At 46.2% G+C, this 71,826-nt stretch overlaps 4 protein-coding genes and 2 pseudogenes across 4 annotated transcripts; 2 read left to right on the forward strand and 4 right to left on the reverse strand.

The window, feature by feature from the left end:
- Positions 1 to 13,569: 13,569 nt before the first annotated feature.
- Positions 13,570 to 15,584, reverse strand: LOC147973424 (uncharacterized; annotated as a pseudogene).
- An 828-nt stretch (positions 15,585 to 16,412) lies between these two features.
- On the forward strand, positions 16,413 to 17,795 carry LOC125506231 (uncharacterized). Its single transcript, XM_048671090.2, has 3 exons — positions 16,413 to 16,835; positions 16,934 to 17,420; positions 17,504 to 17,795. Exons 1-3 carry the CDS (start codon positions 16,585 to 16,587, stop codon positions 17,672 to 17,674), a joined length of 909 nt encoding a protein of 302 aa, XP_048527047.2. The 5' UTR covers positions 16,413 to 16,584; the 3' UTR covers positions 17,675 to 17,795.
- A 1,824-nt stretch (positions 17,796 to 19,619) lies between these two features.
- LOC125506232 (dirigent protein 4-like) lies at positions 19,620 to 20,451 on the reverse strand. Its single transcript, XM_048671091.2, has one exon. The coding sequence runs from the start codon at positions 20,410 to 20,412 to the stop codon at positions 19,756 to 19,758; it is 657 nt and encodes a 218-aa protein (XP_048527048.2). The 5' UTR covers positions 20,413 to 20,451; the 3' UTR covers positions 19,620 to 19,755.
- A 3,246-nt stretch (positions 20,452 to 23,697) lies between these two features.
- Positions 23,698 to 25,376, reverse strand: LOC125511094 (alpha-amylase AMY3). Its single transcript, XM_048676379.2, has 3 exons — positions 25,221 to 25,376; positions 24,245 to 25,135; positions 23,698 to 24,140 (listed from the first exon to the last, which is right to left on the reverse strand). The coding sequence occupies exons 1-3, from the start codon at positions 25,308 to 25,310 to the stop codon at positions 23,880 to 23,882; spliced, it is 1,242 nt and encodes a 413-aa protein (XP_048532336.2). The 5' UTR covers positions 25,311 to 25,376; the 3' UTR covers positions 23,698 to 23,879.
- Positions 25,377 to 29,691: 4,315 nt separating this feature from the next.
- On the forward strand, positions 29,692 to 30,599 carry LOC147973425 (uncharacterized). The gene has a single exon (XM_087524996.1). The coding sequence runs from the start codon at positions 29,846 to 29,848 to the stop codon at positions 30,479 to 30,481; it is 636 nt and encodes a 211-aa protein (XP_087381122.1). The 5' UTR covers positions 29,692 to 29,845; the 3' UTR covers positions 30,482 to 30,599.
- Positions 30,600 to 32,127: 1,528 nt separating this feature from the next.
- On the reverse strand, positions 32,128 to 34,399 carry LOC147973426 (protein FAR1-RELATED SEQUENCE 5-like; annotated as a pseudogene).
- Between the last annotated feature and the right edge of the window lie 37,427 nt (positions 34,400 to 71,826).

Here is a 71,826-nt window from a genome sequence, read left to right on the forward strand (position 1 = left end):
TCAGGACCAGAAACCGCAGACCCCGTGCGCACGGGCTAAGTGAGCCCCGTGCGCACGGGGGTCCCATGCGCACGGTACAGAGCCCGTGGGCACGAGGGCCCCGTGGGCACGGTACAGGCCCGTGCGCACGGGGTATCCAGGAACTTTTACATGAGTGGATCTTTTTAAATACAGGGCTGAGTGTATACTCTTACCCCTACTTCACAAGGCACTTGGTCTACGTTTCTGAACATGCCGCGAGGAAAGTCCTATCACTATGGAAAGGGTATATGTGGAGCACTTGTACCAAAAAACGAGGAGAACCAACCAAACAAAAGAAAAGGAAACACGACACCACACACACGAAACAAACACGGACAAAAACCCTCAAGTGAGGGCGGTGGCCGAGGCCACCATGTTTGAGTTTACTTGGTATGGCACCGCGAAGATATGAACCTTGGTCCCAAGACCAATACTCATCTTTGAACCACAAGTAGCACCTAAAGTGGCTTATGTGAAAGATGGTGTTTGTTTTATGCACTTCTAGGATAAGATAGCTCATGAGTTGAGCTAGCTCCCCCTAGACATGTGCCTACATCTAAGCAAGATAATACATGAGTATGTGTGTGTGAGCAAGAGTTTCATCTGAAGTTACTAATATCCATGATATTTAGCTCATGCCTTAACTCGCGGAATCTTCCTTCGTCAAGGGGCTTGGTGAAGATGTCTGCTAGTTGATTCTCAGTGTTGACATGGAGTAACTCAATGTTTCCCTTGGCCACATGATCTCTAATGAAATGATGACGAATCTCAATATGCTTGGTCTTGCTATGTTGAACCGGATTCTCGGCGATCTTGATGGCACTTTCATTGTCACACCAAAGAGGCACTTTGTCACATTTGACACCGTAATCCATCAAAGTTTGCCTCATCCATATTGGCCACAACAACTTCCGGCAGCAATATACTCAGCTTCGGCTGTGGAGAGAGATATACAATTTTGCTTCTTTGAAGACCAACTTACCAAGGATCTCCCTAGGAATTGACATGAGCCGGATGTGGACATGCGATCAACCTTGTCTCCGGCCCAATCCGAATCCGAGTAACCCATTAACTCAAATGATGATCCCTTGGGATACCAAAGGCCCAAGTTTGGGGAATGAACCAAATATCGAAGGATCCTTTTCACTGCCGAATAGTGGCTCTCCTTAGGAGCGGATTGAAATCTTGCACACATACACACACTCAACATAATATCTGGCCTAGATGCACAAAGGTAAAGCAAGGAACCGATCATAGAGCGATATACCTTTTGATCCACTTCTTTACCATTTGGATCAAGATGAAGTTAACCATTTGTGGCCATGGGTGTCTTCATTGGATTGACATCTTGCATTTTGAATCTCTTGAGCATGTCTTGGATATAACGAAATTGATTGATGATGGTTCCACCTCTAAATTGCTTCACTTGAAAACCGAGAAAGAACTTCAACTCTCCCATCATGCTCATCACAAATTCCTTAGTCATAAGATTCTCAAACTCAACGTTAATAGCATGGTTAGTTGACCCAAAGATAATATCATCAACATATATTTGGCAGACAAACAACTCTCCTTTTACCCTCTTCATAAAGAGAGTGGAATCTATTACCCCAATCTGGAACCCCTTCTTGCTTAGGAACACCGTAAGGTGATCATACCAAGCACGAGGTGCTTGTTTGAGTCCATAGAGTGCCTTATGGAGTTCATAAACGTGAGAGGGATGATCGGGGTCTTCAAAACCGGGAGGTTGCTTGACATAAACCAACTCCTTAAGAGGACCATTAAGAAATGCACTCTTAACATCCATTTGATATAATTTGAAATCATGATGAGAGGCATAAGCAAGCAAGATGCAAATGGATTCTAGACAGGCAACGGGGGCAAAAGTTTCACCAAAGTCCAAACCTTCAACTTGGGTGAAACCTTGTGCCACTAACCTTGCCTTGTTCCTTATTACTTGTCCATATTCATCTTGTTTTTTCTTGAAAATCCACTTTGTTCCAATGACATTATGAAATTCCTTGGGTCTTTCCACAAGGGTCCACACTTTGTTGCCTGTGAAGTTGTTGAGTTCTTCATGCATGGCATCTATCCAATCTGGATCGTCAAGGGCATCTTCCACCTTAAGGGGTTCAACACAAGAGACAAACGAGTGATGTTCACAAAAGTTTGCCAAACGTCTACGAGTAGTTACCCCCTTTTTGATGCTTCCGTAGATGTTCTCGGTGAGGTGTTGAAGATGTTTTAGCTTGGCGGCCACTTTTTGCTCTTTGCGGTCAAGCTCTTCTTCACTTGGTTTTGGACTTGATGAAGAAGCTTGCCCTTGAGATTGCTTTAGCCTTGGGGACACTCTTCTCTTTGCAACCACAGATTCTTGCTCAGTAGGAAGTGATGACGATGAAGACACTTGTGGTTGGAGTTGATCTAGATCTTGATCATGACTTTGAGCTTGATCTTGAGCCTCAACGATTGGTTCTTCATTATTCTGAAGAGTTTGCTCTTGATCTTGCTCAGGAATATGAGGGTCTTGATCTTGTTCTTGGATAGGTTCATTACTTCCCAAGGCATCTTGTACAAGTGGTGTCGGTGATGACTTCCCTTGTGGAAAATCCTGAAGAGGGGCTCTTACTCCTTCTTCTTCTACTTGGACATGGGGTGTTTCTTGTGGGAGAATGCGGCCTATCCCCATTGTCCTTATAGCTTGTGAAGGAGCCTCATCACCTACAACACTAGGAACAATGTGCTCCATGCGGGAGCCGTTATCTTCATCAAACTCCACATTTACTGTTTCCTCAATGCATCCGGTGGATTTATTGAGAACTCGGTAAGCATGAGAGTTTGATGCATATCCAATAAATATGCTCTCATAAGTTCTAGACTCAAATTTAGCTAACCGAGATTTTTTGTTTAAAATGAAACACTTACAACCGAATACCCGAAAGTATTTGATGTTGGGCTTTCTCCCAATTAGGAGCTCATAAGGGGTCTTGTTCTTGAGCTTGCGGAGATAAAGCCGGTTTGAAGCATGGCACGCGGTGTTGATGGCTTCTGCCCAAAGCTTGTATGGTGATTTGTACTCATCAAGCATGGTCCTAGCCATCTCAATAAGAGTCTGATTCTTCCTCTCCGCAACACCATTTTGTTGGGGAGTATATGGTGCGGCATATTGATGCTTTATCCCCTCTTCACTCAAGAATTCATCCATTGTATAGTTTTTGAACTCGGTGCCATTGTCACTTCGGATTGCCTTGATCTCACAGTTATGTTGACGTTGAGCTTCTTTGGCAAAGTTGATGAAGGTTTCTTGAGTTTCATCTTTAGTCTTGAGAAAGAACACCCAAGTATATCTTGTGAAGTCATCAACAATGACAAGGCAATATCTCCTTCCTCCCAAACTATCATATGTTGGAGGCCCAAATAGATCCAAATGGATAAGCTCGAGGGACCTCAAGGTGGTGATGATAGTCTTCACTTTATGAGCTTTTTCATGAAGCTTTCCGGCAATGCAAGCACTACAAGGACGATCTTTGGCAAAAGACACATTGGTTAGTCCAAGAATGTGCTCCCCCTTTAAGAGAGCTTGTAAATTTCTCGTGCCCACATGGGCTAGCCTACGGTGCCATAGCCACCCCACGTCAGCCTTGGCCATTAGGCATGTTGCAAGATGAGTTTTCTCTTTCGAGAAATCAACCACGTAAAGGTTGTCTTCAACATGCCCAACAAAGACCAGTTTGAGATTGCTCCTCTTAAAGACGGTCACATGGAATTCACCAAAATGTGAATCATATCCGGCACGAGCCAATTGAATAGTTGAAAGTAAATTGTAGTGAAGGCATTGGACAAGCATGACATTTGCAAGAGATGAATCATTAGAGATTACCACCTTTCCCAAACCCAATACCTTTCCCTTGCTATTGTCACCGAAGGAGATGTTCGAAGAGGCCTTGAGTGAAACAACGAACTCCACAAGCATCTCCCTTTCTCCGGTTATATGATTGGTGCATCCACTGTCGATCACCCATTGAGTTCCACCGGAGACATAGTCCTACAATAATCAAGCTTTGGTTATAGGTACCCATTTTGCAATGGGTCCTGGTGAGTTAGCAACAAGGGTCTTGGGAACCCAAATAGTCCAAGCATAATCATCATAGTTAGTTCCAACAAATTTTGCAAAGGTATAGCCATCATCTCCTCTCATGAGAACATATGATGGATTGTTCTTGCCGGCAAAATTCTTGGGAATAGCCTTGTCCCTAATGACCTTACCATTCCCAACACCCTTCATCTCCTTCTCCTTCTCCTTGTACCCTTCTTGCACAAACACTACCTTTTGGGGAGGAGAAGGAGTCGGACCGATCTTCTTGTTGTTCTTCTTCTTCTTGTTCTTACCACTCTTAGTTGCGGGATTAAACCCAACTCCCTCCTTGGCAACACACTCCTTTTGGTTGCTCAAGAGATCGTTTAGGTTTTTCTCCCCTTGGATGCATGATACAAGCCCTTTCTCAATTTGAGCTTTCAACTTCTTATTTTCCTCTTGAAGGGAGGTGCAATCATGAGCAAAGTTAGCCATACAAGCATCATCATTTAAATCAATATGAGGTAAGGAAGTGAGAGCCTTAATGGTTGTAGCTTTTAATTGAGCATAAGACTCGGTGAGAGCAATGAGGTCACCTTTGACAACCTTGGAACTTATCACAAGGAACTCATGCTCCTCAACAAGTCTTGTATGGTCAACTAGAAGTTTTTCAACTCTAACGTAAGAGCATCTTTATTCTCAAGAGCAAGTTGCAAGGCATTGTTGGTTTTAACAAAGTCGATTTGATGAGCAGATAAGGCTTCCTCAAGTGATGCTTTCATGACACTCTCTTCATTAAGTTCGTGCTCGAGGAGACCAACTCTCTCTTTTTCCTCTATAAGGAGGTTCTCAACGTTCTCAATAAAGTCATCGCGTTCGACGAGTGACTTAAGGAGATCGCCAAAATGAGCATGAGCTTCACCATGAAGAGTTTTCATGAAAGCCATTAAGGATTCCTCATCATTATCCACACCCTCCTCACACTCATCCTCCACTATCTCACATGAGACATTGGGAGTGTAGTTGTCGGGTCTCTTGGGTTTGGACTTTGTTTTTACCTCTTTGGCCATGAGGCATCGATGAGTGAATGGCTTGTCCTCGTTTGGAGAGTCGAAGAGGCCGGTGGTGGAGGAGGAGGTAGTGGCATGCATGGCAAAGGCGACCGTGCCCACTTGATCATCATCACCGTCATCTTCATCTCCAGACATGTATTCTTCATGAACAAGAGCCTTGTCATCCTTCCTCTTTGCAAACTTGATGAACTTCTTCTTCTTAAGCACAAGCTTCTCGGACTTGTCTTCACGTCTCTCATATGGACAATCATGAACAAAGTGTCTTGGGCTATCACAATTGTAGCATTTCCTTCGTCCAAAAGATCTTCCTTGAAGATTTCTTCCTTTGTTTGCCATGGTCCCGGAGTACTTCTTGACTAAGAGAGCCAAGTCTTCTGCAAAATCATTTGCCGGGCACGAGGTATCATTATCCTCCTCACATATCTCTTCACTCACTTCTTCCTCCCTTGAGGATTGGCTCATCATTTTCTTGGCCTTCAAGGCAAGATTGGAGTTCTTGGTTGCTTGAGCTATTGCATATGTTTTCTTGGACTTGGTTTCCAAAAGAACATGGGTAGAGAAAGTGGAAACAACTTGAGCCGAAGTCAACTTGTGATAGTCCGAACGTTGATGAACCATCATGACCATGGTATGTTCTGTGAGAACCATAGCATCTATGAACTTGTCCTTGATGAATTCATCATTTGCCCAAGTGCACCCAAAGGTTCTCAAGTTGAGCACAAGGGACTTCAATCTTCGGTAAACCTCTTCTGCGGACTCACCCTCATTCCTCACAAAGAAATTGACTTCTTGTTTGAGCAAGGCCAACCGAGATCTTCGAATTGCTTCATCTCCTTCAAGATCCTCCTCAAGGCAATCCCAAATTTCCTTTGCGGTTTTGAGAAGAGTAATGGAATCACTATAGTCTTCAGTCACAGCGTTGCGAAGCATGTTGTGTGCGGTAGCATTGAGTTTGATTGTCAACTGCTTCCCTTGGAATGAGATTCATTGGGTCCTTGGGGTTGAATCCATTGACCACAATCCACCACAATTGATTTGAAGCACTTCGCATGTGAGACTCCATATCTAGCTTCCACTTAGCAAATGCATTAGCTTTCAAAGGGGGCGGAGGCCCAACAGGATTAATGCGGGGATATTGCAAGGGTTGAGGAGAGTAAAAGGGTTCCACGGCATTGTACTGGGGAACTTGAGTACAAGCCGGGGAAGCAAGGGGTTCCCTCGAGTCATCCGCATCATGAACCTCATTTGGATTAAACGAGTTTGATGCGGACGTTGATGGCTTTAGGCGAGCATCAATTTCCTCCTTGACCGAGGCACGAACCTCTTTCAACATAGAGACTTTGAGGTCTGCAAACATTGAAAGAAGATCCGCCGCGGTCAAGGGGGCATTCGGGTTAGTAGTAGCGGCAGGAGCATCGACCTGAGCACCAAGTGTCTCAGTCGCGACGGGGGGGGGGGGGGGGGGGGGGTTGGTTTTGACCATCCCCCGCAACGGGTAGGCCACCTCCCTCATTCCCTAGATCGACCATATCCTCTAAGGTTGTAAAACCTTATATTAGAGCACGAGGCTCTGATACCAATTGAAAGGATCGATACGGTCGACTAGAGGGGGGGTGAATAGGAGACTACAAATTTTAATCTTTCTTGTAGATTTTAAGGCTTTGCGGATAAAAGAGTTTACTAGATATGCAACCAGGTGAATGCAACCTATATGACAAGCAAGCTCCAAGAAGAAAAGCTAGGCAACAAACTACTTAGCAAGCCAACAAGCATACAACAACAAAGAAAGGTGTGGGAAAGGATTAACCACAAGTGAGAAGAGGACGCGGATTTTAACCCGAAGTTCACTCTTCCTTGGGGAACAGCTAATCTCCGTTTGGAGCGGTGCCGGAGCCAAAGCTTGCGGAATGCCACCAAAGGCTCACCGTATTCTCCTTCGAGTCACCCCCAACGGATGAGCCTCGAATCACTCGGGGTTGGTCTTGAAGGCGACCACCACACCTTTACAAACTTCTGCGGAGCACACCACAAGCAAGGAAGCTTCTGGAGGAACCTCTAACCTCCTAGGAGCCCAAGCTCCAAGGGTAACAAGTCAATGGGGAAGAAATGTTGCGGGGAACGCGATTTGGTTTGGTCAAGTTGTAGATCGGGTCTTGCTCTCCCAATCCCCAAAGTTTCAACAAGTTTGGGTGGAGGGATTGGGAGTATTGAGAAAAATGGGGTGTAGCAATGGTGGAGCTCAACAAGACATTAGGGTTGAGGGTTGGAGGAGGAAGAAGGGCCCTTTTATAGTGTTTGTGTGAGGGTGGGCATTTCTGCCCGTTGGACCCCGTGCGCACGGGCTCAGTCAGCCCCGTGCGCACGGGGTGTCCAGAGACAAACGCACCACCCCGTGCGCACGGGGGTCAAAAGACCCCGTGCGCACGGGGTATCCAGAGAGTTACGCAGTACCCCGTGCGCACGGCTGTCAAAAGACCCCGTGCGCACGGGGTACCCAGAGAGTTACCCAGTACCCCATGCGCACGGGGGTCAAAAGACCCCGTGCGCACGGGGTACCCAGTAACTTACTGTTGCAACTTTCTGAGTACCACATCACACACACACTAGATCCATATGAGGGGGTAGGAGTGGGAAGGGTAAGAGAGTAAGGCTCAGCAAAGGCATTCCCACACAACACTTGTCCACACAGACCCCTCTTAATAGTGTAGTCTTTCCTACGACTCGAAGCAAACCAAAACTAAACCTTCAAAGCGACGAAAGACCACGCCTTTGTCCTTTTTGAAATGGGGGGGGTCGCACATCTCCATCGCGGGCGCTTAGAACCAATAACCTGAGATATACTTTAGCAACCGATATTAGTTCAACTAACCACATTGTCATCACACCAAAATATAGCTTAAGTGCCATTAGCACTTTCAGCTATGCTTGTGGCCAAGATGCCAATATGAATTATACTTATGGAGATGAACTTTCTATAGTTCCTTATGTTAAACATGAAATTGTTGCTATTGCACCCACGCATGATAGTCCTATTATCTTTTTGAATTCTCCCAACTACACTATATCGGAGAAGTTTACCCTTATTAAGGATTATATTGATGGGTTGCCTTATACCGTTGCACATGATGATTTTGATGAATATAATATGCATGTGCTTGCTGCTCCTACTTGCAATTATTATGAGAGAGGAACTATATCTCCACCTCTCTATGTTTCCCACATGATAAAATTGCAAGAAACTGTTTATACTATGCATTGGCCTTTACAATGTGTGCATGAATTGTTCTTTTATGACATGCCGATGCATAGGAAGAGAGTTAGACTTCGTCATTACATTATATATGTTGCTTTGTGCTCACTACAAAATTATAAATCATTGCTAATTAAAATTGTCTTTGATATACCTTGGGATCCGGGTGGATTCACTTCTTGAGCACTATATGCCTAGCTTAATGGCTTTAAAGAAAGCGCTGCCAGGGAGACAACCCGAAAGTTATAGAGAGTCATTTATTTCTGTTGAGTGCTGTCATATAGTTTAAAAACAACAAAAATAAAGAGGGGAACCCAAAACTTTTTCAAAAAGGAAAGTGAAAGTGAGAAAGACAAGAATTGTTGAAGTGGGAGAGCTCCTTGAACTTTGTTCATGCTCATGGCAACTTTGTGAATCCTGATTACAGAAACTTTTCAACAAAAATAATTATCCCCTTGTACAATTCCATTGTATTATAAAAATAATGTGCCAAGGTTTGCCTTTAGGATGTTTACATTTGCTTGATGGTCTGTATGGTGCGGGACAGAAACTTTGGCTGTAGTGCGCGATTTTACATTTTTAGCGGGAACGTCAAATGGTTCTGATTCTTTTTGCACTGTCTTTATATACAAATTTTTTATTTTTACTAATTTTGGTAGAATTTTTGAAGTATCAGAAGTATGTTGAATGTTCAGATTGTTACAGACTGTTCTGTTTTAGACAGATTCTGTTTTTGATGCATAGTTTGCTTGTTTTGATGAAACTATCGATTAATATCAGTGGATTAAGCCATGAAAAATTTATATTACAGTAGCTATAATGCAAAAACAAAATATGAATTGGTTTTCAACAGTACTTAGAGTAGTGATTTGCTTTATTATACTAACGGATCTTACCGAGTTTTCTGTTGAAGTTTTGTGTGGATGAAGTGTTCGATGATCGAGAAGGTCTCGATGTGAGAAGAAGGAAGAGAGACAAGAGCTCAAGCTTTGGGATGCCCGAGGCACCCCAAGTAAACTTCATGGAGACTCAAGCATCTAAGCTTGGGGATTCCCCGGAAGGCATCCCCTCTTTCTTCAAGAAGTATCAGTATGTTTTCGGATTCGTTTCGTTCATGCGATATGTGCAATCTTGGAGCGTCTTTTGCATTTAGTTTTCATCTTTATTTTATGCACCATGCTGGTATGAGATAGTCCTTGGTTGATTTATAGAATGCTCTTCGCACTTCACTTATATCTTTTGAGTATGGCTTTATAGAATGCTTCATGTGCTTCACTTATATCATTTGAAGTTTGGATTGCCTGTTTCTCTTTACATAGACAACCACCATTTGTAGAATGCTCTTTTGCTTCACTTATATTTGTTAGATCGTGGGCATATCTTTTGTAGAAAGAATTAAACTCTCTTGCTTCACTTATATCTATTTAGAGAGATGACAGGAATTGGTCATTCACATGGTTAGTCATAAAATCCTACATAAAACTTGTAGATCACTAAATATGATATATTTGATTCCTTGCAATAGTTTTGCGATATAAAGATGGTGATATTAGAGTCATGCTAGTGGGTAGTTGTGGATTAGTATAAATACTTGTGTTGAGGTTTGTGATTCATGTAGCATGCACGTATGGTGAACCGTTATGTAACGAAGTCGGAGCATGAGGTATTTATTGATTGCCTTCCTTATGAGAGGCGGTCGGGGACGAGCGGTGGTCTTTTCCTACCAATATATCCCCCTAGGGGCATGCGTAGTAGTACTTTGCTTCGAGGGCTAGTAAACTTTTGCAATAAGTATGTGAGTTCTTTATGACTAATGTTGAGTCCATGGATTATACGCACTCTCACCCTTCCATCATTGCTAGCCTCTCTAGTATCGCGCAACTTTCGCCGGTACCATAAACCCACCATATACCTTCCTCAAAACAGCCACCATACCTACCTATCATGGCATTTCCATAGCCATTCTGAGATATATTGCCATGCAACTTCCATCATCATCATATACATGACTTGAGCATTCATTGTCATATTGCTTTGCATGATCGTAAGATAGCTAGCATGATGTTTTCATGGCTTGTCCGTTTTTTGATGTCATTACTATGCTAGATCATTGCACATCCCAGTACACTGCCGGAGGCATTCATATAGAGTCATATCTTTGTTCTAGTATCGAGTTGTAATATTGAGTTGTAAGTAAATAAAAGTGTGATGATCATCATTATTAGAGCATTGCCCCAGTGAGGAAAGGATGATGGAGACTATGATTCCCCCATGAGTCGGGATGAGACTCCGGACTTTACAAAAAATAAGAGGCCAAAGAAGCCCAAATAAAAAAAGAGGCCAAAGAAGCCCACCAAAAAAACAAAAAAAACAAAAAAAAAATGAGAGAAAAAGAGAGAAGGGGCAATGTTACTATCCTTTTACCACACTTGTGCTTCAAAGTAGCACCATGTTCTTCATATAGAGAGTCTCTTGAGTTATCACTTTCATATACTAGTGGGAATTTTCATTATAGAACTTGGCTTGTATATTCCAATGATGGGCTTCCTCAAATGCCCGAGGTCTTCATGAGCAAGCAAGTTGGATGCACACCCACTTAGTTTTCAGTCTGAGCTTTCATACACTTATAGCTCTTAGTGCATCCGTTGCATGGCAATCCCTACTCACTCACACTGATATCTATTGACGGGCATCTCCATAGCCCATTGATACGCCTAGTTGATGTGAGACTATCTTCTCTTTTTTGTCTTCTCCACAACCACCATTCTATTCCACCTATAGTGCTATATCCATGGCTCACGCTCATGTATTGCGTGAGGGTTGAAAATGCTGAAGCGCGTTAAAAAGTATGAACCAATTGCTCGGCTTGTCATCGGGGTTGTGCATGATGTGAATATTTTGTGTGGTGAAGATGGAGCATAGCCAGACTATTTGATTTTGTAGGGATAACTTTCTTTGGCCTTGTTATTTTGAAAAGACATGATTGCTTTATTAGTAGGCTTGAAGTATTATTGTTTTTATGTCAAATGATAGACTATTGCTTTGAATCACTCGTATCTTAATATTCATGCCATGATTAGATATGTGATCAAGATTATGCTAGGTAGCATTCCACATCAAAAATTATCTTTTTTATCATTTACCTACTCGAGGATGACCAGGAATTAAGCTTGGGGATGCTGATACGTCTCCGTCGTATCTATAATTTTTGATTGTTCCATGCCAATATTCTACAACTTTCATAAACTTTTGGCAACTTTTTATACTATTTTTGGGACTAACAAATTGATCCAGTGCCCAGTGCCAGTTCCTGTTTGCTGCATGTTTTTTTTGTTTCGCAGAATATCCATATCAGACGGAGTCCAAACGGGATAAAAACTGACGGAGATTTTTTTGGAATATACTATGATTTTTGGGAAGAAAAATCCACGCGAGACGATGCCTGAGGGGGCCATGAGGCAGGGGGCGCGCCCCTGACCCTCGTGGCCACCTCGTAAGGCGGTTGATGCCCTTCTTTCGCCGCAAGAAAGCTAATATCCGGATAGAGATCGTGTTAAAATTTCAGCCCAATCGGAGTTACGGATCTCCGGGAATATAAGAAACGGTGAAGGGTAGAATCTGAGAACGCAGAAACAGATAGAGACAGAGAGACATATCCAATCTCGGAGGGGCTCTCGCCCCTCCACGCCATGGAGGCCAAGGACTAGAGGGGAAACCCTTCTCCCATCTAGGGAGGAGGTCAAGGAAGAAGAAGATGAAGGGGCCCCCTATCCCCTTCTCTTCCGGTGGCGTCGGAACGCTGCCGTGGCCATCATCATCACCGCAATCTTCAACAACAACTTCACTACCATCATCACCAACTCTTCCCCCTCTATGCAGCGGTGTAACCTCTCTCTTACCCGCCGTAATCTCTACTTAAACATGGTGCTCAATGCTATATATTATTTCCCAATGATGTATGGCTATCCTATGATGTTTGAGTAGATCTGTTTTGTCCTATGGGCTATTTGATGATCAAGATTGGTTTGAGTTGCATGTTTTATTATTGGTGTTGTCCTATGGTGCTCTCCGTGTCACGCAAGCGTGAGGGATCCCCGCTGTAGGGTGTTGTAATACGTTCATGATTCGCTTATAGTGGGTTGCGTGAGTGACTGAAACACAAACCCGAGTAAGGGGGTTGTTGCGTATGGGATAAAGAGGACTTGATGCTTTAATGCTATGGTTGGATTTTACCTTAATGATCTTTAGTAGTTGCGGATGCTTGCTAGAGTTCCAATCATAAGTGCATATGATCCAAGTAGAGAAAGTATGTTAGCTTATGCCTCTCCCTCATATAAAATTGCAATAATGATTACCGGTCAAGTTATCAATTGCCTAGGACAAATAACTTTCTCGTAACAAAAAGCTCTTCACTAAAACTAAATTAGTTGTGTCTTTACCTAAACAGCCCCTACTTTTTATTTACTTGCTCTTTATTATCTTGCAAACCTATCCAAAAACACCTACAAAATACTTCTAGTTTCATACTTGTTCTAGGTAAAGCGAACGTCAAGCGTGTGTAGAGTTGTATCGGTGGTCGATAGAACTTGAGGGAATATTTGTTCTACCTTTAGCTCCTCGTTGGGTTTGACACTCTTACTTATCGAAAACTGTTGCGATCCCCTATACTTGTGGGTTATCAAATAGCATCAACCCAACTGATCCATTTCTGAGGAAAGCCACGAGTCTCCAAAATGCTGGAAAGGCAAGCCCAACTAACCATGTCGAGTGCCTTCTCGAAGTCTAGTTTAAGAACTATCATGGGAATCTTCCGTTTATGTGCCGTTTGCACCATGTCTGCAGCCATAACAAAATTCTCAATAATGGATCGGCCCTTGGCAAAGCCGGACTGAAGAGGGTGAACCAACGCAGGAAGCTGAATTTGGAGGCTCCTAGCAAGCACTTTGCTTGCAAGCTTTGGCAGGCTGTGTACAACCGAGATGGGCCGGTAATCTCTAAGCTCCAAGGGGGTGTCTTTCTTTGGTATGAGGGAAATGTATGCCTGATTAACTCCACACAAGTCCACTAGGTGATGATACAACTGCTGGAAAAAGAACTGCAGATCGTTCTTAATGACACCAAGGAAGGCTTTGTAAAACTCATTAGTGAAACTACTCAGGGCCCGGGCTGCGATTTTTAGGTGAAAGCATGACAACAGTGGCAATCTCACCCCAAGAGAACTCATCCACAAGGCAGGACAGATCCATTTGCTCATAGAGACTACTTAGCTGCACCGTAGGTACTGATAAAGATGGCTGTCCTAGCAGATCAGAGAAGTAGGATGTGGCCAACTGAAGTTTCTGCTGATCATCAAAGTATTCCACTCCATCTTGACAGAGAACTCTGATTTTGTTGCGTCTGGCATGACCGTTGGCAGCAGCGTGAAAGAACCTACTGTTCTCGTCCCCGGAGACGCACCAACGAAGTTTAGCCCGCCGACACCACATAGCAGCTTGCCACAAAATTCACTGCTCTGCCTTAGAGGTAGCAAAGACTCTGAAAACAAATTCCGAACGGGACAGTGGGCGGTGCTCTTCGACAGAATTAAGGTAATCCACTACGAGCTTATTATTGGAAATAAGCAGCTCCAGGCTGGACCTGTTTCGCTTCCATCTTCTTAAGGCAGCACAGACACGTCTCATCTTGAAATTGAATAGAGAGGCAGCAGAAAGTAGGGGTCTTGTGCCCTTATTCCAGCAACTGGTGATGAGCGATTTAGTTTACTTCATCACGAGCCAATGGTTTTCCATCCTGAAGACTCTGCTCTTGGCCTTGTCATTGCAGAACTGAACTAGAATCGGTACATGGTTAGATGTGATAGAGGGAATAACTGAAGCATTCGTCTGAGCAAAAGCCAGTGACCAATGAGCATTAACCAAGACCCGATCGAGTCGTACCAGGGTCGGTACTTCCCTTTTATTCGACCAAGTGAAACGACAATTGCAGATATTGATGTCATCTAGGCCATTTTCTCTGATCCAGTCATTGAACATCTCCATCATAGCCCAGTTCACTTGGCCCCGCGATTTTTCATCTTTTGAGCGGTACATGTTGAAATCACCAAATATCATCCAAGGTTCAGAAACCTGACCGACTGCACTATTGACGGCCTCAAAAAAGAGTGGCCTGTCACGGGCAACACAGGGGGCGTAGACAGCGCAGAGCAAGAAAACCGAATTGGTGGAAGTTGATGAAAACCGCACTGTGATATGGTATTGATGAGTGGCGACGACCTGTCCAGATACTGCAGACGAGTCCCAAGCCACGAACAGACCACCGGAGGCACCAGACGAGGGCACCACCGCGAGTTCATCCAGAAACGGCGGAAGAAAGCAGCAGCGCTTCCTAGTTGTGATGGATTCCAGGTTAGTTTTCTGCACACACACAATGCTAGGGCGATAGGAGGTTAAAACGTCACAAACCAACGAACACTTGTTCTCATCACCCAGGCCTCACACATTCCAATCAAGTATTTTCATGGGCAAAGGTGAAGGCAACCCGTGCAGGTAAGGAAAAGACATAGCAGATCATGAAGGGATGCGGATTGCAAATACATAGAAAGCCCAAAAGGGTAGCAGGGCAGGATATATCAGTACATAGAATGACCCGAGACTGAACTAGCTTAATGCAAGAACACTTAAACTGAAAGCAACTAGGGAGAACAAACTCTCCTGACCAACGAGGATGACGAAGAGCAAGACAGCAGGTGACATGCATGGCGGCAGCAAAAGCCATAATACCTAACAACTGACCGATCATAAGCATAGCAACTGATGGACTAAACATGTGGAACATCGTCGACACCCATGGAGGAAGTAGCGGATATGCCGACCGAAGCAGAGCGTCCACCACCACTGGAAGCAGAGGATGAAGTTTGAGTGAGGATGGCGTCCGCGTTGAGGTCACGGCATTTAGCCAACTGTTTGAGCTTGCCCCTGGTCAGGAGCCTGGGGGCGGCGATGAAGTTGAGGTCCAGAAGCTCGGCTATAGACCCAACCTTGGCCTTCTTACGACGGCCGCTGGAAGAGCTCGGGCGCCGACCCGATTCGCCGGGGATGGCGCCAGCCACCGCCGCCTTCCTCTTGGAGGCCCGCTCGACGGACCCGATGCGCACCCCGTCGTACATCTGAAGGATACGGGGGCTGCGACGCGTCGAGGGGGGGGGCAAGCCAGCCTCCGAGCCAGCGGCATCGTCCGGGATACGGGCCAGCTCAGCCGGCCTGGCTAGCCCCCCCCCCCCCCCCCCCCCCCAGAAGCCACGTCCGGGCTACTAGAGCGCAGCCCCAAGCCGAGATCTGACGCAGCAAGGGCGGCAGACTGACGCGGAGGAGGGAGGGCCGCATTTGTTGGCGTGTCAAGAAGCTGGAGCGTGGATCATGACGTCAAATCGAGGTTTCTCATGTCTCAACATCGACAGGGAAACAAGTAACCCCGAGACGACTGAAAATTAGCAGACAAGTATAGTTGTGCAGCCTTTTGGTGGTTGAGATTCATGGAGCGTGTTTTTCGAGAGAAAAAAAATCACATTTCAAAGTTTCGGAAGATTTCGAAAAAAATGCACATTGACATATGAATGCATACTACATGTGTGAAAATTTTCATAAGAAAATACATTGACACGCGAGCTACACAACACATGACAAATTTGCGATTTTGAAAACATGAAAAGTGCATGTACTGCTGACTCAAAAACATAGTAGCGATTTTCACTTTTTGTGTAGCTCGCGTGTCAATCTATTTTCTCACGAAAAATCGTACACATGTAGTATACATTCATATGACAATGTGAACTTTTTTCACAATTTTTTGGAACTATGAAATGCAATTGTTGGATTTTTAAAACAAACGGGCCGGCCTCATGGAGCTCGAGCACCAGACGTCAACACTTCGGAGATGGAAATATACTTGCCTTCGCATTGGCGCCCGAGGCCATCGTCGTCGGGATCGCTTTATTCCCTCGCACCATCTTTCCCATGGCATCGCCAGCCAAAACCCTCCCTACGCATCCAATTCCCCTCTCTGCTTTTCTTTCCCATTTTTTTCCCTGGCTACAAACTCGTTCCATTCCCATCCTGAAGAGATCCATTTGATTGAGACAGACATTCTGAGCTCGATCTGTCGGGGAAATGAGGATCATGGTGCGGACGCTGCGCGGGGACCGGGTGGCGCTGGACGTGGACGGCGCGACCACGACCGTGGCGCAGGCCAAGGGCATGGTCATGGCCCGGGAGCGCGTCCCGGTGGCCATGCAGCGCCTCTTCTTCGCCGGCTGCCACCTCGACGACGACGAACGGACGCTCGCCAACTACGGCGTGCAGCACGACTCCGTCCTCTTCCTCGGCCTCCGCCTCCGCGCCGCCTCCACCACCCCATGCCAGTACGTGCGCGTTGCTCTGCTCTGTCAAATATTGCTTCCTTTCAATTCCGGCAAGAGGCGTTCGGCTGACACGATCGATCGTTGTGCTCGCGGGGCAGGGACGAGATGCATAGGTTGCAGGTGCCGGCCGGTTTGACGGCCGCGAAGCATGAGGTGCACCAGGAGATGCATGTGCATGCCCATGGCCACGCGGGCGCGAACGGCGCCGGTGGCGAGGAGCCGGAGAAGGCCAAGGCCAGGAAGCCGGCGTCGCGGCGCGCGCTCCGGAAGATCCTCTCGAGGCTGCACGTGGACGCCTGGACGAGGCAGCACGACGCCAAGCTGCTGGACCTGCTACAGCGCCACGCGGCGGGACGAGGCGGCGGCGTGGGCGACCTGACCGGCGAGGACTGGTCGGCCATCCGCGCCGAGCTGAACGCGGCGACGGGGTCCGGGTTCCCCGTGGAGGAGCTGCAGCGGCGGGTGGGCGAGTTCCGGCGCGAGCTCGAGACCGTGGGCCGGACCAAGAGCCACCCGCGGCTCGGCTACGACCCGCGCCGCCGGGTCGTCGTCGCCGAGGAGGCCGACTGGAAATGGTACACGCTGGTACGTGCGTGCCCTGGAATGCTGCATCTGTGGATCGATTGGTCTACCGTGAAATGCCTCTTTCTTATCTCCATCTGTTTCAGGAGAATCCCGATGCGGCGGCGTATGCGGGGAGGAGCCCGCGGCTGGCTCTCCTCCGAGCGGTTTTCGCCGGAGACGGGCGTGCCGGCGCCGGCGCGAAAAGCCGGGAGTCGCGGCCGAGGAGGTGCCTGAACAAGTTGCTGCGGAGTTTTGGGCTTCGATGTAAGCTGTAGTCTGACAGACCCACCGATCAGTCGATCACAGTTCACACTCTGTACAGTTGGATGAATTGGTTGCGGATTCGAACAATTTGTTTCCGTTGGACATATTTTACCCCAGATGAAAAAAAAATCAGAAATGTCATTAGCCAGAGTGTTTTTTTTAATTATGATGAGCGAAGACAGTAGCTCTGCCGATTTCATTAAGTTTAGTTTAAAAGGGAAATAAGTTTAATATTCACAAAAAACAACTTCACAGAAAGTGTGCAAATCAAATATCCAAGCTAGAGAAGCCAGCATGTGATTGGATGGTTAATCGGGTGGTTAAGCACCCTAACCCGTCATCTCCTTTTAAATTTCATTAGAAAAAACAAGGGATAGGCTACTTGTAAGTCGACATAAAATAAATTTAGGGCCAGTCGATCGTTTCAGCTTTCATATGCAGATCCAACAGCGGAGATGCCATCTTCTACCTCCGCCCCTCCGGCCTATCCAAGCAACCCCTATACATGGCTAGTTCTTTGGTGAAACTTCAGCCCTTCATATCTCTTTTTACGGTTTCCTCTTATGTCAAGTTCGATCTACCATGACCTCTCTTGACATTATCAACATGTTTTAACCACCCGCTATGCACTGGAGTTTCTGGAGGCCTGTGCTAGATATGCCAAAACCATCTCACACGATGTTGCACAAACTATCCAAAACCATCTCACACGATGTTGCACAAACTTCTCTTCAATCGATGCTACCTCAACTCTATTCCGTATATCAACATTCCAATTGATGGGTTTTATAAGAAAGTAAAAAATGTTTATTCCAAGTTTTGGAGAACGAAAAAACTCCCATATATTCATGATGAAATTAATTGCACCAGTAAATATTTAGACAAGAATATTTGATCAGTGATATTTGAAAAGTCTTAGTCTCTGGACCGGTGGTGGTGAGTATTTGAAAACTTCAGCAAATGTGGTGGCAAACCATAGCTGCCTCAAAAGTGACGGTTTTGTAACTTGATGATCACACCAAAATAAAAAGAAGACTCAAATATACCAAATAAATTAGATGGTTTTGAACAGAATAACTATAATTAACATGTTGTCAATATAAATCCTAGTAAGAGAGGGTATTTTTTTTTAAATAATGGGTATAACATTGTTTCACAACGACTTATTGGGGTCTTAGAAAATTAGATTGAAAGTTCTGATGGCTGAGGTCCTACGTTCTTCTTCGTCTGAACTTGTATATTCTTTCCCTAGAGGGTATACATTTGCACAATCGTGAGAATACCAGTGCATGGTTAGAATTTTATATAAAGTTGGCAGTTATGAGAAATAATATTGCGATCATGGCAATTATGACAATAGGATTTGAAACATGCATGGTAACTACTCTCCATGTTCCTAAATAAGTATTTTCAGAGATTCTACTGCAGACTACGTACGGATGTATATAGACATATTTTAGAGTATATATTCACTCATTTTTTTTCCGTATGCAGCTTCACATTGAAATCTCTAAAAATATATATATTTATGAACGGACGGAGTATTAAATGAGTTCCCCGCAAGAAAAACTAGTACTAAATGAGTGTGACCTTGGTATCAAGAAAGTAAGAAGAAAATGTACTATGTTCCAAGATTTGGAGAAGGAGAAAACTTGTATACGTCCATGATGAAATTAGATTCACCCCGTAGATCTTTAGACCAAAAATACGTTGTGCCAGCTTGTCTTGTCTTATTACTCCCTTCGTTTCAAAATAGATGACTCAACTTTGTATTAACTTTAGTGCAAAGTTAGTATAAAATTGAGTCATTTATTTTGGAACGGAGCGAGTACGTTGCAGGAAAATTCACAGGTCCTCTCAGTGAGCTGATGTATGGATGACTTGTTGGTTTCATTCAAGTAATAGAACCGAATTGGATTTCCGGGTACTGAAACGAGAGTACGCCTGTGCAAACGATCAAGGAAAACCAGGAGCAGGCCGGAATGACGCACGGCACGTTTTATGATTATAATCATCATGCTACAAACGCCGCAGCCAGCGCAGCGGCGGCACAATCACATCGATCGGAACACAAGCAGAACAGACAAAGTTGTCAGTAATGCAGGAGAGTGACGTTGTACTCGATGATGGCGTCGCCGTTGCCGGTGTTGAGGTAGTGCGTGCGGAGCAGCGCGAAGCCGCGGGCCAGCCGGAAGGCGCCGCGGCCGCCGACGACGGCGAGCTCCCTGCCGTCGCCGTCCGTGACGGGGTTGCGCGAGAAGACCACGAAGGAGCTGCCGTTGTAGTCGTTGAGGGCGAAGTCGATGCCGAGGACGAGGCCCAGCCCGTGCCTGCCGGTGGACGCGTACAGGCCCTGCGCGCTGCCGACGACCCTGGACGTCCGCTGGGGCCCCTCCGTGAGCACGTCGTCGACGATGTAGACGGTGCTGAAGGGCGTGGGGTCGCCGGGCCTGGGCGTGGCGCCGGCGCCGTGCGCCACGGGGACGGCCGTCGGGTCGCGGCCGCTGAGGGTGTCGTGCAGGTAGAAGCGCAGGTTGGTGAGCTTCTCCTTGCCGAACCGGTGGCCGTGGGCGTCGGCGGCGTTGCGCGGGTGGGAGACGAGGAGGAGGACGAGGAGGACGGCGAGCAGGGACAGAGTCCTCATGGTGATGAACTGAATCTTGTTTCGTTTTTGTGGGATGGATGGATGGATCAAGCAGGTCCGGCTTGGATCTTTATAGGCGATGATGGAAGAAACAATGGTGGGCATATCTTACAGGATCAACGAAGGAAACTATTAACAGTACTGAAATAATGGTGTGCGTTTCATCTGGAATACGCTCCGCTGGCAGTATGACAGTTGACAGCAGTACAAGACTACAAAGAGAAGGAAATTACACGAGCCTAAAAGGGTGCCATATTGATGGCAATATCTATTGTCCCCAAATAATGACCGGGGATCACTGCAAACCTGTCTAGATTCACGGCCTCATTGGACAAGCCAAGACTAGCGATTCAGAGCTGAAAACTCACATAACCGTATGGGACACTGAGGGCACAGCATGCAGCAGAGTGTAATTCCCAGAATTACACGTTTCTAAGGGAGAACCAACCATGGGTTACATCCAGAACGCTCGAACCTCAAAGAACTTGTCATATCTGGACACTTTGTAAGAGCGAGCACGTGGGTTCGCCCGCTGGTTCCCATTGGTTTTATCCTTTAAATTCTTTCATTGGTTCTCATATTTTGTAGATTCGTTTTATTCGCTATTATTTAAATAACTTGTACTCCCTTCGTTTCTAAATATAAGTCTTTGTGAAGATTTCACTATGACTAAGTACGGAGCAAAAAGAATGAATCTACACTCTTAACGCATCTATATACATCCGTATGTGGCAGGTCAATAGTGAAATATCTATAAAGACTTATATTTAGGAACGGATGGAGTATATTTTTTATGTGCAAAGATCGTGATGTGTTGAGGCCAATCCTTCTAATGATTTCCTATTCTATCTACTATCAATGGGATCTTTTAACACTCAGATATACCCCCTTAATTGAATTTATTTGGATAAGCACAAGCTTCATACCATTGTGTATATATAAAGGAATTATGTGGTATTTGTTAAGACCAAACATAAACATACCGGTGAAAAGAGTAGTGGAGATTGTTCCCTATTGCTCCGTGTACTTAGGCAATGGCGAATGATAGCATCCTTCATGTCTTCATTGTTTTTCTCATCGGTCAAGTCTGCTTGCTCATGATGATGATAGCGCCAGTGACACATGCAGCTGGTAGGCTTATGGGCTATAATCCAGTTTGCTGCCCTAGGGACATCTATTGTTGTGGATTTGGTGGCGTGATGGCGAATGGAACCTCATCCTCCATTGAGCCTTAATATGTAATTTCTTTCTCCTTTGAGTAATAAGCTAGGGAAAATAAAAGATGTTTCTACATCGCCTTGTTGCTTCAATTGCAATACGTGCCGCTACTTTCAATAAATGTTGTTGGACAAGCTATTTAGTTAAAGAGGTGGGAGGAGATTGTTATCTATCTTTTTTGCAATATGCAGTTGATAAATTAAAATTATTTTTAGTTTAATGTTTTTGAGGTACTGATCATCCTATATCTTTTATGCTTAAACACATTTTTTATCATAATGGACCATATGTAGCTGATTTCAACGTATTTCGACACATACAGTTAATCCAGCTATTTTTTTAAAAATAATACATTATTTTTATTAATTTTCATAAATATTACGCTGGATAAAAAATTCTTAAAAATAATACACCGTCGGCCCGCTGCAGGCCGACTGGGCCTAGTCGGCCCACAGCAGGCCGATTGAATTCCAGTCGGCCTACAGCTGGCCGACTGGCCCCTGTCGGCCCACTGTGGGCCGACTGGAGCTAATTGGCTCGCTGTGGGCTAATTGTTTTTGCAAAAAAAGTAGGCATAAAAATATATGTTTAAAAAAAATGTTAAACGTGTATAAAAAAATGTTCCGGATGTATACAAAAAATGTACAATATATATGAAAAAGTTGACATAAAAATATGTTTTAAAAAGTGTTAAGCATGTATTTAAAAATTGTTAAATGTGTGTATAAAAATGTTCCTTATTTATACAAAAAATATAGAATGTGTATGCTAAAAAGTTGACACCAAAAAAGTATGTTTGAAAAGTTGACATTTTTTCAAATACATGATTAAAAATTGTTAAATGTGTGTATAAAAATTGTTTCTTATCTATACAAAAAATATAGAATGTGTATGAAAAAAAGTTGACACCAAAAAATATGTTTGAAAAAAATGTTCCAGTTCCATACAAAAAGTGCAACCAACCATACTTAGGTCTGTGATGCTCCCATACCGGATCCGGAGCTGGAACATTTTTTTATACACGTTTAACCTTTCATTCCAATACATGTAACATTTTTGTGTACTCGTTGAACATTTTTTCAAATACATGATTAACATTTTTTTTCAAACATATTTTTTTGGTGTCAACTTTTTTCATACACATTCTATATTTTTTGTATAGATAAGGAACATTTTTTTCAAATACATGATTAACATTTTTTACAAACTTATTTTTTTGGTGTCAACTTTTTAGCATACACATTCTATATTTTTTGTATAAATAAGGAACATTTTTATACACACATTTAACAATTTTTAAATACATGCTTAACACTTTTTAAAACATATTTTTTATGTCAACTTTTTCATATATATTGTACATTTTTTGTATACGTCCGGAACATTTTTTATACACGTTTAACATTTTTTAATTACATGATTAACATTTTTTAAACATATATTTTTTATGCCTACTTTTTTTGCAAAAACAATTAGCCCACAGCGAGCCAATTAGCTCCAGTCGGCCCACAGTGGGCCGACAGGGGCCAGTCGGCCAGCTATAGGCCGACTGGAATTCAATCGGCCTGCTGTAGGCCGACTAGGCCCAGTCGGCCTGCAGCGGGCCGACGGTGTATTATTTTTGAAATTTTTTATCCAGCATAATATTTATGAAAATTAATAAAAATAAAACACACCTCCAAAATAATTTTTGTGGGGGATATATGTGAGCATGTTGAAGGCACTTGTCGATCATGCGCCCCGTTGGCCCGCGCGTGACAACCTTTTTCATGGTGATGTTATGTTCGTCTGCCTTGTGAGCTCGACGTGTTGTGGTGATGCAGGCCACCTTAATAGAGACAAATGTGTGGATTTGAGCAATGCTACGTGGGAAGAGTTGATTGTATTGTTCGGCATAGGGTGGATTAGCAGAAGGTGTAGGATGAGAGGTCACGGGAGAGGAGTGCTAATAAGGATCAGAGGTGGAGGAGCCGATCGATGTCATTCGTTGGTTGATTTTTTTTCATGATAAAGGACACGCTATTTGACTCATAATGACAAATCAAATGAGTTTCTATCTAGCCTCCGCATAATTAAAATGCACACAACCGCCATCAACCAATGGTCCCACGCACACAAAGTGAAGATAAAATACATAGGGTGCATGACTAATACAAAACGAACTCATGCAAGTCGTCAAGGATTGAAATATCAGTCAACCCACATTTCTTCAGGGATAACACAATGCAGTGTGTTCAATTATTTTCATAGGACAGTACATTTATAACCAAATTCGAAATAATTAATTTCATAAATCATGCCAGTCTTAGATATCAGTTTAAAAACTAGAACCGATTCCTTTCACTAGCATGAATTCAGAGGCCGCTCTTCTCCCAGACACAATAGTTGTTGCCTTTAGCTGCAATCTTGAAACCCGAGGGGATCACATTGTCGCCAATATTGTATCTTGACCCGATCTTGGTTATAACCTTGCCCCCAATCTTGGCAACATAGAGATCGCCCTCGGCTTTGAGGATATCCAGTGTGCTACCCGGATGGATCCCGTTCCTTGACCTGACCGTAGCCAGTGCGGTGATCTCCTGCTTCAGTTTCCAGTCGAACACATGGTCGTAGAACTGCGCGCGCAAAACCAAGTAGTTGTAAGTTCAGATCACAAACATCGTGGGGTACGTTTGATGCGAAATGTTATGGTGAGGTTGTGTAGTGTGCTACTACTTACGATGCATGGTATGCCCGGGTGTGTGAGGATGTAGGCGTAGCCCTGCATGACCTTGTCCGAGGGGAATGGCCACAGCCTCTGCGTCGACCCAGTGTCGTGGTTGTCGATGAACGTGACGGTCTTCTCCGGCATCCACCCAATCATACCGGGCGCCTTGCCGTCGCTGCCGCGCATCCTCCCCAGATCGCCCTGGACGGCCTCCTGGAGAACGCCCTTGGTGGGGAAGTCAAACGCCGTGGCCGGCCCGCCGACGCCCCGCACCCAGTTCGCGAGCAGCTGTCGGTCCCGGTCGTAGAGCTCGCCAACGACGAACGCCGGCTTGCTGTTGTCGACGTAGATCTTGGCCATGGCCGCGGAGTATCCCTTGGCGAAGTCGAGGCGCCATCCGTCGAAGCCGAGGTCGGTTTTGAGCCAGTTGAGCCAGGCGGAGAGCTCCCTCTGGACCCGCGGGTTGAGGTGGTCGATGTCGGGCGCGGCGTCGAAGCCACCGCCGGTGTCCCTGTGGCCGCGGCCGTTGGAGTACTTGGTGTCGTCGCTGCAGATCTCGTCGGGGCCCCAGTCGAGGCGGTTGTCGGACGTCCCGCCCTCGAAGATGCAGTAGACGCCGCGGCCGTCCTTCTTGTCGGCGCAGCGGTGGTTGATGACGATGTCGGCGACGCACGAGATGTTCTTGCCGCGGAACGCCTGGATCAGCGACTTGAGGTCGGCCCCGCTGCCGTACTTGGAGTTGAGGTTGTAGAGCTGCCCCGGCAGATAGCCCTCCGGCGACACGGATTGCGACGGCGGGGGGAGCCAGACGTGGGTGGCGCCGGTGCTGGCGATCTCCTCCACCTTCCCTTGCATGAACTTGTACCACCCGCCTTGTGTCTTCCACGATTCCCAATTAAACCCCTGGCCAACGAAACACCAAAGCACATTTCATCATATGAAAAATTCTGGGTGCAAATGAAACTTGAAGATGCATGCATTTTCTCACCTGGAAAAGAATTTGAGCCTGTGCTAAGCTGGAGGCGAGACAAAGCACACCAACCAGAAGGCCACAGAGAGTAGCAGAGTGCTTGCCCATAGCTACAGTCTGCAGTGCAGCTCGCCTCTACTTCCTATGAAATCTGGACTCCTGGACCGACGACTACTCCTTGGTTTGGCAATGCTTGAGCTCGCTTGTATTTATAGGTACTTGGAGCTTAGAGATTAGTAGGTGCCTAGTAAAAACTATCAATTCTCCTTAATTTTTCTCCAAAGATATCCGCATGGATAAGGACCGCTGGCTTCTGAGATAAAATGGATTAGGAGCTAAAGTTTTGTCTATTAATTACTGCCGTTTAATTACTCTCCATGTATATCTGCACTAGACAAGCACTCTGCTCATAGTTTTGAAAACCGGAACCGGCGATTCCTGCAGTTCTTTAAGCCTGGTGGACCGATTGAGTCCAACCAGGAAAACCCGGTCGAATCAGACGTTTTTTGAAAAAACCGATGAACCTGGCGGTTCACATAAAACCGGATGGTTTGATGTTGATTCTAGAAAAAACCCTCGATTGGCTTGTTTTTGTGTGTACAAGGTGAGGCTAGAGTCGGTAAAGATAAAAAAAAGAATCTTTTTACATGGTGGCGCGGCGACCTGGCCTCCCCCTCGCCGCTCCGGCTCAGGCGAGGGTGCAGTTGGAGGAGCGGCTGCTAGAACTCTTATTATATACTCCTTCCGTTTCTTTTTACTCTCTATGTTAGATTTCTGAAAATTCAAACTTTATAAAGTTTGACCAAAATTATATCAAAAAATATCAACATCTACAACACCAGGGGCTTCTTAGCCCATCCTCTTCTTCAATTATATATATATATATATATATATATATATATATAAAATTAAAGCAGCTACAATACCAAAAAATATATATCACACTCGTGTGTATTCAAGGAAAAAAGCAGCTACAATACCAAAAAAAATATAATATGAAAATATATTTCATGATGGATCTGATGATATAGATTTTGCATTGTGAATGTTAATAATTTTTTTTGTGTGAACTTGATCAAAGTTTGAAGAGTTTGAATTCAGACAATCCTAATACACAGAGTAAAAGGAAATGTAGGGAATGCACTTCAAAGTCTTTATTTATACAAAGTCCATATTTTTTAATAACATGCAAATTATGAAGACCACAGTTGCACAATTATTATACGTGCAGCTATAATGTTTCATTCGCTCAGCACAAAATCACTTGCTCCCTTTTTAACGGGTCGACACAAATCATTTATTTACTGAAAAAGGTGATGCTTCCGTAGATGGAGAAAATGTTTCCGTACTCCCATGACAAAAAGAATGCATCTTCAGAAACGTCGCCAATCATTTTTTTAACATTAGTATAAACGCAAGCGCTCATACATATGCGCATACACTCATTTCTATGAACACACACACACACCCTATCTCTACATCTCCGAGAGACTGAGCCGACATGTCATCTTGAAATTTACAAAGTCACTGTAGGCACCTCGTTGTCGGCGGGAACGTCTCCTCTCACTGAAAACGCATCTCCGGAAATCCTGAAATAAATCCAGGCATAATGCGAGCACCAGGACTTGAACTCTGGTGGGCTGGGATACCACTGTCCCTCTAACCATCCAACCACAGATTGGTTCGCACGTCGCCAATCATTTGATAGACAGTGGTCGTACCAAAATTGTTGCTCCCTAAAGTTGCGTGTTTTTTTTTCTGCACAAGCAAATAGGTTGTTCTTCTTCTTTCGTAAAGATTAGTAAATATGCACGTGCAACGCACGTCTTAAACGTAAAACAGGTGAATTCACATAATATATAAAAGTAAATATTTTTAAAAATATAAATCAAATAGATACACAATGTTTGATGTCGCTCAAATTGTATTTTCAAAAGCGAGACACATAGTGGTTATGTTGCTGCATAGAGTAATAGTAGGAAAATATTCCCATTTAAATAAAATCAGCAATTATTTATTAATGCAGTAATATAGGCATGTAGTATAGTCTTCTCTTCGAGAGTAGCCAGGAAAAAAAGTATAAACTACCTTACGGTGCAATTATATTGTTCGAGATGCTTAATTCTCGAATCTTATTTTATTCTACTAATCTGCATAGCAAAATATATATTTGTACTAATTTGAATCAAAAAATATATATTTTTTTGTTGTGTGGACTGCCAAAATTATATAGCTACCTACTATGGATAATAGGAAATAGAAGATGATATGTGACTACAACGACTTCTATATGAAATAAAGATGATTTACAAGAACTAATTGAAATGTAAAAGGGCTAAAAGAAATCCAATAATTATCATGATAGAAAATATTTATCCGGTTTTGTATGTGTTTATGCATTGGCAACCATACTAACTTACAATGATGTAAGACGCTTTGTATGTATAGAAACTGAAATGAGTTATGAAGAAAAATAAAGATGAAAGGAAAAGTATCCTAGAGTATTTGTCAAGCTTGACGTTATCAAGCTTTCAGGCCAGCTTCTAAATTACAAAAAAATGATGAATCCTCAAATAAGAAAGAGCCAACAATTTGGAACATGCTACAAAACTGGTGAAGATAGAAATCATTCATCCTCTTTTTCCTTGTCGTAAGGAGTAGCTTCAGCATACATTTGTAACAGTGTAATACCTGATCCAGAAAAAGTTATTCCTTATTATTATTGGAGGAAAGAGACGCGCAAACAAAGAAAGAGAGGCGGTGCAAATAAGGCCTTAAACATCATGTCTTCAAGTTTGATGACTGCAGATATGTTGGATCATTCAAAACTGCACAAGTATATAAGAATAAATATATGTGCCAAAATAGCGAAAGGTATTTGGTTTCTCTGTCATGAAACAAAATAAATCCGACTGAGTACAGTTTATATGATTTCTCTGTACCAATATACGACAGCTGCATTAGGACAGATCCTTTGAAGGATCTATTTATTGGAACTCAGCCGGATTAGTTTCTTCATTGGATCCTTCTGTATGATAAAATTCTCTTTATTGGAACACAGTAGGGATTGCATACCTTTACAGAACAGCGAGAGATATTCTCTAACAACAGTTACGGAGTCATGTGACCCGTTTTAGATGTATAGAATCATGTAACTGAAATAGTAGTACATCTTCAATATCTTGCCTCCTACTGAATCTTACATAATTTACTGGATTGCTGTGCAATTATGTTAAAGTGACGCGTGTAAAGTTTTCTCTAAGAATGAATCATATATTCTGATTTCCAACCTATCCCTGGAGATAGTGCCTAGGCAGGTGCAACCCACCTTAATTTCAGGTAAAGCAACGTCATACGTAAAACACACACTGATCAAATAGCACAAATAAGGCAATTCTAATCAAGGGGATGGTGTTACCTCTTGATACGGTCCAGTTTAATGCATATGGTGGTACGAAGTAAAGCCCAAGAAAGCCGACATGAACATAAGAAGTAATTATGGAAAATAGACTATGCATCTTGACTTCTTCAGTATCCCTCTTGATCCTACTTTGTAAGACAAGATTGCTGCATTTTTATGTATGTGCCATATATAATTACACCTTTTCAGTACAGCAATCGGCAACATAAGATAATCCCAAATCTATAATTCTAGATTGCTTGAAGCCCCACGATTCTTATATAATATGTAATGCACGTGCACCCACTGAACAGACATTTTGCCGGCGTGGGTGCTGCGAACGGAGCTGAAGTCAACGCGGATACCGATGGTTGCCGGAGAGCATGCCCTGAACGTGGATGGAGTCGTCGCAGTAGCGGCAGAAGAGCGCATGGCCTCCAAACAGAAGACGATGGCGGTGATAGCACGTGTGTTCCCGGAGGAAGACGAAGCTCCTCGCGCTTCCCCCATCATGGCTAGCATGCATGATGGCGGCAGGCGGCTCGCTTAGCTTCCTAATAGGATGGATGCGTCCGGGATAAGTTTTTTAATAGGATGAATTTGTCTAAGATTAGTTTCCTAATAGGATGGATGCACTCTGATTTAGTTTCCTAGAATAGAATGCACCCGTGATTATTAGTTTCCTAATTGATCAAGCGTGGAGTTTCATATTTTCTTTCACGGTGGAGTATGGTCAGTCAATGTAAATTGCTAAGTGCACATAAAAAATGGTTTAGGTTAAGGCTAACCGTTAGATTAATTTTAATGGGCCTAATCGTGCGGTGGTATTGGATCTGTGTACACTTTGTGGGGTGTGTTTAAAGAAGTTCTTGTTTGATTGTTTCCGTGTTTAGTCAGATTAGTCAGATTATCAGATTAGTCAGAAGATTAGTCAGATAAGTACGATCTAGAGATCGTTCGTTAGCCCAAATCCCACAACGCACGCCGCATTCAGCTCGACAATACTCACATTGCCACGCCCCGTGCACTTTAAAAAGGCAGCGCACCCCCCGATTCGATCACGAGCATGCGCCGTTGATTTACCCACGCATCCCCACCGGTGACGGCGTGGGAGATCCCTTCCCACGGCCGACCGGACTTCGCCGACGTGTTCAAGCCCGCCGGTGTCCCAGCGGCGGCGACCGCGGTGCACGTGCCCACTCCGCCGTCGGAGTGGCCGGCGTCCCGCCCTGAGTCCTGCACCATGTACGTCCCCGCTCCCGATCCGGAGATGTCGTACTTCGCGCGGCGCCACGCGTACGCCTACATCAGCCCGGACACGGCGCCGGGCCGCGCGAACCCGGAGGCCTTCTTCCGCGCCGTCTTCCGCACCCTGGCTCCGGACCTGTCGCAGGACCTGGAGCTCCAAACGCCCAGCTACTTCGGCGACGTGGTGGTGTGCTTCCGCACGCCGGAGGACCGGGAGGCGGCCATGCGCAGGCAGCCGTTCGAGGTGGCCGGCGCGACGGTGAAGCTGGTGCGCGAGGGGGAGACGCCCAACGTCACCTTCACCCCGATGGAGTGCCTCGCCCACGTCGCGCTGCACCGCTACCCCGTGGAGGAGCGGACGGAGGAGGAGATCCGCGGCAACTGCTGCCACTTCGGGGGCGTGCTGGAGGTCGACCGTGCCTGCTTCACGGCGCCCGACCTTTCCACCGTCTTCGTCGTCCTTAACATGGAGCACCCTGGAGAGATCCCCCGCGAGCTCCGGATCAGGTACAGCGACGGCTCGCGCTGCGTCGTCCCCATTGAGATCCTCAGGGTTTGGGATCGGTCTGAGTCCCTCGACGCCAATGGAGAGCACGTGCCTCTCTTCCAGCCACTGCCTGCGGCGGCTTGATTGGTATCATCAGTTGGCTATTGTTGCTGCTGCAAGTGGTACCCGATGGGATTGGCAGCAAGCTAGCAGTATTCACCGAGTCCTTAATAAGAGCATTAATCGGCTTTAGTCTCGTTAATGTTTGTTAGTATGCATAGCTACTATGTCAGTGCGTGATTTCTGAGAACTGCATCACTGTATGATGATGTGGGAAAAGCTTGCGGGTGTTATCATCCAACCGGGCGTCAAAGATAGTATTTTGTGGAAGCTCGCCAATGATGACAACTACTCCGCTAAGTCTGCATATTTGGCACAGTTCGCTGGACTCATCCACTCTAGCTTCCAGGTCTCGGTTTGGAAGGCTTGGACTCCTCCTAAATGCAAATTCTTCACCTGGTTAGTCAATCAAAATAGGATTTGGACCGCGGATAGGCTGCAACGCCGAGGATGGCCAAACTGTGACCGGTGCCCGCTTTGCAATCAGGTGCAAGATTCGGCAACCCACCTCCTTTTCAAGTGCAGGTTCTCTCTCCGGGTTTGGGATGAGGTGTTCTCCTGGCTCGGGCTTGCTATTCCCATGGCTACTTGGCACCAATTCGGCACAGTTAAATCTTGGTGGGATGAGCTACTCTCGAACAACACCCAACCGGTTAAGGCTTTATCTTCTCTGCTACTTCTTGTGGGGTGGAAACTTTGGAAGGAACGGAATGCACGCGTCTTCAGAAGCAAGGCGGCGCCGGTGGGGATCGTCACACGGATCATCAAATAAGAAATGTCTATTTGGGCTATTGCCGGTGCCAAGAACTTGAGCAATGCAATGCCGCGAGAGTAATCCGTTTAGGCTTTTGCCAAGTAGCCGTGGGAGCACTGAAAGAAACTGAAAATAACTGTCGTTGGTTTAGTATAACTTTGTGACACTTATTTTGAAACTGTGGGAGCACTTGCTTATTGTCGCTAGCGGCCTCCCGGGTCGCTCCCAAGCGGGACGAGGATCCAGTGCCTTGCTGTGGCCAAGGCACAGCGTACCTTGCCCCCTCCCATCCACCATTGGAATTGATCCAGCGGCCAAAAGAAACTGAATGAGTGGACAAAACAACAGAAAACAGAGTGCACTTTTTTCAGACAGAGAAGAGAGCAGAGAATTGATTCAGTTAACACAATACAGTACAATTCAGTTTAGCAAACTTCAACAAAAAAGAAGAACGTCTCAACACATCATCAATACAAAAAAGGAGTACGTCCCAACACTTCAATACAAATACAACTTTCTAAACTTACTAGAAGTTTTAGCACACAACAACAGCAGAAAGTTGAACACAATACATTTTCTTTTGCAGGTCTGAACAAACTAATTTTTAAAGCACTTGACATTGAAATTTGTTCTTACATAATCATTCAAGTACATAGAGTTGGCCCTTTTACCAGTGAACATAGGCCACAAAAGACTATAGTTAGCCCATAAGTCCAAAATACTACAGTCAACCCTGTCCAAAATACAGTCGACACCACCCAAAATACTATCTAACAAGCTTGTACATGCTAGAACAGATTTTCATCATAACTGGTAGTTGTCAAGAGCTGCATGTAACTCATTATCTTGTTGCACTCTTGAAACTCTATATTTGCTCCTTTATCATGCCCATCCTTCTCCACTCCTACTTGAGGCTCTACACCATCATGTTTCTTGTGTTGCTACAATAAAAATTCTAGTAAGTTTAGGAATGAACGGTAACAACACATCATGTACATATTGCTACATACCTTTGCTCTTTCGTTTTTGGATGGAGCAACTTTAGTTGGCTTGCGCTTCCTTTTGAGTAACTTATCAAGCCAAGTTTGTCTTCTCCTCAATCTTTTTGATTGGACCTGTTTTTTCTTGAGCTTTGCAGCACTAAGAACCTCATTTGTTTGTTGCATATTTGGGTCAACATTTTCTTTGTCATTGCATGCCTTATTCGGCGCATTGGTAGTTGCATTGAGTTTATCTTCTAGTTGTAGACCAATGCAATCAAGTGCATTTTCTAACATCAAACAACATTCTAGAGAGTAGGCTATTTTGTATGCCAAAGTGTGAAATTTGTGAGACAAATCCTTGTACCGAAGTTGGGCTTCCAACTTTGGATTTTCTATCACGTTCCTTCCTTGTCTATCTTGTATACTTCCATTGCGTGCTTCTCTAGTCCATCTCTTTAAGATATAATGTGCCGGCAATACTTTTATATTCATCAAATCAAGCACTTTGAGACCATGTCCACACAATATTCCCGTCCTATTGAACATTCCACAACTACATGAAACTTTTGGGTTAGAGGATCACCAATCACTATGCGCTCCTCCTCGAATTTTAAATCACCATGCAAACTCCCAATAGCAACCGCGAACTTGTTATGTCCATCCAATGCTCTAGTGCATGCAACCATCGATCTTTCATATTCACTTTGAAAAGCTTCAAAAATAATTGGAGTGTACTCTTTGCTTGCTAGCACCAACATAGGTGTGTGCATCTTGATTCTTGCCAACTTCTTCCTTGCATCAAATTCAGATTGCAATTCCTTTCTTCGTTTTACTTCCACTGCCCTCTCAAAATGCATCAAGAACCGAACAATATGAAAATCTGATTTCAAATGGTTTTTCAGTGAATTGTTGAAGCTCTCACTAAGTTGTGTACTTATCACTCCCAAACTAAACACATCTCTCATATAACATTCAACCCATTTTTCTTTCAACTTGTAGATACTATCTAACCAAGTTTGCTTATGCACTTTATGCCTCAAATTGTCAAATGCTTCTTGAAATTCTGTTTTGTCCTCATAGCCATACATACATTCACTAAAATCAGTGAGAATATGAGACTCCTCATCTTCATCTTCATCTTTTTCTGCCCCTTCATCTTTCTCTTTCCCTTCATCTTTTCCTTCACTCTTCAATGGAGATAAATCCTTGACAGCATTTTGCATTATATGAAAAGTGCACAATCCATGGTAGGATTCTGTGAAGACTTTTCCTATAGCTTTCCCCATTGCTGCATCTTGATCCGTATAAATAGTTCTAGGTTGCCTCCCATTATGTGTAGCTAGAGGTCTCAAAAAGCCATGTAAATGAGTCACATGTTTCATCAAATAGCAATGCAGCACCAAAAATGGTGGTTTCTCTAAACTGATTGAGTCCAAGGAAAACACCAAATGGCCTATATTCTTTAGAAAAATGGTGCCAAAAGTAGTATCGAATGTGACAACATCGCCAAAAGTGTGCATAGTCAAGAACCATTTTAGCATCAGCCCAGAATATGTTGGTTATATGCTCCTCACAGTCCAACTGCAAAGCATATTGAAAAGATGGGTTCTCAATGATTTTGTCATGGAAGTACTTCGACATACTTCCAGCCTATCCAAAAGCCAACTCTCTATGCCGCTTTCTTCTCAAATGATTCTTTTGGTCAACACAAGTGTAGCCGAGGTTAAGTGGTCCACCAACTCGACGACAAGCAAGCTCATGTGCAGCTTTTGGCATGATTCCAGAATCATCAGCGGCTTCTATTTCAAAAGCTTGTACTTCGGAAATCTTCCTTTGTGGTGCCATCAAGTGACAAGTTTGTGGCAATTGAAGGTAATGATTGTGTTCTAGCACAATATCTGTGACTTCATAATTTTTTGCCACTCGATCCAATGTTATAGTCATCCGAGCTTTGCAATCCGTTCTTGTTTCAGCTCTAATACGCTTTGGCACATGATCCAATGTTATCCCTTTCTTTCAAATACCCTCATTTGAACAAACAAATCTGAATGAAGTCACTTCACCATCACACTTGCTTACATTTTTGTTTCTCTTCCTCACATCAAACCCTGCATGGCCCCCATATGCAACCCAAAACACCCAAGCTTCATCTGCATTTCTGAACCTCATACCAACTTGAGGTATTCCCTTGCCAATTTCTCCCATTGCACAACACTTGCAAATACACAACACTGACATCACTCAAATCTTGCCAAATTGCACACACCGCAAGCCCAATCAGCAACAATTCTGTCAAATAGGACAGTACATATGTCACTCAATTTGACAGAGCATATTAAAAAAAAATGCTAAATGGCAAAGTGGCTACCTGCAAGGGCCGGGCCTAGAGCTTGCTTAATGGACACTGCTCGAGGAGGGGTCGCAAGGGGGTGGAGGGAGCTATGGGAGGGGGTGCGGTGGAGTAGCCCGTAGTGGCGGCGGAGGAACCTGCCGCCGCCGTTTTCTTCAGTGGAGGCCGCCGGAGCTCGATCCACTCCCTTTCCAGCGGCGGGGCGGGCGAACAGCGGCGGCCACGGGGCGGGCGAGATGCTGCGGCGGATGGCGAGCGGCAGGACGGGTGAGATGCGGCGACAACGGGGTGGACGAGATGCGGCGGCGGCGGGGCGAGCGAGCAGTGGCGGTGGGTGCCGCACAGTTTTCTCCCAGCCTGCACGCCGTTTCCCCTGTCCTGCTCGAGAATTTTCCGCTGGTTTTGTCGATTGGCTGTGAACTGCTGCTGGCCACTGGATCAATTCCAACGGTGGATGGGAGGGGGCAAAGTACGCTGTGCCTTGGCCATAGCAAGGCACCGGATCCTCATCCTCCCAAGCGACTCCGGAGGCACCGCCACCGCCACCCAACAAGTCGATCCTAGCCACCAAATCCCCCTGTCGCTGCTGGAGGAGGCAGACTCTCGGCGAACTGTGACAGCGGGGCCGTCCTCGCTACTTCCTCTCTCCCCGGATCTAGCCTCTTCTCCAACCCCCACCCCTTCAGTCGCCGGCAGGTCCTAGCATTGGGATGCTCCAGCGACTCCGCACCGGTGTTTGGAGGAGGCATTCCTCGGTCGTGACGTCAGATTCAGTGGCTGGCTGTCTGCTCTGCATGCATGCCGGCCTCAGGCTTGGATGTGGCACAACAAGAGACAACTTCTCCGCTTCTTGTGTGCATCTTCAGATGCAGCGGTGGATGTTTGGGTGATGCGTGGGACCTCCCTATGCGGGCCGGTCTCTAGCCAAATGTGATCGGAGTTGGTGTCGGGACCTTGGTGTGCACAGGGCTTCCCACTGGATGTGGACCATGGCGGCGAGGTGTTGGCCTTCCACGCAGGCAGTGGCCGGCTAGCAGCGCTTACAGTTCTATGCCTTGTGGTAGTGATTCAGATCCGATCAGCCGTATGGTGATGACTACAAAGTACTGCGGCGACTTCCTACGGCTCCACGACGACCATGGTCATCGAAAGGTTGGGAGGGGTTATCTCTCCTGATTCGGTGGTTGACTTCGATGGTGACATTTAAATTATATACGACAGCTTGACGCACATGGGTGGTTGTGCAGTGGAGACGGTCACATTGCATATTAAAAAAATGGTGACGACAAGACATGAGTGACTTCGATAATGGTGCTACTCGAGCACCCGGTCTTGAGCTCAGGAGTGAAATTCTAGGTCAGACCCGAGTGGTTATACCTCGCAATGGCGACGTTTTTCTTACGCCGTTACCTTTTTGAAGGCATTGCTTGGATCGGCTCGGATTGATCTTCTGGGTGAGAATCTAGATTCCGGCCTTGTGGTTGGATCCGGTGAGGCGGTGTCTGGGTGTCGCTCCCTTCCGAAAGGCATTGCCGTGTAAGAACCTCATTGTCCATGTGGTGTCATGAAATTGTTGGTGCGGATATGGTCATTAATTATTATAGTTTGATCATCGCAAATCGGATCGCCTTATTTTTTTCTTTTTCCTCACCTTCGTATACCTTTGGTTTTAAATGACTTTACTTGTTCTTGGCGTTTTTTCGCGTCTGTGTGAGTTGATGTAGGCTGTTGTGTGCATCTTAATTATGCAGAGGTTGGGTGTGTGTCCATTATGCTATGTATCTTCTTGATGCTTCATTTTGAGCTAATAAAATCCACCAATTGTCGAAAAAACTTGCTTAGTGTCGCTTCTTTCGGGGCTTGATTTGTGTTAAAGCTAAATAAGATTACAATGCTAAAACAGCATGTTATGTTATGTGATGGAGGCCGTGTGATGAAGTCAAGAAACTGCTGCCTTTTTATCTTTTCCGTTTTCTGCAGTACTTCACAATGTAAGAGCATCTTCATCTGATGTCCCCACGTGTTATGCTGCCGAAATTTTTTGTGAGGATTTGCCCGGCTTGTCAAAATTTTGGCCTCGTTTGTAATGAAGCAAAAACTTTAGGGTGTTTTGTGTAAAATGTTAGGGTCTTGGCTGCGAGATTTTCTTATTTTCCGAGGATTGAAAAATAAAAATTAATTATTTCGCTTTAAAGAAGAAAGAAAGTGAAAAAAAAAACAATTAGAGATCAATCAGGGGGAAAAGGGTTGGACAACAAGTGCGTGCACGCTTGAGAATTCGTATATACTATGTTTGTTGGCAAAAAACTTGGTTCGTTGAGCTGAGCACGGGAGCAAAGAGAACGACATCTCCTCGTAAACGCAGAAATGAATTCCATCGTAAGTTGGCTCACGCGCGCTGGGCTCGGCTGAAAAATGGAGTAGACTAATTTTTTCGCCTTGGCCCCGGAAATGGAGAAATGGAGCGACAAATTTTCCATTGCGATTGCCGATTGGAACTGCACCTGCACGGCGATGGAAAACATTAACGGAAATGCGCTTGCATGCATCCCCACTCACCAAGTCAAATCAGACGTAGCAGTTGGTCAAAGTAAAAAAGTCAAGGCAGGGGCATTGCGGGTCATAGACCTCCAGTCCAGGGTGCAGCGAGCGGCCCAACCTTGGCGCTTCCGAGCTGCAGAGTCACAGCCTTCCCTTGCTCCTGTCTAGGGCTACTCCCGGATAGACACAGACTGGAACAGTAGCAACCATAGAAGGAGGCTCAAGTCAAATGCATGCGGCATGCCCTGCCCTATCGCAGAATAGAGCTGCCATGCCATTAGTCCAAACCACACAGAAGAGAACACCACTGTTCGGCCTTCCTCCTCCCCACATCACACTCCATTCCACATTGGAATTCCAGTTCACTTCTCGCGCTGTCCAAATGCTGTCCACTGACGCCCTGCTGCCGGAGGCAGCCAGGGTGCGACGCCGTTGGAGATTCCCTCCGACCGTCCGGCCCCCTTGTGCCATTTCAAGGGCCCTGGGAGCAATTTTAACGGGCCGACTTTTTATCCGTTTGGATCGGTCGCCCGCCCGCGTCTGTCCTATTTTTCATATAGGTCGGCAGCGCGTCCAACGTGTCGACCCATATATGCAGGCGTGGCCGGCTGTCCGCCCAATTTTACATTGCATTTAACATATTGTGAAATGAAAATTTAACAAACAAAATAGTTTAGTACTATAAAAATAAAAATGTTTCACATAGTTTTGTAAACGAATAAAAAAGATGCATCTATTGGTTGCTAACATGAGTCCACATATACTCAATCAAATCATTTTGCAGTTGCACGTGAGTTTTCCAATCACGCATATCTTCATGAAACTGAGTGAACTGCTCAAATGTTGCCGCTACTCCATACTCAGGCACAACATTCTCACCCTGAAACTGAAAGCCTTGATCGTACAGATGTTCCGGATGCTCGTCTTCTACGATCATATTATGCATGATCACACAAGCAGTCACCACCTCCCATAGTTTCTATGTGCTCCAAGTATTAGCAGGATACCGAACGATGCCCCATCGAGATTGCAAAACACCAAAAGCACGCTCGACATCCTTTCTAGCACTCTCTTGCTTTTGGGCAAATCTTTTTGTTTTCTTTCCGACAGGGTTGGGTATTGTCTTTACAATAGTGGTCCACTAAGGATAGATACCGTCACCCAAATAATATCCTTTGTCGTAGTTGTGGCCGTTGATAGTAAAGTTCACCGGTGAGCTGTTGCCTTCGGCAAGCCTAGCAAACATCGGCGAGCGTTGAAGCATGTTGATATCATTGTGTGATCCAGCCATGCCAAACAAAGAGTGACAGATCCAGAGATCTTGAGACGCCACGACCTCTAGTATGACAGTGCAAGCCCTGGCATGTCCCATATACTGCCCTTGCCAAGCAGAAGGGCAGTTCTTCCACTCCCAGTGCATGCAGTCTATACTGCCAAGCATCCCCGGGAAGCCCCTGCTACCATTCATCGCCAACAAACGGGCTGTATTTTCAGCTGTCGGCTCTCTCAAGTACTCAGGGTCAAACACAACAATCACAGCCTTGCAGAACTTATACAGGGACTCTAGGCATGTAGACTCGCTCATACGGACGTACTCGTTAATGAGATCACCGGGCACTCCGTATGCAAGCATTCGGATGGCGCCAGTGCATTTCTGATAAGAGGAGAAACCAATCTTGCCGACGGCATCCTCTTTTCACTCGAAGTAGTCATCACAGCCGACCACTCCCTCTCTAATACGGTTGAAAACATGCATACTCATACGAAACCGGCGGCGGAATTTGTGATGTTTGAACAACGGGTTTGTTGTATCAAAGTAGTCCTTCCAGAGAAGAAAATGCCCGCTCTCCCGGTTACGATTCAACGCCGGAAGATGACCCGGAATGGAGCCACGAAACAACGGCCGCTGGTTGTTGAGGTGGTGATGGACCAACACGGCAGTCAATATCTCCTCCTCCTCGTCGGACGACGAATCTTCGGAGTGGCAAATGAAATTGTGAAAAAAAATAACTTGTCGGCGGAGTCCATTTTCATACCTTGACAAACTGTCGAACAACTTGCATGCGTCGAAGAAGGAGACGACCGGCTAGGGGAGACGCGGCGCCCACAGACTAGCTAGCTGCCCTGCCGGAGTCCGACGAGTGTGACGGCGTCGGACGAGCGTGCCGGTCGTATGTGGCGGGGGCGGCGAGGCGTCTTCTTGGTCGCGGGGCGGCTGGGCGGTGGGGGAAGCGGCGGCGGGAACCAGTTTGCTCCCCGGCGACAAAACGGCGGCGGCGGATGACTGGGGGCAGGGGCGACGTTGCTGGGTGGATGTGGAGGCGGCGGTAGCTGGAAGAGTCGCCGGCAAAAATGGACGGCGGCGTCGGTGACGGAGGAGACGGGGGCGAGGGTTGCTTGTTGGCCGGGGGAGGGGAGGCCAATGTGCCACAAACCAGCGGGCCTGGGATAGAAGTAGGCGAGCGCACGCGCGTCCGTCGCGTGTCTGCACCGACGCAAATCATGTCAAAAAATAGGCTCGGAATGGATCGCCTACGGATGAAAAATGGATGCGCGTCCGTTCGGGTCGATGCGTTGGGCCGCCTTTTATGTCTGCATCGACTCAAACGAATGGCCGCAGACGAAATGGATCGCCCCATTAGAGTTGGTCTGAGGTCCCTGCGGCCACGACCGCCGTCCGCGGCCTCACCGACGTATCCCTCCCGGACTCCATCATCAAGCTATACTTTACTGGCAGTTCCAATGGTCCGAGGGCGCACTACGCGGGGCGCGTCGCCTACGCCTGCATCACCCCTCCGTGCGGCACATACCCGGAGCCCTTCATCCGCCGCGTCTTCCGCACCCTGGCGCTCGACCTGCAACAGAACTTCCAGTTCCTCCGTCCCGCCTTGGGCTCCGGTGACATTCTTATGTCATTCCGCAGGCCCGCCCTGTGACCGGGAGGCGGCCATGCGCAGGCAGCCGTTTCAACTCGACGGCGTCACGGTGAAGCTCGTGCCCGTTGAAACCATCACGGATGTCTCCCGCGGCGGCAGCTACATGGTCCACGCAGCACTGCACGACTACCCTGTCGAGCAGCGGACGGGGATACACACCGCGGACAACTGCCGCAGCTTTGGGCTCGTGCGCGAGATCGATCGCGCCTGCTTCGCGGCGCCCGACCTCTCCACCGTCCGCGTCGTCCTTCAGGTCGAGCACCCTCGGGAAATCCCCCGCGAGCTCCGGATCTACTACGATGATTGCTCCGCCAGCGTCGTCCCCGTCGAGATCGTCAGGGTTTGGGAGTGGTCGCACTCCTACGACGCCAATGGGAAGTACTTGCCTCTCTTCATATACTGTATCTCCTATCATATATGCTTGTACTAAATAGAACTGAGAATTTCTGCTTAAATTAAGAAATAGCGTTGTTTTTGATAATAACAGGGTGAATGATCCCTGCATACCTGTTAATTTACTGCTAATATTTTTATATGATTGAAACATTTTGTAGAAAAACCCCGCAAGAAGTGAGATGATGAAGGCAGGAGTGAAGCATGTTGGTGAAGTGGCTGAAGAAGTATTTAGAGCAGCACATGGGTGCCGTTTGGAGACTAGAAGAATCATGGGGTGACCAAAACTTCAAGTCTTTTCTGTTAGAAAATATTTGTAATCTCAACCTACTTCCTATCTTGTATCCTATTCAAACTCTTGTAAACCCAAACTTGTACATCACGGCAACCTCCTGCCTACATCAATATATACTCGATGCGGCTCCCGATGGGAGTAGGAACGCTTATTCATCTTACATGGTATCAGAGTCTCCTCTTCCACACATCTAGCCACAAACCAAAAACCCTAGATCATACACAACATCGTCTCCATGTCTTCCTCAGCCGGTGTCGCCCTCAACCTTGGTTCACCGCCATCTGAGAAGCTTGCAAGAGGAAACTTCATCCTCTGGAAGACGCAGGTTCTCCCAGCCCTATGAGGCGCGCAGGTAACTGGGCTTCTGGATAACTCCGATGCCGCTCCACCCAAAATAGTGGAGATCACGAAGGCGGACAAGACAACGGCGCAAGAGCCGAATCCGCAGTACGGGCCCTGGATCGCCAAAGACCAGCAGGTCCTATCATATCTACTCAACTCCATGTCTCCTGAGATTCTTGCGCAGGCCGTCGGGAAGGACTCCACCTTCGAGCTATGGACAACAGTCAATAATCTTTTCGCCTCACAATCGCAATCTCGGATCACCAACCTGAGGATCGCGATCACCAACACCAAGAAGGGCACCATGTCTAGCTCGGCATACATGGCAAAGATGAAAAGTCTTGGGGATGAATTAGCGGCGGATGGTCGTCCTGTCTCTGATCCGGAGATGGTGGACTATATCCTTGCAGGCTTGGACCACGACTACGACTCTATGGTGGCGGCGATCGGCGCTGTCAAAAACAACATCACCGCCGACGACCTATTTGCTCAGATCTCTGCCTTTGATCAAAGGATGGAGATGCTGGGCGACTCATCTTCTGGCGGGTTCCACACATCTGCTAATGCGGTCTACAGGGGCCGTGGTCAGTCCCGTGGCAGGTCTCGGGGGCGAGGAGGAAGGGGGCGCGGCCGTGGTGACCGCCATCCCCCTCCCTCCAATGGAGGCGGCGGCTTGAGAGGACGTCCTCGATAGCAGCAGCAGCAGCATCAGGTGCGTGAACAGCAACACGACTACCCTGAGTGCCAGATATGCCTCAAGCATCATCCAGGGGGTGCACGTGTTTGCTGGTGGCGCTATGAAGAGAACGATCAAGAAGAAAAGGAGGCACATGCTGTCTCCTATGGCGTGGATACCAATTGGTACGCCGACAGTGATGCAACAAACCACATTACAGGTGAACTGGACAAGTTGACGATGTGGGAGACGTACAATGGAGGAGACCAAATCCGCACGGCAAGCGGCTCTGGTATGGATATTACTCATATTGGTAGTTCAATTGTTAAAAACCCCATGAAAAATTTGCACTTGAAAGATGTCTTGCATGTTCCTGAAACATCCAAAAACCTTGTTTCCGTTCATCGATTCACTCTTGATAACAATGTTCTCATAGAATTCTACCCTTATTTTTTCTTGGTTAAGGACTTGACAACAAGGAGAATCATTCTTAGAGGACGGTGCGTGGGAGGTCTCTACCCACTCATATCATCATCATCATCATCATGGTCAAATAAACAAGCAAACATTGTCACCAAACCTTCATCGTCAAGGTGGCACAGTCGTTTAGGTCATCCATCTTCAGTCATAGTTAGATATATTCTTAGCAAAAATAAGCTCTCTTATGAGCCTAGTGTTGAGTCAGTTTGTGATCCATGTCAACAAGCCAAAAGTCATCAATTGCCTTATTCTATTTCTACTAGTGTATCTACTGCCCCATTGCAACTCATATTTTCAGATGTATGGGGGCCAGCCCCTACTTCAGTTGGTAGATTTTCCTATTATGTAAGCTTCATTGATGAGTATAGTAAATTCACTTGGACCTACTTGTTAAAGAAAAGGTCTAATGTATTCCAAGTCTTTATCAATTTTCAAAATCTTGTTGAACGTAAATTGAGCTCCAAAATTATTGCCATGCAAACTGACTGGGGTGGTGAGTATGAAAAGTTAAATTCCTTTTTCCAAAAGCTTGGCATCTCACATCATGTGTCTTGCCCTCATGCTCACCAACAGAACGGATCAGCTGAGAGAAAGCACCGTCACATAGTTGATATGGGGCTGGCACTTCTAGCCAATGCATCTATGCCACTTAAGTTTTGGGATGAAGCCTTCTTAACCGCCACATACCTCATCAATTTGCTTCCAAGCAAGGTTATCAAATTTGAAACACCCATTACACGTCTTCTTGGTGTCACACCCAACTATACATCTCTTCGTGTTTTTGGCTGCGCATGTTGGCCAAATCTTAGACCCTACAACACACGCAAGCTCGCTTTTCGCTCTAAAAGATGTGTCTTTTTAGGATATAGCCCCATGCATAAAGGGGTTAAATGCCTTGATGTTCCCACTAGTAGGGTCTACATATCCAGAGATGTAGTTTTCGATGAGTCCGTGTTTCCCTTTGCCTCTCTTCATCCCAATGCCGGTGCTCTTCTACGCAAAGAAATTCTTCTCCTTCCTACACATCTTCAGTCTTTTGATCATGGGGGTGACAGTTGTACTAACCAATGTGATGATATTCCTACTGGCACTGCTTCTTCTCTTATGCCTGTGCAGGCTCCTGGAGAAAATGGCGCTCAGAATGATCAAAATCCCGAAAATATTGCTCCAAATGACCTTATATTTCATGCTGCGGAAGAAGACGAGCCTGGCACGGATAACGAAGGCGATCCGGCGGCGCCTAATGCTCCTGTGCGTGTGCAGGCCTCGGATCACGCGAGCAGATCCGCCTCGGATCGCGCGGATCGCAATCCCACCAACAGCAGCACCGAATCGGGGGAAGGCCACTCCCGCCCCGCCACACCAGCGACAGCCGGGTCTAGCAGCGGGGCCAGATTCCCCTCGTCCCGCGCGTGCATGCAGCCGCGGTCGGGTAGCGGATCCGCTGTGCCGCTTCGGGCGGTTACAGCGCGTGTGTCTTCAGAGGCGGCAGCCACACCAGAGGCTACTGGATCTCCTGTGCGTGCTACGGCCGATTCTCCTGCGCATGCGTCAGTCCATGCAGATTCGCTCGGATCTGCTGTAACATGTGCACCTGCGGCTCAGCCTGTGGCTTCCTTAAGAGTTATGACTAGGCTGCAGAAAGGTATAAGAAATCCTAAGGTGAGAAAAGATGGAACTATACCATATGGTATGCTATGTATTGCAGGAGAACCAACAACATTGAGCAGTGCACTTGATGATCCCAAATGGAAGAAGGCAATGGATGAGGAATATTCTGCACTCATGAGGAACAAAACCTGGCATCTTGTACCAAATCAGAGAGGTAAAAATATCATTGATTGTAAATGGGTGTACAGGATTAAAAAGAAGGCAGATGGCTCCATTGACAGGTATAAGGCACGTTTAGTTGCCAAAGGCTTTAAGCAACGTTATGGCATTGATTATGAGGACACTTTTAGTCCTGTTGTGAAAGCTGCAACTATCAGACTTGTGCTAGCCATTGCTGTTTCCAGAGGATGGAGCCTAAGACAGCTAGATGTACAGAATGCGTTTTTTCATGGTGTTCTGGAAGAGGAAGTGTTCATGAGACAACCACCTGGGTATGAGAGTAAGAAACTACCACATTATGTTTGCAAGCTTGACAAAGCACTTTATGGCTTGAAACAAGCACCCAGAGCATGGTACTCTAGATTGAGCTTACAGTTGAAATATCTTGGCTTCATGGCTTCAAAGGCTGATACATCCTTGTTTATTTATAACAAGGCAGGAGTGGTCATTTTTGTGCTCATATATGTTGATGATATCATAGTTGCAAGTTCCTCACAAAATGCTACTAATGCTCTTTTGCATGACCTGAGTTCAGAGTTTGCCTTGAAGGATCTAGGTGATTTACACTTCTTCCTAGGTATTGAAGTCAAGAAAACACAAGATGGTATTGTGTTGAAGCAGGAAAAATACATTACTGAACTTCTGTCTCGCATGGGAATGCAAAACTGTAAGCCAGTACCTACACCTTTATCTTCCTCAGACAAACTCTCAGCATATGAAGGAGAACCACTTCGAGAAGAGGAAAGTACAAGGTATAGGAGTACTGTGGGAGCATTGCAATATTTAACTCTCACACGTCCAGATATCTCATTTGCTGTCAACAAGGTTTGTCAGTACCTACATGCACCTACTTTTGCACATTGGACAGCTGTCAAAAGGATTGTGAGATATATAAAGCATACTATGGAAATAGGACTTCACTTCAAATGTTCTAATTCCTCTCTTGTGAGTGCATTCTCTGATGCTGATTGGGCATGATGTAGTGATGACAGAAGATCAACTGGAGGTTTTGCAATATTCTTTGGATCCAATCTTATTTCTTGGAGTGCTAGAAAGCAAGCAACTGTGTCACGTTCTAGTACAGAAGCTGAATATAAGTCGTTGGCAAATGCAACTGCTGAAATCATTTGGGTTGAATCACTTCTTGAAGAATTGGGGATCAAGAACAAGCGTATCTCGTGCTTGTGGTGTGACAATTTGGGAGCAACATATTTGACTGCAAACCCAGTGTTCCATGCAAGAACAAAGCATATAGAAATTGATTTTCACTTTGTGCGCGAGAGGGTTGCAGCAAAGAAACTTGAGATACGGTTCATCCCTTCCAAGGATCAGTTAGTAGATGGCTTCACCAAGGCACTACCAGCAAGACCGTTTGAAGAGTTCAAGAGCAATCTTAATTTAGGATAGTTGAGATTAAGGGAGGGTGTTAGAGAATATTTGTAATCTCAACCTACTTCCTATCTTGTATCCTATTCAAACTCCTGTAAACCCAAACTTGTACATCACGGCAACCTCATGCCTACATCAATATATACTCGATGCGGCTCCCCTCGATGGAAGTAGGAACGCTTATTCATCTTACATTTCCCAGGACCGTGCTGGGGGAGCAATAAATTTCTGTATGATTAGCAGTTTGTATGTCGCTTTAGACACTTTTCTGTCGTCAAAACTATGTTGTTAAACCTGGTGCTGGGACTTGCATTTGAGCCCAGGCCTTACATCTTCCCCAGGGCAATGGGGGTGGGGGTGGGGGGGGGGGGAGAGAACTCTCTTTTATAAAAAAAAGAAGTGAGAAAACAGTACGATATACTGTATCTCCTATCATGTGTTAAACGGAAGGGAGAAAGCAGTATGACATACTTTATCTCCTATTATATGTCAAATGAAAGTGAGCGAACAATATGAAGCAGGGAATTCAAGACGAGAGCTCATGTTAGCGTCAAATAGAGGGGCTTTCGCTGAAGGTAGACGCAGATGGGTCGGCCCATTTGGAGGTTAAGAACTCGAGCGTGTAAAAAAATCGCCAAAAAGACCCGCGTGATCGAACTTGCACCTCACGCTCGTGAAGACAAGAAACCGAACCAATAGAGGTTTTTTCAAGCAATTCAAGAAAATAGAGAACAAAAAATAGAAATTCCAAACAAAATTCGACAAACACGAACACTTTTTAAAACCATATTTTTTCCCAAAAACGTGAACACATTTTGAAATTGGAACAAACTTTTCAAACATGAACACCTGTTGAAAAGATGAACAAAAATTCCAAAATTCCAGAAAGATGCACAATTTTTAAAATATACATTGAATATTTTTGTAATATACGCTGAACAACTTGTAAATACATACTGAAGATTTTTGTGATATAAGCTGAACAAATTTTAAATATAGATTGAATATTTTTGTAATATAAGGTCAACAATTATTAACTACACATTGAACAGTTTTGTGAGATATGCTGGAGAATATTTAAATACACAACTCCTGTTTGACGCTCGTTAGCATCAAAACATAGGAGTTTTCGCTGAAGGTAGACGTAGATGGGCCGGCCCATTTGGAGGTTAAGAACTCGAGCGCATAAAACATTGCCAAAAAGTGTGCAAACTAAATGATGGCAAATGTACATCATGGTGGAATGCATTTTTGGGGGTACTAGTCACAACGCAAGTTTATGGAATTTGTTCATATCATGGCAAGTTTCATATCTGGTCACATGGCAAATTCATGAAAAAATTTGTTTCCTGAAAAAAACATGGCAATAGTCTATAAAAATCTTTGAAATGTCCACATGGCAATTTTAAAAAGTTTAAAACTTGTCACGTGGCAACGACACTTGGGTCTCAACACCACAAACGAAACACCATCGACTAGCTGCAAGTTGAGAAGAACACCTAGACGAAGACACAAGCACAATTGAGCCCACTCTTGCAGTCCAAAAAATTGCGTCATGGAACTACCTGCATTATCCCTTTATCACCACCGTTCTCGCTCTTGCACTTGCAAGATTTCCCTCTGCGGATGCCAGATTGAGGAAGAGTTTTTCCCTCAAGAGACATCTGATTGCATTGATCATGCCATGGTACAAGTTAGTGAGGAAATTATTAAGCTTGATGGAGAATAGGTCCCCGAGGTTAAGCACCGACACTCCGACGACAACAACAACTTCGCCCATAAGAACGACATCTTCGGTGAACTCAGATGAGTGGATAGGCTCCAGGTGTGGTGGAGAGGGCTCCAAAGCCACATCAGGGAGTTGAAATCGGTCCCTCACAAAATTTATGAAGCACGACCATGATCTATAACACCAGTGTGCATTCATGCCAGAGGCCTTGCCCAGAGAGGGCAAGGCATGAAATGACGATGAAGCGATCGAAGAATCAAGGGAGAAGCATCCATATAGTTCCACATCAGGCAACATCAAGCTTAGACAGAGAGAGAGAGAGGAGGAGGAGGAGGAGGAGGAGGAGGCGTAATAGGAGCTCCATCTCAATCAGCACATGAGAGACGACCAGATACAAAAGAGTCGTTGGGGTGCTGAAATATTTGACGTTGACTAGACCTGACACCAACTTCATCGTTAACAAAGTGTGTCAATACATGCAGTCTCCTAAAGGACAACATTGGGGGAAGCCAAAAGGATTCTTGGGTATATTAGAGGAACCATGCAATTCAGTTTGAAGATCATCTGGTCTTCCTCATCTTTGCTGAGTGCGTTTTTCGATGCCGGCTGGGCAGGCTCAACAGATGATCGGCGCAGCACCGGGTGGATTTGTGGTGTTCTATGGAGGGAATCTAGTGCCTTGGAGTGCAAGAAAGCAAGCGACCATCTCCTGGTCGTCTACAGAAGCAGAGTACAAGTCGATAGTCAATGCCACAACAAGGATTATCTGATTTCAGTCATTGCTTCGTGAGCTAGGTGTTACTCAACAAACCCTAGTCCTATGGTGTGATAACCTGGGTGCTACGTATTTGTCAGCCAACCCGGTGTTTCACGCTCGAACAAAACACATCGAAGTTGATTTTCACGCTCAGAAAAATAATTTGTCTCGTCTTATGTGTAGTTGGACATGTGAACCATCCAAATAATTCTTCGATGGCGTTTCTTAAATATATCAACATTATAATTTTTTGGAACATTTCATGATTTTTTCCCTATATTTCACTATTTTTTAATTGTTCCATTGTCCCTTTTTGTTGTTGTTTCCTTGTTTCTCTATTCATAAAATACTGGAATTTCATATCTTCTATGCCGCAACATTGTGCTTGTTTCTTGCCATCTTTTCCGTGAGTGCATCTAGTTCTTGCCTGCTCTTGTACAAATTAATTTGTACCCACCATTATTCACTTCCTTCATGCATGTCATGGTATCCTTTGTGTCAGTACTGGAGATGCTCACAGAATCTTTAAGGATTAGTATCTTGCAAATGTGCAAATTATTCAATTTTTTCAAAACTTTCTCTTTAAAAGTTGCTCATGTTATACTCACAAATGAAAATACGTAGATGTGGGTCCCACAAAAAACAAAAATATGTACATGGGTATTCGATGAAATTAATAAAAGAAAAAAAATGAGATTTTTTTAAAATAAACTTGACTTTCTTTTGCACTAGTATATCAATTTTCGTGAAGGGGAAACCCCCTTGACTTCCGCAAAAAACAAACAAATTATATACTACTAGTTACTATTCACATGATTTTCGCCTTCAATTTTATTTTCTTTTTTGCCCTAAAGTTAGCGGGTTTTTCTTCGCCATTTTTTCAACGAGTACAACAGAAGGTCAACTTTATTTCAGAAACTTTTTCATTGTTTTGACCTTTTGTAATTACTATATTGTTCATATAGGTTGTATATACACCCAGTAACCAAACGTTCCTGTCCGCCTGCGCTCCTATCACCCCAGGTCTCCAACCCCGCCTGTGTGGCTTTGTCGCTTTAAAATCTTTCCCCGCGCAACTTTAGAGTTCCCAGGCGATTCGAGCTATCCGGCTGACACCGGTTTAAACTATTGGTGACGTGTCAAAAAAAGATTTGTTTGAAGTTTTTGGTATTTATTTGGAATTTATTATTCATGATGTACGGTGGTGAAAGTGCTAGTGATCGACTAGAGGGGGGGGGGGATGAATAGGCGATTTTTAATGAGAGTCTTCAAAACATGGAAGTTTCGAAGACAAACGATAGAAATAAACCTATTACCATGTAGCGGAAGGTAGACTACACTAGGCAAACCATAGTCAAGTATTCAATGAAGTGAAAGCACAATGACTAATAGCAGCTAGGCAGTAAAGATCAGGTAGGAAGATATTGTGAAGCCAATCAGAACAAGCAGTCACTCAATGAAGACAAAAGATAATGCAATCATACAATGAATTCACAAGGACCAACAGCAAGTAAAGGGAAGGGAAGGATGAAACCAGTGACTCGTTGAAGACAATGATGTGTTGGACCAGTTCCAGTTGCTGTGACAACTGTACGTCTGGTTAGGGAGGCTGAGATTCAACTCAGAAGACCTCGTCTTCACCTTATTCCCCTTGAGCTAAGGACACGAGTGCTCGCCCAATCACTCTGGTAAGTCTTCAAGGTAGACTTCCAAACCTTCACAGACTTTGTTCACCGGCGATCCACAATGACTCTTGGATGCTCAGAACGCGACGCCTAACCGGCTAGAGGATTCACAGTCCTCAAGTGTAATAAGTCTTCAGATCCACAGACAGGAAGACTTAAGTGATGCCTAATACTCTTTGTCTCTGGGTGTTTAGGGCTTTATCCTCGCAAGGAATTCTCTCTCAGAGGCTTCGAGGTGGGTTGCTCTCAAACGACAAAAGCCGTACTCTAACTCTAAGCAGCCAACCGTTTATGGTTGTAGGGGGTGGGCTATTTATAGCCCCTTGGCAACCTGACCTGATTTGTCCGAAATGACCCTTGGTCACTAAGGAACTGACACGTGTTCCAACAGTCAGATTTCAAACACACACGACAACTTTACTTGGGCTACAAGCAAAGCTGACTTATCCAACTCTGGACAAGATTTGCTCTCATAGTCTTCACTCGAAGACATAGGATTTTGGTTAAGCATCACTTCAGTCATTCTGACTGGTTCTCTTGGACCCCACTTAACAGTACGGTGGTTCCTATGACTCAACAAAGAAGAAAAAGAACGACGAACGAACTAAGTCTTCGCGCTCCATAGTCTTCATGCAATGTCTTCTCTTGTCATAGTCTTGAATGTGAATGTCTTCACATACCACCTTTGACTTCAATGTCTTCTTACATTTTTAGGGGTCATCTCTGGTAGGAAAACCGAATCAATGAGGGACTTCTACCTGTGTTATCCTGCAATTCTCACAAACACATTAGTCCCTCAACTAGGTTTGTCGTTAATACTCCAAAACCAACTAGGGGTGGCACTAGATGCACTTACAATCTCCCCCTTTTTGGTGATTGATGACAAACTAGTTGAAGTTTTCAACGGGGAATAAAATATGTGAAATTGTAAAGGATAGGTTATTGTCTTCATAAGTGGCAAAGGCTCCCCCTGAAGATGTGCATATAAGTAATTTGCTTTTGGTACGCAAATCCACATGGCAGGTTGTACTTGTGGAGATCCTCTTCAACTTATGATGACAATTCATCATGCATGAAAGGTATGTGAAGATAATGACATGCATAATGAAAAATGGACGTCTGCAAAATGATCTAAGTGCGGAATTTATCGTCGCACATGCGGAATTTATCATCGCATCACAGTAAAGCAAATAAGTAGCAGACGACCATCGGGTTTGAGTGTTACAACTCAAAGAACCAAATGTATCAAAACGTAAGAGTTGTAAACACTAGGCAAAATATAAAACTACCGCCCATATGAACCCGCTTGAAGACTATCAAACTCATATGCTTCTCCCCCTTTTGTCAGTAAGGACCAAAAAGGTTTGAAGACATAGAGCACCTACTCATTCCCATGAGGAGTTGGTGAAGCAGCAGGGTCGTCGGAGTTGGTTGGCGGTGCAGACGAACTCGGTGCAGTGGTGATTCGCGCTGAAGGTGGTGAAGTAGCATCGTCTTCATCATCGATGACACATGCATTCACTGTTGCAGCAGAGGAGGAGAACTCAGAGTCTTCAAGAGACGGAGTTCGTCGCAGCACAGTCCTTCTTGGAGGTGTTGAGTCAAACTTGAAGCGTTCAGAGAAGCCATCCTCTTGAAGATCATCTTCAGAACGCATAAGCGTCAGCCCTTTCCATGTATGCCGACAGGTTTCATGGGAAACAAAGGCATTCTTGGTGGCAAGGTTGCGAATCCTGTTTACGTCTACCAAGAGGCTTTACATTTGGCGCTTCAGCCAGTCATGATGCTTATCCTGTTTTTGATGAAGGGCAACCAGAAGCTCTCGGTCATTGAGAACACGGGATCGCTTCTTGGGCCGTTGTGCAATGGTGCTTTCAGTGGCTTCAGTGAGGGCACGATGAGGTGCACGGGTAGTACCAGCCAGAGGATAAACACGAGTGACTGCTGGGTCGCCTTCAATGTGTTGAGAGAAACTTTGCTTATCAGCATTCTGAAGACTAAGGGGATCCTTGGCAGGCTCTGGATAGATGGCTTCAACTGACATATCAACGTCAGGCAGAAAGATCCGATGATTGCGAGCAGAGGGTTGATAGGTGACAGCTGAGTGTAGTTTGATCAGCCGCATAATCCATGGAGCATAAAACTTCAAGCCAAAGAGATCAGATCCTGACGCAGCAAGTTGGCAGATGAAGAAGTCTTGTGCATTGAAGCATTTGTCGTGAAGAATATGGAAGACTAAAGTCTTCATAGCACCTTCCAACTTTGCATGTGGAGAATGTCCTTTGATGGGCCAGAGAGTTCGCCTTATGATGTGATAGATAGTGCGTGGCAGATAATCAAGGTCTTCAACAAAGAACTCCTTAGGATATGCAGCATCTGGAGGCAAATGCTTCATCATGCTAAGCATCTGACTCATGTTTGGTTCAGGCTTGTGAAAAATGCTCTCCATAGCTGCACTGTGAAGCTGACAACCAGGTTCACAAAGATCTCCTGGAGCGGGCAGGCCAGTGAGCTCAATGATATCAAAGGCTTTGGCTTCATGATGAACATTGCCTGTCATCCACTCAAGGACCCAAGTCTTCGGATCCCTGTTGTAGCCACGAATATGAAGAGTGGCATAGAATTGGAGCAGCAATTCTTTGTTCCAGTGCTCCTTGTCAGTGACGAACGGCAACAATCCAGACTCTCTGAAGCAATCCAGAGCTTCTTCCAAACAGGGCAGACCAGTTATGGCTTCAGTGTCAAGGCGCATATGTGGGAAAATGTGACCTTGATTGTACAGAATGCATGAGTAATAACTGCGCTGCTGATAGCTCCAGAACCGATCAGAAGATATTCTTGCCTTGGTGTAGTGGTTCTTGGCACTATCAAAGAAGGTGTTGTGTGCCTTGAAGCCATTGATATTGAACGATCCGTGTGCAGATGTAGTGCCTGGAAACCTGAGCAACCTTGGTATTGGCTTCTGAACCTGAGGCCTGTGCTCAACGTGATAGTCAAACTGAGGACCAGCAGCAGGCGGAGGAGTCAGAAAAGGCCATTTGACAGTGATAAGTTAGCCATAGTTGAATGCTTGCTCGATAGTGTGTGGCCTTGGTGGCGGAACAGGAGCAGTGGCATCAACATAGGCGTCAAGATGCACAACAGAGGCTTCAGGAGCAGTTGCATCATTGGCTTCATTGGCTTCTGGCACATTGGTTGGTGCAGGCTCCACATTTGCTTCAGCCATGACTACGTCATTGGCTTCATTTGTGTTGGTGGTGGCAGCCTCAAGATTCTCAACCTCCACTTGATGAGCTAGAGGGTCGGTCACGTTCTCCTCGAGAACAACATCTTGGTGAGACGGGGGTGTAGCAACTCTTGGGGCTTCTTCTTCATCGGCTGATGCAGCCGGAACATCTTCAGCCATTTTTGCTTCGGATTCAGAGACAGTCACAGTAGGAGTGGCATCTGGAAACACTTGACTTGCAACAGATTGGTGGTGCACTTCTCCTTTTAGAACGCTCGAAAGAGGGACTTGAGGCCTTGGTCCTTTGCGAAGCCTGCGTAGCGCTGGCGACGCCTGTGGAGATGGAGTTGGTTGGGCCTAAAGTCGTCTTCTTCGTCTGGCACATGTGGTGTGACTTGTTGTTTTTGGGGAGTACTCGGGGTGTCTTGTTGTTGTGGGTGATCAGCCCATGATGCATCCTGAGCAATTAGCGTCAGAGGACGACCAATGCTGATGAGTTCGCTGTTCGTGAGAACATGCGATGATACCAAGTTGTGCTCGATCTGAGGAAGAACTACATCATCTTCAACATTGTCATGGTGACCAATGTCTTCAGCAGCGGTGGGGTCAACTGCTGGAATGCCTTCAGCTTCATGAGCCTATGTGGAAGCAGGCTCATGAACAATCAGTTGGCGCTCATGGTGTTCAGATGCAGGGCGAACCATTGAGATAGGTTCAACAACTAAGGGCTCTGTGGGAGCATCCCGGTCCTTCTTTGTTTTGCGCTTCTTCTTAGAGGGAGCGACATCAGAAGCTTCAGGATTTTTCCTTTTTCTGGCTTCAGCCTCGGCAGTCCTCGTCTTCTTCAGTTCTGAAGCGGTTGACCTGACCTTTGGCTTCGAGCCAGTCATGCTGCTTGGGAAGACCATGCGAGGTTCTTCCTGCCTTGAAGGTGCAGATTGGTCAGTTGAGGGCTTCTTCTTCTTTGCAGCCATTCTGGGGTCGTTGCCAGGATGACCAAGAGCCTTGCGCTTCTTAGCCTCATTGTAGGCCTGCACACACTTGTCAGCCAGGCTCTTCATGCGCTCACGAGAACCTTTAGCTTCTTCACGCTTCTTGAGAAAGGCTTCTTTGAGCTCGTGTAGCATGATCTTGAAGTTTTTGACATCTTGCACGCTGAGCTTGGCCATGTGCTTCTTGAACTGAGCTTTCTCATAGTTGATCTTTTGCTTTAGTTCAACGATGCACTGAGCTAGAGCTAGCTCAGAAGCAATGACGCCAGTGAAGGCGACACTGAGGCCAATTGGAAGTTGCAGATCTTCAAAGCTGAGATTGGGGTTTCAAACCACTCATCAATGAAGTTGTGGATGATTGCCACATCAAAGAGAGGCAAATCATTGAAGATTTCTGCTTCTTCCTTGCTCTTAATCAGTTGCTCAAGAGCGTCATCTACAAGATCTTCATCGCTGGGCAGATCAATGGCGTCGTTGCGCAGAATAGTAGCAGCAGTCAGTTCTTGGCTGGTGGGTTGCAAGGGCATCTTTACTCTCGAGGGCTTGGAGATGCGTGACAAATCTTCAGACTGCACACTGTGTTTAGGAGGTGCAGTGGCCAGAGGCTTCGCCTGTAAGACCTTTGGTGCAGGAGCAGGCTTTGAAGCTTTAGGCTTCTTTAGTTTCTTTGGCTTCGGCGGTGCAGGCGCTTCATCAGATTCAGCGACATCTGTAGGCTCATCCACGGCTGTCCCTTGAACCATGATATGAGTGATGAGACTTTCCAGGTTGTAGAAGGGCCCAACAAGATTGGGTTCAGCTTCGCGGGTGCCATCGGCACAGGGAGCAGAAGGACCAGGGTTGAAGTCTAGTCCCAATGACTTCTTGTTTTGCTTAGCCGAATTCTTGGCAAACTGGAAGTTGCGCTTGAACAGATTGTTGTCACGACACCATAGAAATGACGATGGGTCAGCATCTGCAGGCTGTGGTCCACGGACCATGCAGGGATAGAAGCCTTGTTCAATGGCTTCACCTCTGGACCTGGGTTGAAGATTTTTGTATAGGATGTCTCCCCATGGTCGCTTGATGGCATTCTTCTCAGCATATTCCTAGGTCACAAACTTGTACTTGAACCATTGCTCAGCCCAGTATCTTCGAATCCATTGGATTCGTGTCTTGCGCTGATTGTAATCCTCTTCTGGATCTGTCTTGTACAGCTCTGAGAGGTCATCAGGCAGATCTCTTGATGTTCCCCCTTGACGCTGTCTGCCATCCTTCCTTGCTGATTTCTCTGTAGCCATGAACTTCAAACTGAATGGCTTCAACACGTTCAAAGGTTTCAAAGGCTTCCGCTTGCTGGTCAAACAGGAACTGGCTTCGGGAGAATTTATATGATGCTGTAAGAATTCTGCAAATGAATGCAGACTATGAGAACCAAGGGATTCCCCCATGGACATGTACCTGTGACAGCATTAAGGTGTGAGGGAAGGGGAAGAGGTCATATGCATTCTCAAAAGATTTTGAAGATAAATCAGTTTAGAAGACATTGACCTCATAGTGCGAAGACATTCACTCATAGATAGAGAGTTGGTTCTAGATTTGTACGAATCCACGAATAAGTACAAGTGAGGAATCTAACTACTTTGTGAAGCATAAGTGAACATACTAGGCATATTATGAGATGCAGTATGAAATAGATCCAACTTGTGTGAACAAAAACTGCTTGTGGTAGAAATTGATGAATCTATAGGATCGAAGGGGCCGTAAAAAGGAAGTTTTATTTACCACACGAAGAACTGCAAGACGGAGTGGGAGAGGAGGCCGAGCAGTTCGATCGTCCGTGCCCTAACTTGGCGACGGAGGACACCTATGGCGACGGCGGAGAAGACGATGTCTGCGGCCGGCGTGAAGACGGCGTCGGTGAGGTCGTGGCAGCTAAGCGCTTCGTCGCCGGCGTCGCCGAGGGCTAGCGGTGGCGCTAGGGTTTGTGCGAGAGTGGATGAGGGAGTCCTGGATTAGGGGGTGTTCGGATAGCCGGACTATACCTTCAGCCAGACTCCTGGACTATGAAGATACAAGATTAAAGACTTCGTCCCGTGTCCGGAAGGGACTTTCCTTGGCATGGAAGGCAAGCTTGGCGATACGGATATGTAGATCTCCTACCATTGTAACCGACTTTGTGTAACCCTAACCCTCTCCGGTGTCTATATAAACCGGAGGGTTTTAGCCCGTAGGATAACATACACAACAACAATCATACCTTAGGCTAGCTTCTAGGGTTTAGCCTCTTCGATCTCGTGGTAGATCTACTCTTGTACTACCCATATCATCAATATTAATCAAGCAGGACGTAGGGTTTTACCTCCATCGAGAGGGCCCGAACCTGGGTAAAACTTCGTGTCCCTTGCCTCCTGTTACCATCCGGCCTAGACACACAGTTCGGGACCCCCTACCCGAGATCCGCCGGTTTTGACACCGACATTGGTGCTTTCATTGAGAGTTCCTCTGTGTCGTCGCCGTCAGGCTCAATGGCTCCTATGATCATCAATAGCGATGCCGTCCAGGGTGAGACCTTCCTCCCCGAACAGATCTTCGTCTTCGGCGGCTTCGCACTGCGGGCCAATTCACTTGGCCGTCTGGAGCAGATCGAAAGCTACGCCCGTGGCCGTCAGGTCAGATTTGGAACTTTAAACTACATGGCTGACATCCGCGGGGACTTGATCTTCGACGGATTCGAGCCACTGCCGAGCGCGCCGCACTCTCCCGACGAGCATGATCTAGCTCTGCCGCCGAACAGTGCCCTGGAGGCCGCACCCGCATCAGCTTCGACCCTTAATTCGGAGCCAACTGCGCCGATCGAGGATGGGCGGTTGGACGCCACCTCGGGGGCTGCGATCCCAACGGTGATTGAGCCGAACACCAGCCCCGTACTCTATGAGACTCGTGACTCCCAGGAGCCGGACTCCTCTCCGGACTCCAAACCCTCCGCGCCCCTGCCGATCGAATCCGATTGGGCGCCGATCATGGAGTTTACTGCCGCGGACATTTTTCAGCACTCGCCTTTCGGCGATATCCTGAAGACACTGAAGTCTCTCTCTTTATTAGGAGAGCCCTGACCGGACTACAGTCAGCAAGGTTGGGGTACGGACGATGAAGAAATTCAAAGCCCACCCACCACCCACTTTGTAGCCACTGTCGACGACTTAACCGACATGCTCGACTTCGACTCCGAAGACATCGACGGTATGGACGCCGATGAAGGAGATGATGAAGAACCAGCGCCTACTAGGCCCTGGAAAGCCACCTCATCATATGACATATACATGGTGGACACCCCAAAAGAAGGAGATGGCGATGGAACAGCGGAGGACGACCCCTCCACGAAACAGCCTAAGCGCCGGCGTCAGCGGCACCGCTCAAAATCCCGCCAAAACAAATATGGTGATTCAAGCATGGGAGATAATAATACTCCGGAAAGTGCCGAAGAAAACCCCCTCCAGCAAGATTTAGCACAGGAGGATGGAGAAACCAGCCCTCATGAGAGAGCGGCAGATAGAGAGGTCGAGGACAATAATTATATGCCTCCCTCCGAAGACGAAGCAAGCCTCGACGATGACGAATTCGTCGTGCCAGAGGATCCCGTCGAGCAAGAGCGTTTTCAACGCAGGCTTATGGCCATAGCAAGAAGCCTCAAGAAAAAACAGCAACAACTTAGAGCTGATCAAGATTTGCTAGTCGACAGATGGACTGAAGTCCTTGCGGCCGAAGAGCATAAACTCGAACGCCCCTCCAAGAGCTACCCAAAGCGCAGGTTGCTACCCTGATTAGAGGAGGAAGCACTTGATTCGTCCGACCGGCCACCTCGTGGCCGCGACAGAGAGGCCTCTCAGCCCTCCACTCAAGCCGCACCCCGTACCAAGGCACGGGAATATGCGCCGGACTTACGAGATATGTTGGAGGACAAGGCAAGGCAAACAAGATCGATCTACGGATCGCGGGGGCGCCCCATGGCTCGAGACGGTAATTGTCACGCCGGCCACAAATTCGGCAGGGCCGAACACAGTAGACAAAGCTCATTGGAGCTACGTCATGATATAGCCCAGTACAGAGGTGCCGCACACCCACTATGCTTCACAGACGAAATAATGGATCATCAAATCCCCGAGGGTTTCAAACCCATAAACATCAAATCATATGATGGCACAACAGATCCGGCGGTATGGATCGAGGATTATGTCCTTCATATCCACATGGCCCGGGGCGATGATTTCCACGCCATCAAATACCTCCCACTCAAGCTTAAAGGACCAGCTCGGCATTGGCTTAACAGCTTGCCAACAGGATCAATCAGTTGTTGGGAGGACCTGGAAGCCGCATTCCTTGACAATTTCCAGGGCACTTATGTGCGACCCCCAGACGCCGATGACCTAAGTCACGTAATTCAGCAGCCATAGGAATCGGCCAGGCAATTCTGGACACGGTTCCTAACAAAGAAAAATCAAATAGTCGACTGTCCGGACGCTGAGGCCCTAGCAACCTTCAAGCACAATATCCGTGACGAGTAGCTGGCCCGGAACCTTGGACAGGAAAAGCCGAAATCTATGGCAGCACTCACGACACTCATGACCCGCTTTTGTGTGGGAGAAGACAGCTGGCTTGCTCGTAGCAACAATATGACCAAGAACCCTGGTAACTCGGACACTAGGGACAATAGTGGCAGGTTGCGTCACAACAAGCAGAAGGGCCGCATTAACAGCGACAACGCTGAGGATACGACAGTTAATGCCGGATTCAGAGGCTCTAAATCTGGTCAGCAGAAAAAGCCATTCAAAAGGAATCCTAGGGGCCCGTCCAGTTTGGACTAAATACTCGACCGCTTGTGCCAGATACATGGCACCCCCGAAAAGCCGGCCAATCACACCAACAGGGATTGTTGGGTGTTCAAGCAGGCAGGCAAGTTAAACACCGAAAATGAAGACAAGGGGCTGCATAGTGATGACGACGAGGAGCCCCGGCCGCCGAACAACAGTGGACAGAAGGGTTTTCCCCCACAAGTGCGGACGGTGAACATGATATACGCAACCCACGTCCCCAAAAGGGAGTGGAAGCGCGCGTTAAGGGACGTATACGCGGTAGAGCCAGTCGCCCCAAAGTTCAACCCATGGTCCTCCTGCCCGATCACCTTTGATAGAAGGGACCATCCCACTAGCATCCGTCATGGCGGATTCGCCGCATTGGTTCTAGACCCAATTATTGACGGATTTCATCTCACTAGAGTCCTTATGGACGGCGGCAGCAGCCTGAACCTGCTTTACCAGGATACAGTGCGGAAAATGGGCATAGATCCCTCGAGGATTAAGCCCACCAAAACGACCTTTAAAGGCGTAATACCAGGTGTAGAGGCCAACTGTACAGGCTCAGTCACACTTGAAGTGGTCTTCGGATCTCCGGATAATTTCCAAAGCGAGGAGTTAATCTTCGACATAGTCCCATTCCGCAGTGGTTATCACGCACTGCTCGGGCGAACCGCGTTCGCCAAGTTCAATGCGGTACCGCACTACGCATACCTTAAGCTCAAGATGCCAGGCCCTCGAGGAGTAATTACGGTTAATGGAAACATTGAACGCTCCCTCTGAACGGAGGAGCACACGGTGGCCCTTGCAGCGGAAGTACAAAGCAGCCTCTCCAGGCAGTTCTCCAGTCCGGCCACTAAATGACCGGACACCGTCAAGCACGCCCGGAGTAACCTACAACAAGACCGCCTGGCATGATCCGAGCAGGCATAGTGTAACACCCTCGATGCGACTATAGCTCCCACGTGTCGAGGCACGACTTAGAGACATAATCGCATTGAAGGCATATGTCGCAAGTGAGGTAATCTTCACACAACCCATGTAATACATAAGGGAAAGAGATACATAGTTGGCTTACAATCGCCACTTCACACAATTGCAAGAATAAAGCATTACATCAAACAAATACAATCAAGGTCCGACTACGGAACCAAAATAAAAGAAGAACCCCAAATGCGACAAAGGTCCCAATCACCCCCAACTGGGCTCCACTACTGATCAACTAGAATGAAACAACACAAAGGACAAGATCTTCATCGAGCTCCTCCTGAGCTTGGTTGCGTCATCTGCACAGACTCATCGGCACCTGCAAGCTGATTTTGGAAGTATCTGTGAGCCACGGGGACTCAGCAATCTCACACCCTCGCGATCAAGACTATTTAAGCTCATAGGTAAGGCAAGATATGAGGTGGAGCTGCAGCAAGCGACTAGCATATATGGTGGCTAAACATACGCAAATGAGAGCGAGAAGAGAAGGCAAAGCACGGTCGATAAAAGTATGATCAAGAAGTGATCCTAGACTACCTACGTCAAGCATAACTCCAACACCGTGTTCACTTCCCGGACTCCGCCGGAAAGAGATCATCACGGTTACACACACAGTTGATTCATTTTAATTAAGGTCGACTTCAGGTTTTCTACAACTGGACGTTAACAAATTCCCATTTGCCCATAACCGCGGGCACGGCTTTCGAAAGTTCAAATCCCTGCAGGGGTGTCCCAACTTAGCCCATCACAAGCTCTCACGGTCAACGAAGGAATAGACCTCCACCCGAGACATTCCGATCAGACTCGGTATCCCGGTACAACAAGACATTTCGACAGGGTAAAACTAAACCAGCAACACCGCCCGAATGTGCCGACAAATCCCGATAGGAGCTGCACATATCTCTTTCTCAGGGCACACTCAGATGAGACTAGCTATGAGTAAAACCAACCCTCAAGTTTCCCCGACGTGGCCCCGCAGGCAGCTCAGTTCGGACCAACACTCAGAGGAGCACTGGCCCGGGGGGGGGGGGGGTTAAAAATAATGATGACCCTTGGGCGCGTGACCCCAAGGGAAAAGAAAAGGCTAGGTGGAAAATGGTAAAACCAATGTTGGGCATTGCTGGAAAAGCTTTACTTAAGGCGAACTGTCAAGGGGTTCCCATAATAGCCCAACCGCGTAAGGAACGCAAAATCCGGGAACATAACACCGATATGACGGAAACTAGGGCGGCAAGAGTGGAACAAAACACCAGGCATAAGGCCGAGCCTTCCACCCTTTACCAAGTATATAGATGCATTAATTAAATAAGATATATAGTGATATCCCAATAAGTAAATAAATATTCCAACAAGGAACGGCCTCTAATCTTCACCTGCAATAGCAACGCTATAAGAGGGGCTGAGCAAAGCGGTAACATAGCCAATCAACGGTTTGCTAGGACATGGTGGGTTAGAGGTTTGACATGTCAATTTGGGAGGCTGACAAGCAAATGGTAGGCATCGTAGCATTGGCATAGCAAAGAGCGAGCAAACTAGCATAGCAAAGATAGTAGTGATTTCGAGGGTATGATCATCTTGCCTGAGATCCCGCAAGGAAGAAGAACGAGTCCATGAAGAAGACAAACGGAACGTAGACGAACGGATCCTCACAAACGCGACATTCACGGAATCAACCCGAAGGAGCAAACATCGGAAAGGAGCAAACAATCATGGTAAACAACCATCACATAATCATGGCATGATGCACAATCAAGTATGATGCGTGTCCAGTTTAAGTATGCATGGCATGGCAAAGTGCACAAGCACTCCTATAAATTAAGTGGAGCTCAATATGCATCGGGATGCATATTGACAAAACACCACATCAATTATTTAGTTCTCTCTCGTTTATGTACCCCAACAATATTAAATGCTGATTAACATGGCAAGAGGTGAAGCACAACAAAACTACCTATCTAGGCAAGTTTAAATGAGGCCGGAAGCAACGAACAACAATTCCGGAAAATCCTCATATGCATAATTTAAGGTTTGGTACTGTTCTGCCCTAAACATTATTTTAGAGTTGTTAAACATGCAAATTGAAGCCACCATGTTAAATTAGGCATTTTTCTACCCCATTTACATATAAAGATTATTTAAATCGGAGCTACGGTTATTTAGTTATGAATTAAATCATTTTAGCATGGCATAGGGGCAAATTTAAACAAACATCATTTTAAACATTTCAAACATGGATGAAAGTTGGATATTATTAATCTACACAAAATTCTGAGCAAGTTTCATATATAAAACATTTTAATCCGATGCACGGTTAGTGAGTTATTAAATGCATGAACTAGAGGGACTATTCTGCAAAACTGGCAATCTCTGGAATAATAGACAAATCGCCGATCTGAAAAAAAAACGATGCGGGCCGAATCTGGGACAAGCCCATCAGCAGGGAAGAAAAAAACAACAGGGGGCGCTGGGGGGTGGCTCACCCATGGGCTTGGCCCGATTCGGTGGGGAGGAGGCCGGCTTGGGGCTGCGGGGCTGGGCCGGATCTGGCACGGCGGCCCAGTAGAGAGGAGGGGCTGGCGCTGGGCCTCGCGCAGGACGCGGCCCACGTCAGGTGGAGGCGGGCGCTCGTCATCTCCCTCAACAGGAGGTCGAGCGAGGCCATGGCAGGGGTGCCAGCGGCGATCCATGGCGATGGCGGGCGGCGAGAGGCAGGGGATCGACGGGGACGACGGATCTGGAGTGGTGGAGGCCGGATCGGGCTCCGGGGACCCATTCCCAGCGAGGGTGAGGGTTAGGCGCCATGGTGGCGGCACTGACCAAGGAGGAGAGCAGAGGGGTTAGGGAGAGAAAGAGAGACAGGGAGGAAAGGAAAAGGCGACGGCGGCGTGACCTGGGTTCAAGGCGGCCGGCGACGAGCATGCTCGGGATCGGGCTCCGGCAGCGAGGAGATGGTGCGGCGGGGGTAGACTCCCTCGATCCAGGTCGGGATCGAGGAGGCTGCGGGAGGCCGGGTGCGCGCGGCAGATGGGCTCCGCGGGCCCCTCTCAGGCCTGGCAGGGCCGCGGGAGGTGGGAGGAGGCCAGGGGCGACGTGGCGGCTTCCTGGTGGTGGAGGGCGGTGGCTGCAGCGGCGCTGGCCGCACAGGCGGCGCCAAGTGGCGAGGTAGGGGTGGTGCGGCGCGGAAATGGAGGTGGGAGGCGGCTAGAGGTAGGTGAGGGGCTAGGGATGCCCAAAAATGAAAGGGGAAGGTCTATATATAGACAAGGGGGCTACGTTAGGGGGATTTTTGTCCGTTCCGGAGCCTCCGATCGCGATCTGACGGACCAGAACGGAGGGGGGGTTTAGATAGGTGGGCTAGTGGGCTGTGAAGAGAGGTTGGGCTGAGATGAGAGGAGAGGAGTGCAGCCCGGTAACTGTTTCCGGAGACCGAAAACGTCCGACGATAGACCGGCTACTATTGCCGCTATATTTATCCGTTGGGGCGTCAAACGGACTCCGAATGTGATGAAACTTGACAGGTGGTCTATCTACACTATAATAAGACCACACGTCAAATCTCATCCCATTCCGAGAACATTTTCCGGCCACTTATAAAATAATATTTCGGACATGCCGCGGGCGCGTGCAAGTGTGTCTGGGCTCAAAACGGACAACGGAGAGAACTCGGAGAACCCGGACGAATGCATGTTTTAAAAACATGATGATGCAATGCACATGATGACATGATAAAATGCAACACGCAAGCGAATGACACGGCAACGACAACGAATAACTGAACGACACCTGGCACATCGGTCTCGGGGCGTTACAACACTCCACCACTATGAGAGGATCTCGTCCCGAGATCTAGAATGGCACCGGTGGGAAAACGGAAGAGAAAGAGAAGAGGTAAACTAAGTTGCTTCTTGACAAATGAGTGAAACCAAAGAACCTTACAAAGGTTGAACAAGTTCGAGAAAAGAATACAACGAAGGTGAACTAGGTCGAAAACACTCTGTTAGAAAAAAGGACAAAGAGCATTGCGAAAAACCTTGAGGTTGAAGGGCAATATATATATTAAAAACACTCCGGTTAAAGAAGGGGATCAAGGAAGACCAAATTCGGGCAGCGCTCCAGTTGAAACGGAAGGCAAAAACTTGATAAAATGAAAAGAACTTGAGAAAAAGAGCACGGCACTCCGGTTTAATGGATAGGCATGAAAAAACACGATCCTGACAAAGCAAGAAGATGGGTTGGAGAGAGCAACATCACCATACCTCTGGAACGCAGGGAAACAAGATCTTGAGGGAGCACGCTTACAACAAATGCTAGAACGGAGTTGTTGGAAAACCAACAACGAAAAGAATAAGCTTGGTATGGTCTTATGGAATACATCTCAAATTATGAGGTGACAACCTGCCACTCATGGGAAAAAGAATTGGATTGATAGGAACAAGGAGATGAGAAGCTATCTCACCGGGAGGATAAATGACGAACTAGGGTCGTTTATAAGCATCATAAATAGTAACAATCCTTAGGGAAGGCTTTAGGTGAAATATAACCCAAGATAACTCCAAAGAAGAGATTGGTGGATGTAAAATATCTCATTCTTGACAATATGTGAATCATGAAAAATGAACTCAAATTATCAAAAATGACATAATACCACCTCCAATGATACGGAAGAAAGAATTGCACTCCGGATTACAATATGAAGGAAGCTTGAGCTCCTCTGAAAAGAATCTCGATGAACACTTTGAGAAGGAATTAAATCCTTGATGAGCCATCATGTAGAACCTCCATGAAGAACTCCGGTAAACAAAAGAATGAAAAGAAAGAGAAATTGGAAACACAAGGTGAATCCTTGCAATGATTTAGACGGATCTCCGTGATAATTAGAGCTTGGAACTCCGGGAAAAAGAGAAGATGAAACAAATGAAACCGAGAATTTGAAGGGCCTCCGGAATAAAGAATTAATCACTTGGATGAACAAGAATAAGAATTATGTTATGCTTATCCTTCACCAATTAAATTGATGATAATCAACGGATTTGACATACTACTTATTCTCGTAGAAAGGATTAAGATAGATGTCGCGCCAACTTGGGAAGGTATTGAACGAACCACCGGAAGGGTTGAAACAACGAATAAATTGATATGATAAAGAAGGAAGAGAAAACTCTTGAACGAACCACCGTAAGAATTGAAAATGAATGAAGAAGAAAAATAAAGAAGCACCGGGTAGAATTAGAGAGCAAATGAAGATACTTGGGGGAATTTACATAAAAGAGAACGAAGAGATCACGAGCCGATTAAAGATCACTTGAGCGAAACACCGGTAAAATTGGAGAATGACAACTGAAAGCTGAGGATAAATAAATCTGAATTGATGGACTACGGGTAGCAAACTGAGAAGACTCTTGCATTGCTCCGGATGGGTGAAAAGAATTCTGACAATCGAAAACGATTATGAGAGGATGGCAACAATCTCGAATGACGAATCATGAAGAGAATGGAGCAAGGTTGAAAAAAGAATGTTCTTCGGTCTTCAAAATATGAGAATGACGATGAGAAACACCATCAAGAATTATTGAGATACTCCGGGATGACGAATGGAAAAGTTGAGCCAACGATGAAAAGAATTTAACGATCTTAGAGAAAGGCATTTGATTGATGATAAATCATTCTTACGTCAACTTTAAGATGAATTTGAGGGTAGTTCCGGGAAAATAAGAAGAGTCAGGTAAGATCCTGGGAAAAGACCTGTGGGTTAGGGCCCACTCAAAAGATACACCATTGAAATGATTAAAAAGAGAGGTTGCACCAGTTGAATTAAATGACTTGAATGAGATACCAATCTCGAAAGAGCTTGAACGAATTCAGAGTGGAAACACGAATCTTCGAGATATCTTGAGCACTCCGGAACAATTAAATAGCGAGAAGTGAATGAATATGAGGTGCACCGGCATGAGAAGGTATTTGAAACGAGGAAAAAGATATGATCAATAATGCTTGAATTGGTTCCACCGGAGAAGAAAAAGAATGAAGAATGATGAACTTGAGGCTCCGTTAGGATCTTCATGAGAATCACCGAGTAAGAACATTGATTGAAAAGAAAGAAGAGACTTCACATGAATAAAAGGATAATTGATCAAGAAATTGAGTCCTTAAAGAAAAAAACAAGGGAGGGAGGGCGGGAAAAACAAAGTCAACTTGGAGATGGATGAAACAAACGACCGTTGAGAAGAAGTGATAAATGATCTTGCGGGAGTTGAAATGATCAGACCCACTTGAAGAGAAACACGCCGGTCTAAAAGAAATTGGCATGACAATCTCGATTATCCAGAAGGATTAGTATTCACATAGGAATATGAGAACACCATTTGGGGAAGGTATGGAATCAACATTTGACTTCGAAGCAACTCGAATACCACAACTCAAAACAAAAACAAAGGGATTGGCTTGCAGAATAAGCCGGAACAAACATATGATAGAGATTTCGTCCGAAGTTTTCGTGGTGGGGCCTACACGGGCTCGATCGTACAGCACCATCATGTACAAGGCAGTGCACATGACATACGAAGCGTCCCCGAGTCGGCATAGCCAAGGACTCTTTAAGACACAACGAGAATACTGTAAAACCGACCGTGAATAGGCGGACCACTAGACATCGAACCCCAATTTCATATCATACATCTGTCGGAAAGATATCCTAAGAGCTACTTGAATTCCCACCTATGAAACTCCCAAAATTTTCCGGTTATGCAATCAGGTGTTGGGGATACAGGGGAAGCATAATATCTCACCCAAACTAGCAAATCCTACATCCAGCTGTATCCATCCTTCAACACATAACCAAGAAACCTTCGGAAATCATCTACCTCAACCTTCGAAAAGCATCCGTTATACAAGTTATGGCGATACTCCCGAACTCCCGCCCCAGTACTGGGTGGCGTCGAGGTTATCTCACCAATGAACTGCATAAAAGAGATTTTCGATGTCGGCATACTAAACTCAGGTATTCCAGAACTGCAACGATAAAATTATGATGACAACACCTCAGAGCTCAACTCCCCGGGACACTTCCACTAAACCCCTGACAGGAGGCACCAAGACAATGTTCTCATCATAAAACCATCGGAACGATTCCAAGATACCCGCGTGATCCTAAAAAAAATTTAGTGAAATTTGAGAAGAGAAGAGTCAAAACTCTACGTCAGGATGCCTTACCAGAGCGATGAGGAGACTGGGAAGTAAAAAGAATTCCTAAACTCTCCGATATATAATTCCTAAATGACTCAAAACATTTTTCTAGACACAACTCGGCCGCTAAAAACGATCAAGCAATGGGGCTCCTAAGGTCGGGGAAGGCTCTGATACCAACTTGTAACACCCTCGATGCGACTATAGCTCCCACGTGTCGAGGCACGACTTAGAGACATAATCGCATTGAAGGCATATGTCGCAAGTGAGGTAATCTTCACACAACCCATGTAATACATAAGGGAAAGAGATACATAGTTGGCTTACAATCGCCACTTCACACAATTGCAAGAATAAAGCATTACATCAAACAAATACAATCAAGGTCCGACTACAGAACCAAAATAAAAGAGGAACCCCAAATGCGACAAAGGTCCCAATCACCCCCAACTGGGCTCCACTACTGATCAACTAGAACGAAACAACACAAAGGACAAGATCTTCATCGAGCTCCTCCTGAGCTTGGTTGCGTCATCTGCACAGACTCATCGGCACCTGCAAGCTGATTTTGGAAGTATCTGTGAGCCACGGGGACTCAGCAATCTCGCACCCTCGCGATCAAGACTATTTAAGCTCATAGGTAAGGCAAGATATGAGGTGGAGCTGCAGCAAGCGACTAGCATATATGGTGGCTAAACATACGCAAATGAGAGCGAGAAGAGAAGGCAAAGCTCGGTCGATAAAAGTATGATCAAGAAGTGATCCTATAACAACCTACGTCAAACATAACTCCAACAACCGTGTTCAATTCCCGGACCCCGCTGGAAAGAGACCATCACGGTTACACACGCAGTTGATTCATTTTAATTAAGGTCGACTTTAGGTTTTCTACAACTAGACGTTAACAAATTCCCGTTTGCCCATAACCGCGGGCACGGCTTTCGAAAGTTCAAATCCCTGCAGGGGTGTCCCAACTTAGCCCATCACAAGCTCTCACGGTCAACGAAGGAATAGACCTCCACCCGAGACATTCCGATCAGACTCGGTATCCCGGTACAACAAGACATTTCGACAGGGTAAAACTAAACCAGCAACACCGCCCGAATGTGCCGACAAATCCCGATAGGAGCTGCACATATCTCTTTCTCAGGGCACACTCAGATGAGACTAGCTATGAGTAAAACCAACCCTCAAGTTTCCCTGACGTGGCCCCGCAGGCAGCTCAGTTCGGACCAACACTCAGAGGAGCACTGGCCCGGGGGGGGGGGGGTTAAAAATAATGATGACCCTTGGGCACGCGACCCCCGATGGAAAAGAAAAGGCTAGGTGGCAAATGGTAAAACCAATGTTGGGCATTGCTGGAAAAGCTTTACTTAAGGCGAACTGTCAAGGGGTTCCCATAATAGCCCAACCGCGTAAGGAACGCAAAATCCGGGAACATAACACCGATATGACGGAAACTAGGGCGGCAAGAGTGGAACAAAACACTAGGCATAAGGCCGAGCCTTCCACCCTTTACCAAGTATATAGATGCATTAATTAAATAAGATATATAGTGATATCCCAATAAGTAAATAAATATTCCAACAAGGAACGGCCTCTAATCTTCACCTGCAATAGCAACGCTATAAGAGGGGCTGAGCAAAGCGGTAACATAGCCAATCAACGGTTTGCTAGGACATGGTGGGTTAGAGGTTTGACATGTCAATTTGGGAGGCTGACAAGCAAATGGTAGGCATCGTAGCATTGGCATAGCAAAGAGCGAGCAAACTAGCATAGCAAAGATAGTAGTGATTTCGAGGGTATGATCATCTTGCCTGAGATCCCGCAAGGAAGAAGAACGAGTCCATGAAGAAGACAAACGGAACGTAGACGAACGGATCCTCACAAACGCGACATTCACGGAATCAACCCGAAGGAGCAAACATCGGAAAGGAGCAAACAATCATGGTAAACAACCATCACATAATCATGGCATGATGCACAATCAAGTATGATGCGTGTCCAGTTTAAGTATGCATGGCATGGCAAAGTGCACAAGCACTCCTATAAATTAAGTGGAGCTCAATATGCATCGGGATGCATATTGACAAAACACCACATCAATTATTTAGTTCTCTCTCGTTTATGTACCCCAACAATATTAAATGCTGATTAACATGGCAAGAGGTGAAGCACAACAAAACTACCTATCTAGGCAAGTTTAAATGAGGCCGGAAGCAACGAACAACAATTCCGGAAAATCCTCATATGCATAATTTAAGGTTTGGTACTGTTCTGCCCTAAACATTATTTTAGAGTTGTTAAACATGCAAATTGAAGCCACCATGTTAAATTAGGCATTTTTCTACCCCATTTACATATAAAGATTATTTAAATCGGAGCTACGGTTATTTAGTTATGAATTAAATCATTTTAGCATGGCATAGGGGCAAATTTAAACAAACATCATTTTAAACATTTCAAACATGGATGAAAGTTGGATATTATTAATCTACACAAAATTCTGAGCAAGTTTCATATATAAAACATTTTAATCCGATGCACGGTTAGTGAGTTATTAAATGCATGAACTAGAGGGACTATTCTGCAAAACTGGCAATCTCTGGAATAATAGACAAATCGCCGATCTGAAAAAAAAACGATGCAGGCCGAATCTGGGGCAAGCCCATCAGCAGGGAAGAAAAAAACAACAGGGGGGCGCTGGGGGGTGGCTCACCCATGGGCTTGGCCCGATTCGGTGGGGAGGAGGCCGGCTTGGGGCTGCGGGGCTGGGCTGGATCTGGCACGGCGGCCCAGCAGAGAGGAGGGGCTAGCGCTGGGCCTCGCGCAGGACGCGGCCCACGTCAGGTTGAGGCGGGCGCTCATCATCTCCCTCAATAGGAGGTCGAGCGAGGCCATGGCAGGGGCGCCAGCGGCGATCCATGGCGATGGCGGGCGGCAAGAGGCAGGGGATCGACGGGGACGACGGATCTGGAGTGGTGGAGGCCGGATCGGGCTCCGCGGACCCATTCCCGGCGAGGGCGAGGGTTAGGCGCCATGGTGGCGGCGCTGACCAAGGAGGAGAGCAGAGGGGTTAGGGAGAGAAAGAGAGACGGGGAGGAAAGGAAAAGGCGACGGCGGCGTGACCTGGGTTCAAGGCGGTCGGCGACGAGCATGCTCGGGATCGGGCTCCGGCAGCGAGGAGATGGTGCGGCGGGGGTAGACTCCCTCGATCCAGGTCGGGATCGATGAGGCTGCGGGAGGCCGGGCGCGCGCGGCAGATGGGCTCCGCGGGCCCCTCTCGGACCTGGCAGGGCCGCGGGAGGTGGGAGGAGGCCAGGGGCGACGTGGCAGCTTCCTGGTGGTGGAGGGCGGCGGCTGCGGTGGCGCTGGCCGCACAGGCGGCGCCAAGTGGCGAGGTAGGGGTGGTGCGGCGCGGAAATGGAGGTGGGAGGCGGCTAGAGGTAGGTGAGGGGCTAGGGATGCCCAAAAATGAAAGGGGAAGGTCTATATATAGACAAGGGGGCTAGGTTAGGGGGATTTTTGTCCGTTCCGGAGCCTCCGATCGCGATCTAACGGACTAGAACGGAGGGGGGATTTAGATAGGTGGGCTAGTGGGCTGTGAAGAGAGGTTGGGCTGAGATGAGAGGAGAGGAGTGCAGCCCGGTAACTGTTTCCGGAGACCGAAAACGTCCGACGATAGACCGGCTACTATTGCCGCTATATTTATCCGTTGGGGCGTCAAACGGACTCCGAATGCGATGAAACTTGACAGGCGGTCTATCTACACTATAATAAGACCACACGTCAAATCTCATCCCATTCCGAGAACATTTTCCGGCCACTTATAAAATAATATTTCGGACATGCCGCAGGCGCGTGCAAGTGTGTCTGGGCTCAAAACGGACAACGGAGAGAACTCGGAGAACCCGGACGAATGCAAGTTTTAAAAACATGATGATGCAATGCACATGATGACATGATAAAATGCAACACGCAAGCGAATGACACAGCAACAACAACGAATAACTGAACGACACCTGGCACATCGGTCTCGGGGCGTTACACATAGCAATGCTGCCCCATCCCCAACCCTCGCAAAAAGGCGACGCCAGTACTTCGCGTACATAACTACGCTCTAGAGATACCATGGGTACAGGGGGAGGGGCACCATCACGACACGCCCGAAACACGGCTTAAACCGTACCAGGGGCTGCCAATTTTTTAATTTTTTCTTACTTTCAGGACTCCATCCTTCGGCAGGCCTGTTCGGCAGTTCAATTGCCGCACAAATGATGCAAGAACCAGGGAAGCAGACAAGCCACGCCGCATTACGGAACTCCCAGGTGGTCTCTATCACGAGCAGTATACCTGTTCCGCATACTATTCCGCAGCTTGCCCCTGGAATGGACATGTTAACTAGTCCAACCTTTCACTTATCGTATTATTTGTATCGTTCTGCTTTGCTCGCAGCCCTTTTTAATAAACAATGCATAGCTTTCGTCTATTTTTGCATTACCTTTTTTCTTTATATATGTTCCTTAATGACATGGTGCACCCGTACACGTTGGTACGGCCAAAATGCGCCAGGGGCTTTAGTACCCCTCAATATGGTGTGAGAAGTCCGAACACTTTAACAAGTGCGGCACCCCGAACTCATAGCATTATATGCATCGGCTCCGAATCATGTCTTGGGTCAATAGTTGGGTTTGCCCGGCTCCTATGTTTTGGTGCCTTACGTTCCGCTATATCGGCTAAGGTAGCACTAGGAGAACCACTGCGATTGTGCCCCAGTTGAGCTGGGTCGAGCACCTCAGTGGAGAAAGCTAAAACTGACTGTCATGATGAAGCGAGAGCTGGTCGCTGTTCGAGAGGTTTTTCGAGTCCCTAAAGACTTATGCCGCTTAGGGCGAGGAGCCGGCTCTGTCCGGCCAAGGCATGGATAGCGCCCCGAACTCGGTCTTCCGAATGCCAGGGGCTTCGCTGAAATTTAAAATTATAGAATTCTATGGCTAAGTGAGAGTGTTC

The sequence above is a fragment of the Triticum urartu genome, chromosome 5A (genome assembly GCF_056163025.1).
Source record: "Triticum urartu cultivar PI428250 chromosome 5A, HENAU_Tu73, whole genome shotgun sequence".
Taxonomy (NCBI): domain Eukaryota; kingdom Viridiplantae; phylum Streptophyta; class Magnoliopsida; order Poales; family Poaceae; genus Triticum; species Triticum urartu.

Coding starts and splice junctions, on each gene's coding strand:
- LOC125506231 (XM_048671090.2), top strand. CDS start 16,585: ATGAGGATCATGGTGCGGACGCTGCGCGGGGACCGGGTGGCGCTGGAC. Junction 16,836..16,933: donor GCCTCCACCACCCCATGCCA/GTACGTGCGCGT, acceptor CTCGCGGGGCAG/GGACGAGATGCATAGGTTGC. Junction 17,421..17,503: donor ACTGGAAATGGTACACGCTG/GTACGTGCGTGC, acceptor CATCTGTTTCAG/GAGAATCCCGATGCGGCGGC.
- LOC125506232 (XM_048671091.2), bottom strand. CDS start 20,412: ATGCCCACCATTGTTTCTTCCATCATCGCCTATAAAGATCCAAGCCGG.
- LOC125511094 (XM_048676379.2), bottom strand. CDS start 25,310: ATGGGCAAGCACTCTGCTACTCTCTGTGGCCTTCTGGTTGGTGTGCTT. Junction 25,136..25,220: donor AGGCTCAAATTCTTTTCCAG/GTGAGAAAATGC, acceptor TTCGTTGGCCAG/GGGTTTAATTGGGAATCGTG. Junction 24,141..24,244: donor ACCCGGGCATACCATGCATC/GTAAGTAGTAGC, acceptor TTGCGCGCGCAG/TTCTACGACCATGTGTTCGA.
- LOC147973425 (XM_087524996.1), top strand. CDS start 29,846: ATGTACGTCCCCGCTCCCGATCCGGAGATGTCGTACTTCGCGCGGCGC.